This window comes from Mobula birostris, chromosome 14 (genome assembly GCF_030028105.1).
Source record: "Mobula birostris isolate sMobBir1 chromosome 14, sMobBir1.hap1, whole genome shotgun sequence".
Lineage (NCBI taxonomy): Eukaryota > Metazoa > Chordata > Chondrichthyes > Myliobatiformes > Myliobatidae > Mobula > Mobula birostris.
The window spans coordinates 9,690,404-9,755,584 of NC_092383.1; the positions used below are offsets into that span (position 1 = coordinate 9,690,404).

General features: G+C 43.3%; 3 protein-coding genes across 5 annotated transcripts; 1 reads left to right on the plus strand and 2 right to left on the minus strand.

Moving 5' to 3' along the window:
• The first annotated feature begins 9,501 nt into the window (after nt 1-9,501).
• Nucleotides 9,502-23,455, plus strand: LOC140209691 (transmembrane emp24 domain-containing protein 3-like). The gene is made up of 3 exons (XM_072278069.1): nt 9,502-9,888; nt 19,579-19,827; nt 23,050-23,455. Exons 1-3 carry the CDS (start codon nt 9,526-9,528, stop codon nt 23,290-23,292), a joined length of 855 nt encoding a protein of 284 aa, XP_072134170.1. The 5' UTR covers nt 9,502-9,525; the 3' UTR covers nt 23,293-23,455.
• Nucleotides 23,456-29,712: 6,257 nt separating this feature from the next.
• On the minus strand, nt 29,713-41,829 carry LOC140209692 (interferon-stimulated gene 20 kDa protein-like). Its single transcript, XM_072278070.1, has 3 exons — nt 41,572-41,829; nt 37,645-37,845; nt 29,713-31,276 (listed from the first exon to the last, which is right to left on the minus strand). The coding sequence occupies exons 1-3, from the start codon at nt 41,800-41,802 to the stop codon at nt 31,130-31,132; spliced, it is 579 nt and encodes a 192-aa protein (XP_072134171.1). The 5' UTR covers nt 41,803-41,829; the 3' UTR covers nt 29,713-31,129.
• A 6,300-nt stretch (nt 41,830-48,129) lies between these two features.
• Nucleotides 48,130-60,667, minus strand: LOC140209693 (apoptosis-enhancing nuclease-like). 3 transcript variants are annotated; one of them, XM_072278071.1, is made up of 4 exons: nt 60,621-60,667; nt 59,121-59,889; nt 56,348-56,548; nt 48,133-52,989 (listed from the first exon to the last, which is right to left on the minus strand). In XM_072278071.1, exons 2-4 carry the CDS (start codon nt 59,844-59,846, stop codon nt 52,786-52,788), a joined length of 1,131 nt encoding a protein of 376 aa, XP_072134172.1. In that variant the 5' UTR covers nt 59,847-59,889; nt 60,621-60,667; the 3' UTR covers nt 48,133-52,785. The 3 variants fall into 3 exon arrangements, with proteins under 3 accessions (XP_072134175.1, XP_072134172.1, XP_072134174.1); XM_072278073.1 differs by having other exon boundaries at nt 60,609-60,654; XM_072278074.1 differs by lacking the exon at nt 56,348-56,548 and having other exon boundaries at nt 48,130-52,989.
• Nucleotides 60,668-65,181: the final 4,514 nt, after the last annotated feature.

Consider the following 65,181-nt stretch of genomic DNA (forward strand, 5'->3'; position numbering starts at 1 on the left):
GCTTACAAAAAGTAGTTGGTACGGCCCAACCCATCCTGGGTAAAGAGTTCCCCAACACTGAGCACGCCTACAAGGTGCGCTGTCACAGGAAAGCAGCATCCATCATCAAGGACCCCCACCACCCAGGTCATGCTCTCTTCTCACTGTTGCCATCAGGGAGAAGGTACAGGAGCCTCAGGACTCACACCATGAGGTACCGGAACAGTTATAACCCCTCAACCATCAGGCTCTTTAACTAGAAGAGAAAACTTCATTTGCCCTGCCACTGAACTGTTCCCACAACTTATAGATGCACTTTCAAGGACTTTTCATCTCACGTCCTCGATATTCATTGCATATTTTTTCCTCATTTTGTATTTGTGCAGTTTGTTGTCTTTTGCACACTGGTTGTTTGTCCATCTCCATTTTTGTGTCGTTTTTCGTTGATTCATTTGTGCTTCTTGTGTTTCTGAATACCTGCAAGAAAATGAATCTCAGTGTTGTGTATGGTGGCATATACTTTGTGACATATGGTGACATATACATGTACTTTGATAATAAATTTACTTTGAACTTTGTATCCTCCTTATGCTTTTTTCACATCTTACTTTCCTACGTTCCTCTGTGTCTTTGGCAAATTTAGCAAATATACTGACTGTCCTTGGATAATGACTGGGTTCCATTTTTAGAGAGATCTGCGTAAGTCAGAAATAACACAAAAATCACTCAGTATGGGAGCTATACCTCCACGGTGTTGTAAGGAATGGCATGTATGTAAGAAAGACAAGTTAGAAAAATAATTAAAGGAGAGACAGACAGAAAGAGAGAGAGGGGGGGAGGGAGAGAGAGAGGGGAAGAGAGGGGGGAAGAGAGAGAGAGAGAGAGAGAGAAAGAGAGAGAAAGAGAAAGAGAGAGGGGAAGAGAGAGAGAGAGAGAGAGAGTGAGAGAGGCAGCATCTGTGGAAATGAGTGAACAGTCAGCATTTTGGGCTGAGTCCTTTCTTTGGGACTGGAAGGAAAGGGGGAAGAAGCCAGAATAAGAAAATGGAGGGAAGGGGAAGGCATAGAAGCTGGCAGGTGATAGGTGAGGCATATGCTGTGATATTGACTGTTTTGCAGCAGCAGTACATAGTAATGCATGGAAACACAGCAATTAGCCCAACTGCTTTAGAGCACGGGTGATCACAAGTTGGGGTTTGATTGACACTGCTGTCTGTAAGGAGTCTGCACCTTCCCCGAACCTTGTGGGTTTGCCCCTACATTCCAAAGATGTGCCAGTCGGTAGGTTAATTGGTCATTGTAAATTGTCCCACGATTAGGCGAGGGTTAAATCAGGGGGCTGCTGAGCGGTGTGGATCGAAGGGCTGGAAGGACCTGTTCCATGTTGTATCTCAATAAGTAAGTAAATATTAAACCTGATTCTGAAAATTGGTGCATCCGAAGGTCGAAGGCAATAATCCTTATGCACTGGGGCTTACCTGTCACTCCACACCTACCAACACTGTTGACTCTCAGAGGGTCTCCAAGATGGTTGAGCCAGCCCCAATACGTTCAAAGGGCTGTGAATTTTGACCTTGCCAGCACCAGCCAGATCCTGAGGAATAACTAAACATAAAACAAGTTCCCTTTCACCACAGATGGAGCCAACATCTGGTACAATCTCGTTTAATAACCTCATTAAACAAGCACAAGACTTAGTATGCTGAGCCTCAGGCTTAGCCACCCAGGCACATATGGAAATACTTTAAGCAGCATTTTGAACAACATAAAACAAGAGATTAGTTTTGTTTGTCACACATACATTGATAACATTGAAACATGCAGGGAAACGCGTTATTTGTGTCAAATCAAGTCAACAAGAATGGTGCTGGGCAGCTGCACTTCTGGCACTAACAAAAAGCATGCCCACAGCTTGCTAACCCTAACCCATACAAGTTTGAAATGAGGGAGGAAACTGGAGCACCTGGAGGAAACCCTTATGGGGCGAACGTTCAAACTCCTTACAGTCAGGGGTCGGAATTGAACCTGGGTCACTGGTTCTGTGTAATGTTTTGCTAAGCACTATGCTACAATGTTCAGAGTGGCATCATGGTTGTCACAGACTGGATGGGCCAAAGGGCCTATTCCTTTGTTGTACGGTCCCATCATTCACATCGCAAGGTGCCTCAGTGTAAGTACTTCTGCAGTACTTTCAGATTCTCAAATGCCAAACTATGCATAGAGAGAATAAAAAGGTATCATAGATCACAATGATGCCACCAGAGAGGGAAGATGGGGCCTCTGTTTATCGTTCGTTCGTTCGTCTGTGACGTGCAGTGTCGTATGACGTGGGTGATCATGGTCCTTTCATGACCATGATTGTTCTCCAGAGTGCAGAAGACAACAAACTGTGCAAACATTAAAAAAAATAATAATAAATAAATGATGAATATAAAACTATGAGGGGTATTGATAGGGTAAATGTAAGCAGGGTTTTTCCACTGAGGTTCGGTGAGAAAAGAGTATGTCCTGTGGTCCATCAATATTAAAAGCACAAATGATTGAGTTTGCAATTTTGATCAAAAGCTTTGATGAACTTGTATTAAATTGATCAATCCCCACAGATGGACCCAAGCCCCTTTCCCCACTGTCCTATCTTACTTCCGTAAATGTGGGTTTGAAAACCTTTCATACACCTGCAAGGGTGGGCTTCACTCACCTGCTTTCAAAGTTAAGAGACCCAATTGTCATTGTGGTTTTTCTCTGCAATTCAAATTCAAATGTTAAACATTAACTTCCATTTTGCATCTCCATGATTTAAATGATTCTCTGGTGTCATGTTACAGAATTATAGAGTTATACACCATGGAAACAGTCCAGATGGCCCAACTTGTCCATGCTGATCACACTAATTTTTGAGCTCAGGTTTCTGCATAAGGACTGGAACATGCAATTGGATATCAATAAGGTATCATCAGGATTTCAGAAAGTTATCAATAAGATTGAAGAAGTATGGAGAAAGTTTACAAGGGTGTTGCCTGGGCGTGAGGACCTGAATTATAAGGGAAGGTTGAACAGGTTAGGACTTTATCCACTGGAATGTTTCTCACCCTCCGCATGCTACCTTGGCTGAACAGAGGGGCGCTTTTACTGAACCCTCAAGTTGGGTTGTCTTTCATTGATTTTGTTATGGTTATTATTCAATAGATTTACTGAGTGTGCACACCAGAAAATTAATTTCAGGGTTGTATATGGTGACATATGCGGTATGTACTTCGATAATAAATTTACTTTGAAGTTTGAAAACATCCTGTCACGGCTTGGTATGGCAAGTACTTTGCCTGAGACTGTAAGAAATTGCAGAGGGTTGTGGACACAGTTCAGCAGATCATGGAAACCAGCCTCCCCTCTATAGACTCTGTCTACACCTCTCACTGTCTCTGTAATGCGGCCAGCATAATGAAAGAACTCAACCACCTTAGACATTCTGTCTTCTCCCCATCTCCCACTGGGCAGAATATTCAAAAGCCTGAAAGCACCTCCCTCCAGGTTCAAGGATGCTTCTATCCCACTGTTAAAAGACTATAGAAAAAAGTAGGAAGGAAGGAAGAATAGCTTTATTCACCACGTGTACATTGAAACATACAGTGAAATACACAATTTGTATCAATGACCAACACAGTCCCAGGATAAGCCTGAAAGTGTCGCCATGCTTGTGGTGCAAAGGAGGGAGGAGAAAATGGCGGCGCATCGCCGTGCGCGCAGCCTCTCTGGTGAAATGATATCATATTTGTTAAATGGGGGCTGTGCACAATCCTGATTTGATGGAGACGGACGTGAGAAGCACGGAGGAACATCTGGAAAAACTTCTGAAATGCCGGGTTCGCTGCTGCTGCTACTGTGCGATCAAGAATCCCTGTGGTCGGGTGCTTCCAGGGTGTTGCATCGGCAAGTTTGCGGCGCTAGAAGCTCATGGCAGGGAGAGTTTTCTTCCCTCTACCGTCTGCATGAGATGTTGAGACTTCCGAGAGATTTTGAGACATTTTTTACCGTGCCCATGGTCTGTTCTTCTGTCAAATTACAGTATTGCTTACACTGTTGTAACTAAATGTTATAATTATGTGGTTTTTGTCAGTTTTTCGGTCTTGGTCTATCTCGTGTTTCTGTGATATCATTCTGGAGGAACAAATTGTATCATTTCTTAACTCATGCATTAATAAATGACAATAAAAGAGGACTGAGTGTCCTTATAATCTAAAAAAAACTATAGCATGCCCATAACTCACTAACCCTGACCCATATGTCTTTGGAATTTGGGAGGAAACCAGAGCACCTGGAGAAAACCGAGGCAGTCACAAGAAAAATGGACAAACTCCTTACAGAAAGCAATGTAAAACAGTGTTGTTGAGAGCACTTCCCTCAAAGTCAGGTTCCCCTTAAGTCACACTCCACACAGACCATACATACTTCTGCTCTCCCGGTCAAGATGGCACCTGCGCACAGCACTCCTTCGCTTGACGTCTTCTGGATAGATTATGAAACCATTACCTTTCACTTCGTTTATATCTTTTACATTTGTTTTTCATCTTGAACGTGACTCTGGAACTGTTGGAGCCTGTGATTTGCAGTTTGGAGGTCATTTGGGTGTTCCAGCGCTCTGCAATCTCCGAGAGGATTCTGGGAGGCAGAGCTGGTGAACGCAGGCAGGCTGCAGGACAGGGTTTTTTTGTAAGCTGTGTTTTTTGCCCAAACTTTCTCATTTTCTTGTGTGCCGTGCCGGGGTGGGGATTTGTGGGCTGATGTGCCTGCTCCATTTCTGTTCTTTTTTTGATGTCGCGGGGGGGGGGGGGGTTGGATTTGATAGTTGACGATCGTGTTGCCATTATTTTCCTTTTTTGGTTTCGTGGTTGTCCGGAGAAGAAGAATTTCAGACAGGAGAAAATCTGCAGATGCCGGAAATCCGAGCCACACACACAAAATCCTGGAGGAACTCAGCGGGCCAGGCAGAATCTATGGAAAAAAAGTACAGTCGACGTTTCAGGCCGAAACCCTTCGGCATGAAGAAGAATTTCAGAGTTGTGAATTTTGCTAATAAATGAACCGTTGAACCTTTGACTTGGAAATATATCGCCAGTCTTTCATTGTTGCTGAGTTTAAATGCTGGAACTTCCTCCCCAGCAGAACTATAGGAGGACCTTCACCAGGACAGTGGCAAATATCTACATTCGGTGCGTGGAGAATTATTTTCCAAATTTGCTATTTAAGAATTTTGCACTACAAATATCCTCACATCCTAGACACTCAGTTCAAAGAAGTGGCTTCTCTCCATTGACCCTACATTGGCTTTCCATATCAATGTCTTATTCATTCTCTTATTTTTAAATTTCCCTATATCTCAGCCCTAAACGTTGACTGTTTATTTCTCTCTGTAGATGCTACCTGACCTGCTGAGTTCCTCCAGCATTTTGTGTGCGTTGCTAGATTTCTAGTATCTGCAGAATCACTTGTGTTTATATTTCTTCCTGCCCATTTTGGTCCTGTCAATCCACATTTCACAAAGGCGGGCAAGTCGAGCTAACGCTCTTGGACTGTATGCCTTGGAGTTTAGAAGAATGAGGGGGGACCTCATAGAAACATTTCGAATATTGAAAGGCATGGACAGAGTGGATGTGGCAAAGTTGTTTCCCATGATGGGGGAGTCTAGTACGAGAGGGCATGACTTAAGGATTGAAGGGCGCCCATTCAGAATAGAGATGCAAAGAAATTTTTTTAGCCAGAGGGTGGTGAATCTATGGAATTTGTTGCCACGGGCGACAGTGGAGGCCAAGTCATTGGGTGTATTTAAGGCAGAGATTGATAGGTATCTGAGTAGCCAGGGCATCAAAGGTTATGGTGAGAAGGCGGGGGAGTGGGACTAAATGGGAGAATGGATCAGCTCATGATAAAATGGTGGAGCAGACTCAATGGGCTGAATGGCCGACTTCTGCTCCTTTGTCTTATGGTCTAAGTCAGCAATAAAGCTGAAGCAAAGAATTCCGATTTCTCCACTTCCTGTCATCCACCCCGCAACCCCCTTCAGTTTGTGCATCTGCTGCTCCATTTGACAAGGAGACTGGATTTCACAAAGGACTTTGCTGGGTTGGTTTCAGTACAGAAGAGCTTCAGAAAGTGCTGCAGACTGGTGTGCAATACAATGAAGGTGCAAAAAGGTTCAAGTTCAGAGAAACACAAATTTATTCCAAGGACAAAGAGCAAATAAAATTACTGAATCAGGAAGTTTATACTGAATATGGAGGGTGTTTTGTTTTTGTCTTAATTAAAATTGGTGAATAAACAGTTGTAATGTTTAAACAAACGCTGCTCACGTGTAGAACAGGCGTCTAGAGTTCCATCCATGCTGTGTGTTAAACCATCTCCTGTGGTTTTGTACATTCCTTCTAAGCTAATGGGCAATAATGAAACTCACTTTAAACAAAGCTCCCACAAGCCCTGAGGCATATGTGTGCAGAATGGGACTATTAGGCAAGGTACCCAATGGTTTGAAGCTTCTGATTACACACGGTCCCCTCCTCCCACCCACCCAACACCTCTACATAAGTGAACATACAATATTTTAACTAACAGCAGAAAATGCTGACCAGCTCCGGGAGGATGAGTGGAGCAGGGGATCCCAGCATTTTTTATGCCATGGGCCATAAGCAAAGGGTCCGTTGAGAGCCCCTGGGATAGAGGAAGAGAGTTAATGTTTTGGTTCAAGGCCCTTTGTCAAACTCTGGAGATCTCAGAGAGGAAGTACAGGTTCACCACCGGGTTCAGGAACTATTATTGCCCTCAAACATCAGGCTCCTGAACCCGTGTGGGTGACTTCTCTCACCTGAATTCTGAGCTGATTCCGCAACCTATGGAACCACTTTCAAGGGCTCTACAACACGTTCTCAATATTATTGATTGGTTGATATTTTATTTTGGCAGTAATGCAACAGTATGGATGCCAACTGCCGTAAAAACTCAAAGAAGAAGAAGAAGATATATTATTTGTTTTTATTTATATTTGCACATTTTGTCTTTGTTTGCTCATTGGTGTTTGTCAGTCTCTGTGTGTAGTTTTTCATTAATTCTATTGTATGTCTTTGTTCTACTGTGAATACCTTCAAGAAAATCAATCTCAGTTTAGTATAAATAAATAATAAAAACATCCGTTAGTCTTGCAAGACCATGGATCTGCGCCTGGAAAGTCTTCACTCTCCAGGGCACAGGCCTGGGCAAGGTTGTATGGAAGACCAGAAGTTGCCCATGCTGCAAGTCTCCCCTCTCCACGACACCAATGTTGTCCAAGGGAAGGGCATTAGGACCCATACAGCTTGGCACCGGTGTCATCGCAGACCAATGTGTGATTAAGTGCCTTGCTCAAGGACACAACACGTTGCCTCGGCTGGGGCTCAAACTCACGACCTTCAGGTCGCTAGTCCAATGCCTTAACCACTTGGCTACGTGCCCAGTTTAGTATAGGGTGACATATACGTACTTTAATAATAAATTTAGAATCAGAATCAGGTTGAATATCACCAGGATATATCATGAAATTTGTTGTCTTTGTGACAGCAATACAATGCATGATAATAGAAAAAACTTAAATTACAGTAAATATATATATATATATATATATATATATAGATAAATAGATAGATTTTAGTTAAATTAAATAAGTAGTGCAAAAATAGAAATTAAAAAGTAGTGAGGTAGTGTTCATGAGATCAATGTCCATTCAGAAATCCAATGACAGAGGGGAAGAAGCTGTTCCTGTATCACTGAGTGTGTGCCTTCAGGCTTCTGTACCTCCTTCCTGATGGTAACAATAAGAACAAAGATGATGGGAGTCCTTAACAATGGATGCCGCCTTTTTGAGGCATCACTCCTTGAAGATGTCCTGGATACTATGGAGGCTGGTGCCCATGATGGAGCCAACTAAGCTTACAACTCCCTGCAGCTTATTTCGATCCTGTGCACTACCCCCCCCCCCCGCCATCCTCCAGACTCTTCCTATCCAGGTACCCACCTATATGTCTTTTAACATTGTAACTGTAATTAAAAAGTTGGCAATTCCTCAATTCCTTTCTACCACATATGCCGCTTGCCCCTTGCCCCCAAGTTTCTCCAGCAGATTGTGTGTGTTGCTTTAAGTGAGATGTGTAGGGCAAGTTTCATTTCTCTGCACGAAGTGTATGTGCCTGGGAAAGTGCTGATGATTGGTATGATCCGTTGGACACCTGAATATAAATGGAATAGAGAGCTATGGATCATGTGCAGGCAGAAAGTGTTGGTTTAATTTGGCATCATGTTTAACACAGACATCATGAGCCAAATAACCTGATTCAGTGCTGTACCATTCTATACTCAGTGGTTACTTTAGTAAATACCTGCAGTACCTAACAAAGTGGCCACTGGGTGTACTTTCATGGTTTCTGCTGCTGTAACCCAAGGTTCGACGTGTTATGCATTCAGAGATGCTGTTCGGCACACCACTGTTGTAACGGGTGGTTATTTGAGTTACTGTCACCTTCCTGTCAGCTTGAACTAGTCTGACCTTTCTCTTCTGACCTCTCACATTAGCAAGGCGTTTTTCGCCCAGAGAACTGCCACTCATGGAACAGGTTTTTTGTTGTCTTTCGCCACCGTTCTCTGTAAATTCTAAAGACAGTTGTGCATGAAAATTCCAGGAGAACAGCCGTTTTTGAAATAATCAAACTACCCTGTATGGAACCAATGATCATTGGATAGTCAAAGTCACTTAGATCATATTTCTTCCCCATTCTGATGTTTGGTCTGAACAACAATTGAACCTCTTGACCATGTCTGCACGCTTTTATGCATTCAGTTGATACCACATGATTGGCAGATTATATTATTGCATTAACGAGTGGTGGTACAGGTGTACCTAATAAAGCGGCCACTGAGAGGACGGAGATACGTCTCTACCAAAGGAGGTGTAAGGCGTTCCTTCTTTCCGCTAGCCTGCAGACCGCCATTGGGCAAGGTGTGACACCTGCTTGGCGCTCCCCCCCCCCCACACACACACACAAAATCAAGGTCACTTGAAGCCATGGGAGCAGGTGGTGGATGGTCTTATGAGCAGTTGGTGCATATCACAAGTCCTGGTTATGTGACCACTGACACCTGACAGGCAATCTCTGAAGAGTATTGATAATGGCTGGGGTCACCCGTCTTGAAAAGACAATGTAGAAAAATTTGCCAAGAACAGCCATGATCATGGAAAGATCGTGATCGCCCATGTCATACGACACAGCGCATAACGACCGACACCTCTATACTGTAATTGTATTCCTTTGCATTTTGAAAAATGAAGTTTCTTACTTTTTCGCATTAGAAGCTGAATTTTAAAGAGGTAAATTTGACACCTAAAATAAGCGAACGAATAAGACTTTGAGATGGCAAGCCCATGAAATAAACTAGTACAGATGCATCGGGCTGAATGGTTATTCTATGAGTAGCTGTGCATTTCCCTGGTCAGAGGGAAAAGTTTCAGCAAGTCAGCAGATCGGGTCCAAGGATGAACGTGGGATTTAATCCTGATCGCGCCGTGCTGAAAATCCGGCGGTTTCAACAAGCCTCCAGGCACGATCCCTCTCCCGGTAGCTTCAGTCTTCGGTGCCACGTCAGGCGGAGGCAGGCGATGCGGAGGGCGGAGCCGGTCCGGACGTGCAACAGTTCCCAGGTCTGTGGACTGGGAGCCTCGAGGCGACCTGAACTTTCTCCCACCTCGGCGATGATCACGCTTATCTTTCTCCTCCTGCCGCTGCCGCCCTTGGCTTTGGCCAGTTTGTCGAAGTTCGCGTTCGTGCTGGCCGACGGAGATGTCCAATGTTTCTTCGAAGAGATCGAAAAGGACACCGAGTATCATTTCGTGTTCCAGGTAAGGTCCGTGGGTTTCCTGGGAAGATAGAATACACAGAAACACAGAGAGTCTGCGGATACTGGAAATACGGAGTAATGCACAGTGGAAGAACTCAGCATCTATAGGAGGAATAAAGAGTCGACATTTATTTTAGTTTATTTATTTACAGCCGGCGCCCTCCATCACACAAGTTCGGAGTGATGCAGATGGGCATTTATGTTGCGCCGTTCACTAACTCCATTGTCTCACAAATACTTCAACAGCGAACCGGATTGCTTCACTTAAGTGTCGGGCTGTTGTAGTGCAGGAAACGAGCGCTTTCAAGTTCTCACAGACAGCGCAGTGAGAATGAGAGATGGGTGTTCGCTGATAGATATTGACCGGGTCGTCTGCCCTTCTTTGTAGTGATAGCCTGGAACTTTTTGTAATGGGAGAGATCATATCTGACTTAACAGTGCCACACATCCATCCCACAGAGTGCCTGAGTGCCTAACTTCACAACCTTACGCAAATCCCATCTGCAAATCCTATAGTGATTTGTCATCATTTTTTTTTCTACACAATAAACAGTGTTACGTACCCCGTAACTGGGTTGCCAAACCAGCAGAAATTGACCACTTAGTTGGAGTCTGGATTACTGGAACTAAGTTATTAAAGAAATAAGTAATACAGTACCCTAATCGTAAGGATATAAATGTAACAGGTTAGCAATGATAAAACACTCATGTACACAGAACTAGGATAATAGGATCAATGAAGCTCTATCGCAGTCTAGGGGTAAAATGATCAGTCTCAAGTGACGCAGAGTTCAGTTCAGCTGAGTACAGTTCGCAGCAATCGCTGTTGTGCCGTTGGGGGGGGGGAAGAGAGAGAGAGCGAGAGAGAGCGAGAGAGAGAGAGAGAGAGAATGAGAATGATGATATGCAAATCGAATTCAGACAGACCTTGATGTTCCTCCGCAGTTAGCTTTCGGGCGAGCCCTTTTTTAATGTCTTCTGAGGTCACCGACTGTGACTCCTCCGTTCCGGATACGTTCGTTCTTCCGTGGTGAACCCGGCACCCAGGCAAGGGCAGACACACACACCAGATTCCCGCCGATCGTACCTTTTCACCCTGTGCGTCTATGGTCGGTCCCGCGACCAGACCTCCAAAACTTCCACCGACTTGTGGGGGGCACACCGCACTTCCAGGGTCTCGTTATCTCGTGGTGTGTCTTGCCTTAGCGAACCTGTTCCTTTTATCCCCCAGCTGGGGTATCACCTGTCCATCAAACTTCAAACAGTTCAGGTTCAAAGCAACCGGTCTGACAATACTCGGAACTGTATCTCTTTTCGTTAATCTCTCTCGTCTCTCATTAACATTTCTGAATGCTGCTCCATTGTCTCACTTTATCTCTCTCATTAGCATCAATCTTCTGATAACTTGGTCCTTTGTCACAACAGAATGTGTTTATTTAAAAATAAATTACTAATCGAGAAACTTCTGCAATTCAGGTAGAATATTAAAATGTACGTTATGACATTAATAACTTCCACAGAAGTTATTATGTTATTGGTAGTCTAGGTGATTATCAAACAAGAGAGTTAACAATCCTGATACACCTTCATTTTATGGAACACAGGTGAAAATACTTCAAGAGTTCAGTGTCTATCAGAATCAGGTTTAATATCTCTGGTGTATGTCATGAAATTTGTTGGTTGGCAGTAGCAGTACATTGCAATACATGACAATAAAAAGTATAAATTATGTAAGTAGTACAAAAATAGAGGGAAAACTTACTGAAGTAGCGTTGGTGGGTTCATTGTCCATTCAACAATCTGATGGTGCAGGGGAAGAAGCTGTTCCTAAAACATTGAATGTGGGTCTTCAGGCTCCTGTACTTCCTCTTGAGTGGTAGCAATGCGAAGAGGGCATGAATAACATCACAGAGATGAAATGCCCATCTTTCGGCCAACACAATCATTTTGTTGTGAGTGATTTTGGGCCCCTTATCTAAGAAAGGATGTGCTGACACTGGAGAGGGTTCAACGGAGGTTCATGAAAACTGATCCCAGGATTGAAGAGCGTTTGATGGCTCTGGACCTGTGTTCATTGGGTTTCAGAAGAATGAGGGGTGACCTCATTGAAACCTGTCAAATGGCGAAAGGCCTTGATAGAGTGGATGTGACAGGACGTTTCCTATGGTGGGAGAGTCTAAGACCAGAGCGCACAGCCTCAGAATAGAGGGGTGTCCTTTTAGAATGAAGATGAGGAGGAATTTATTAGTCAGGGAGTGGAGAATCTGTGGGATTTGTTGCCAGGGGTAGCTGTGGAGGCTAAGCCTTTATGTATATTTAAGGCAGAGGTTGATAAATTCTTGATTGGTCACGGCATGAAGGGATACAGCAAGAAATTTATTAGACTATAGTACATATGTTCAGTTCTACATGCAGATTCTTTAGGAATCTAGTCCTTTACTCATACATCGGCTCCTTCAAGCATGAAAGGATCCCCCCCCCCCCATCCACCCCTAAACTTCACCCCTGTGACTGACCAGTCCAGCACTGAGTAGCTTGGGTATTTAGGTCCTTCTTGAATTTATAGGAGTGACCTCACCATCTCGACTTAACATTACTGCCTACAGGATTCATTGCTCTGCAGTAGAGGTTAAGAGCTGGCGTCTCAAGAAGGCAGCATCCATTATTAAGGACCCTTGCCATATAGGACATGCCCTCTTCTTGTTACTACCACTGGGGAGCAGGTACAGGAGCCAGAAGATACACACTCGATGTTTTAGGAATGGCTTCTTCCCCCTGCCAACGTATTTCTGAAAGGTCCGATGAACCCATGAACATGATCTCCCTCTTCCTCTTTTACACTCTTAATTTATTTTTATTTTGTACCTTATATTAATTTGCTAGGCCTGCTCTGTACTGCTGCCAGAAAACAACAAATTTCGCAGCAGAGTGGCGTAGCAGTTAGTGTAACACTTTGCAGCAGCGGTGATTGGAAGATTGGGGTTCTGTCACAATTCAAACTGGCTAATAGAGCTAGGCAGAGATGACAAGGCCAATCTTTCCTGCTCACCTGCCTATTAGGCTAATTATTAGTTCATTATTACCACCTGTGCCTTCTTTGTAGCCCTATATAAGTTCCTTCCCCATCCCCCCTGCCACCCCCACCCCCAGGTTTCTTTGCTCAGTCTTGGAATCATCTTTTGTAAGTGAGGCCTTGCGTTTGATTGTAGGGATCTCTAGTTAATGTTTTTTTTTGGATTTTAACTTTGTAAATTTTTTGAACCTTTTGCCTGTACCTTGCCTACTAAAGAATCCAATAAAGCCTTGTTGGATTCTTTTTCCTCTAATTTTGTGTTACCTGTCTCTAACAGTTGGGTTCACCATTACTCAGTGTGAGGGAAGTTAACACTGAAGAAGTTACTTAGTCGGCTGTGTCAGGTTAAAATCCTGCTGCTGTCTGTGAAGAGTTTGTATGTCCTCCATGTGACCGTGCAGGTTTCCTCCCCCATTTCAAAGACATACAGGTTAGGGTTAGGGAATGCTATGTTCAAAGTTCAAAGTACATTTATTATCAAAGTACATATATGTCAACATATACAACCCTGAGATTCATTTTCTTGTGGGCATACTCTAAATCCATAATGGAAAAATAACCATAATAGAATCAGTGAAAGACTGCACCAGCATCGGTGTTCAGCCAGTGTACAAAAGACAGGGTGTGCAAATGCAAAAAGAAAGTTATGATACATAAGTAAGCAATACATATCAAGAACATGAGATGAAGAGTGTTTGAAAGTGAGTCCACAGGTTGTGGGAACATTTCAGTAATGGGGTGAGGAAAATTAACTCCTTTTTTTCAAGAGTCTGATGGCTGAGGGGTAATAACTGTTCCTGAACCTGGTGGTGTGAGTCCTGAGGCAATTTCCCCCGGGATCAATAAAGTATGACTATGATGGCAACAGCGAGAAGAGAGCATGTCCTGGGTGGAGGGGGTCCCTGATGATGGATGCTACTTTCCCATGACACTTGGGTCACTTCTGCTGCTTCAGGCAGCATCTGTAGAGGGAAATGGATAGTTGATGTTTTTATTGGAATCTAAAATGTCCACAGGCCTTTCCCTCTTCCCAAGCTGCATAACCCATTGAGTTCTTCCATTAGTTTTTTTTAACGAATCCCAAATATCTTGAGTCCTTAAAATGGAAAAGCAGTAGCAGCAGGATTAGCCATGATAAACTTTAATAGGCTCATGAATAAACACAGAAAATGATGGAAATTTTTAGCAACACACAAAAATTGCTGGTGGAACGCAGCAGGCCAGGCAGCATCTATAGGAAGAGGTACAGCCGACATTTCGGGTCAGGACTGATGAAGGGTCTCGGCCCAAAACATCGACTGTACCTCTTCCTAGAGATGCTACCTGGCCTGCTGCGTTCACCAGCAATTTTTATGTGTGTTACTTGAAATTCCAGCATCTGCAGATCTCCTCGTGTTTGCGTGAAATTTTTAGCAGGTCACTCCCAGTGGAAATATTAACTCTGTTTCTTTCTCCTCAAACGCTGCATAATTTGATGAATATTTACAGTACCTTTTTTCTTCACATTTAATGTTCAAAGTAAATTTATTGAAGTATGTATACTGTATGTCAGCAAATGATATCCTGAGATTCATTTTTGCAGGCATTCACAGCGAACAAATGAATACAATGGAATCAATGAAAAACAACATGTTCAAAAGAAGATTGTACAAATTCAAAAGAAACAAATAATACATACAAATAAATAAATAATATTGAGAACATGAGCTGTAGATTTCTAGCTTGTGGATTAAGTTCAGAGTTCAAGTGAACCCTTTTGGTTCAGAAGCCTGATGGTTGAAGGGTAATGACTGTTCCTGAACCTGGTGGTGTGGAACCTAAGGACCGAAAAGATTAACAAATGATGAGCATTTGATGGCCTTGGGCCTGTACTCGCTGGAGTTCAAAAGAAGGGAGGGGGTGGTCTCATTGAGACCTGCAGAATATTGAAAGGCCTGGATAGAGTGAATGTGGAGAGGATGTTTCCTGTAGTGGGTGGATCTAGGACCAGAGGGCACAGCCTCAGAATAGAGGAACATCCATTTAGAACAGAGATGAGGAGGAATTTCTTTAACCAGAGGGTGTGAATCTGTGGAATTCATTGCCACAGACGGCTGTGGTAGCTAAGTCATTGCATATATTTAAAATGGAGGTTGACAGGTTCTTGATTAGTCAGGGAATCAAAGATTATGGGCAGAAGACAGGAGAATATGGTTGAGAGGAATAATAAGTTAGCCATGATGGAATGGTGGAGCAGACTTGATGGGCCAAATGGCCTAATTCAGCTCCTGTGTCTTGTGGTCTTATTATTCATAGTTGCTTATCAGATTCTGGGAACACTAACAATGACATGCCTCTGCAGCTGGCATTAGGACACAGAACATTTTGATGTATATTGGTGACCTGGAGGTGTGTTATTTCAAAGTTTGAAGTGAACATGAAACTTGGAAATGGGTTTAAAATGGGGGATGGTAGAAGACTTCAAAAGACAGGTTGACGAAACACACAAACAGTTGAAATTTAGCACTTTAAAATTGGAAAGAAGTAAATTGGTAAATAGTTTTATTATTGTCACATTTACTGGGGTACAGTGGACAGCCTGGCTTGCACACCATCCATTCATTACAACTGTGCTGCGAGCTAAAACAATAAAGAAGGTATGAACAAAGTAATATAAATTAAAAGATACAGTTTTAATTAGGATTAAGAAACAAGGGTCCTTCTAATCAAATACAGAAATCCATGAAAGCAGAAAGGCAACTTGTTAGGCACAGGATCTCCGGCTTTCTAAATAAAGGGTTGGATTACAAGGGCTGACTTCTTGCAAGTACAGGTTTGCATCTTCTATGGGTGTCTGTCTAATGCTGGGCAGCACTCCTTAGCAAGAAAGCCAAGGTGTTGGAGAGTTACCAGACGGTACCAGTTACACAGACAGCTTGATGAACCAGGATTACCCTTCTACAGAGTTGGTATAGGGAGAGGTTCGGCAGGCTGGGACTTCATTCCTAAGATCAGGTCCGTGACATTCCAAAGGGGGAAAGTAAGCAATATGAAGAGTTTTTCAGAGTTGTATATGGATGCATGCTTTGATAATAAATGAATCTGTGAATATATTGGCACCAATGACGTAAGTAGGAAAAATGAGATCCTAAAGAGAGAATTCAGGGAGCTAGGTAGAAGGCTGAAAAGCAAGACCTCCAGGGTAGTAATCTCTGGATTGCTGCTTGTGCCACGTGTCAGTGAGGGTAAGAATAGGATGATTTAGCAGTTGAATGATTGGCTGAGGAAATGGTACAGGGGAGCAGAGCTTCAGATTTCTGGATCATTGGGATCTCTTCCGGGGATCTCTACCTATACAAAAGGTATAGGTTACAACTAGACCCTAGGGGACCAATGTCCTTGCATACGTGTTTACCTGAGCTGTTGGGAAAGGCTTAAACTAATTTGGCAGGGGTTGGGAACTAGAGTGAAAGGGCTGTTGGTTTACAAGCAGAGACAGTGTGTTGTGAAACTCATGAAAAACAGGCAGATGATAAGGTAAAATTGCAAGCAGTGGGATGAGTTTCAGTGTTAAAAGGGGGACAAAATTGAAAAGGCTGATGGATACAGGACTGAAGATGTTATATTCGAATACTCCCAGTCTATGGAATAAAGTAGATGATCTTGTAGCACAGGTAAAGATTAGCAGGTATGATGTAGTGGGCATCACTGAGGTATGGCTGAAAGAACATAGTTGAGAGTTTAGCATCCAAGGACACGCATTGTATCGAAAGGACAGGCAGGTAGGCAGTAAGGATGGCATAACTCCTTTTGTAAAAGATGAAATCAAATCCTGAGAAAGGGGTGGCATAGGATTGGAAGATATAGAATCCTTTTGGGTAGAGTTTAAAAACTGTGTGCGTAAAAAGACCCTAGCAGGATTATATAGAGGTTTCCAAACAGTAATTGAAACGTGGAAGCATACACTGGACAACCAATTTTTTCAAAAGTGTTGCTTCCACAGAATTCTTCTTTGTTTATGATATACTGCTTGAAGCGGAAGACAGATATAATTTCAGACTACTTGTATCACGTAGGAATTTGGAGAAACAAAAAGTAATTTTTTATTGAATATAATGCATTTAGTTGCAAAACGGCGCTAATGCTTTGCACTAGTTTAACTAAGCTAAAGATGTTTGGTTAATGATTTTAATTTGTACTCAGTGTCTGAGGCTTCTCGTTTAAGTTTCCAACAATAATCAGCCAGCAATGATGGATTCCAGTTGCCCTGATACCATTTCTCCATGACTACAATGTCATGGTGAAACCTTTCACCATGCTTGTCACTGACAGCACCAAGATTTGCAGGGAACAAGTCTAAATGGGAATGCAGAAAATAAGTATTCAGTGACATGTTGCACTTCATGGTTTCGTATGCTTGAAGCATCTTGTCAACCAGCTGCACATAGTTTGGTGAAGCTGTAGTTGCCAAGAAAATTTTCAGCAACATTCTTGAATGCCTGTGATGCAATTTTCTCTGGTCCCACTGAGTGTTCTTCAAGTTGCTTGTCATTGATGACCTGTTTGATTTGTGGACCAGCAAAAATGCCTTCCTTCATCCTGGAATCAGTTATTCTGACTTGAATTATGATTTGAAGTAACAAATATGAGTGTTTAAAATGGTGCATGATTGGGAAATTTCATGGTGATTTTCATGATCAGTACCCCAATATCCATAACATACACCCAAAAGCCATAACATACATCCAAAAGTATTCTGGAAGCAAAATCTTTGTTGACCAGTGATATTGATGTTAACACTGAAGAGAGAATGGTAACAGTGACTATGTTACTAACAAGACGAAGCCCAGACCAATCAAGGGATGCATGAGTTTGAATCCCTCCAAAACAACTAACAGGTAATAAATTTAAAATCTAATAATTCATTAAAGCAGGAACTTCCCATAACTCCTTATGGCATAAAAGGTGGCTGTCTGGTCCATCGAGTCTCTGCTGTTCCCAGCAATCCCATTCCCCCCAATTTATTTTCCCTCCAACCTATTCTTTCTCACACATGACCATTAACACTCCCTCTACCCCTAGAGCCTGTACCTGTGCCATATTGTATGTTCTATATGCAATAGACTGAGTTGCCTCTGTCTATAGAAGTCTACTTTTTTAAAATTTGGATTCAGTTTTTGTTACTCTTGCTGACCCGTGTTAGAGCTGATGAACACAAATATTTCTTAATGTGGATGCAATCTTCCTATATGAATCTTTTTATTCATTCAAAGGATGTGGGCTTCATGGGCTCAGCCAGCATTTAATTGCCCCTCCATAATTATCCTGGGGAAGGTGGTGGAGAGCTGCCATCTTGAATGATACAAGTCCCTGAAATATAGGTATAGAGAGGAAGCTTCAGGATTTTGACCTAGCAATGGTGTAGGAATGGCAATATGTATAATCTCTAAGTCAGTACGGTATGTGGCTTGGAGGGAGCTTTCAGGTGGAGGTGATTGTTTTGCTGGTCTTGTCCTTCCCACCTGTTAGTGGTGATATGTTTGGAAGAGTATCATAAGCACAAGAAATTCTGCAGATGCTGGAAATCCAGAGTAAACACACAACATGCTGGAGGAACTCAACAGGTCGGGCAGCACCTATGGAGAAGAATTAAGAGTGAGCATTTCGGGCCGAGGGGAAGTGAGTCAGGTTAAGAAGGTGGGAGGGAGGGTAGGAGGGCAAGCTAGAAGGTGATAGGGGAATAAGGTGAGATGCTGGGAAGTGATTGCTGGAAAAGTTAAAGAGCTGAAGAAGAAGGAATATGATAGAAGAGTGTGGACCATGGGAGAAAGGAAAGGAGGAGGAGCACGGGGGGGTGGGGTTGGGAAGGTGAGGAGAAAAGGGGTAAGAGAGAGCCAGAATGGGGAACAGAAAAAGCGAGAAGGGAGAGGGGTGAAATTACTGTGAGTTGGAGAAATCGGTGTTCATGCCATCAGGTTGGAGGTCACCAACTCTTCATTCCTTTCTGTAGGTGCTGCCTGACCTGCAGGGTTCTGCCAACACTTTGTGTGTATGTTGTGTAAGGAGATGGTGAGTTACTGCAGTGTGCCCTGTAGATAGTATAAACCAGGGGTTCCCAACCTAGTGTCTGTGGACCCCTTGCTGAATGGTATTGGTCCATGGGATAAAAAAGGTTGTGAACCCCTGGTATAAAGTGCTACCACTGTGGAGTGAGTGTTTAGTCTGGTGAACGAGGTCCAGTAACCCATTAAAAGACCAAAAAGAGGCAAATAAATAAATATTACGAAGAAAAGCAATAGTGCCGTAGTGTTCATGGACCGTTCAGAAATCTGATGGCAGAGGGGAAGAACTTGTTGAGTGTGGGTCTTCACGCTCCTGCACCTCTTCCCCAGTGGTGATAGTAAGAGGTGGGCATGTCTCAGAAGGTGAGGGACCTTAGTGATAGATGCTGCTTCCTTGAGGCATCATCTCTTGATGTCCTTGATAGTCGAGACGCTTGTGCCCATGATGGAGCTGACTGAGTCTACAACCTTTCCTGCAATCTGTGTGATCCTGTGCATTGGATCCTCCCTCCATGTGATGATGCAACCAGTCAGTCAGATTTGTTGATTAAGTGTGAGCATCTATTACTCCCAACAGGTGATTGCGGGAGGACACTATGATGTAGATTGCTTCATTGAAGACCCCAAAGGGCAACTGGTCTACAGAAAACACAAGATACACCAAGAAAAACTCAAAGAAAAGGCAGAGATGTCAGGCGTCTACAAGTTCTGCTTTGGCAACCAGTTCTCCAGCTTCACCCACAAGAAGATTATTTTCCTCCTTAAGATAGGCAAGATGTCTCCAGTTGTCTCTGATGACTCCAAAAAACCTACCGCTCTTACCCAGGTTAGCTGACAGTGACAACGGTTGTGAACATCTGCTTAGTTCACCTAAAACAGGGCCTGTCAAAGTAGATGGCTTTGAAAGGTTGCAGGGTGTGGTTCAGAGGATATACTGACTCTACAGTTGTGAGTTCAAGTCCAATCCAGAGATGGGAATACTAGTATACAGACTAGTGCTCCAATGTAGAGGTGAGGGAAGGTTGGACTAACAATAATACTAGCATCTGGATAAGGTGTTCAAGTCATAGGACATTACAGCATAAAAACAGGCCCCTCACGCCACCTAGTCCATGCTGAACTATTATTCATCCTAGTCCCATCAACCCGCACCCCAACCATAGACCTCCATATTCTTCCCATCCATGGAACTATCCAAATTTCTCATAAGTGTTGAAATCAAACCGACATCCACCAGTTCCACTGACAGCTCATTCCACACTGTCACCACTTTCTGAGTGTAGTTGTTCCCCCTCATGTGTCCCTTAAACATTTCACCTTTCACCCTTAACCCATGACCTGTAGTTGTAGTCTCACCTAACCTCAGTGGAACAACCCTGCTTGCATTTACCCTATCAAGACCCCTCATAATTTTGTATACCTCTATCAAACTTCTCCTCAGTCACCTGTTAATGCTTGATTCTAGTTACTTAAGTAAACATAAAAAAAGCCTGCAGCAATACTTTGAAGAACAAGGGAGTTATTTATCCTCTGGTTAACATGGCTGTAAGATTTTTAAAAATTTGATGAAAAATTCTTGCCTGAAATGTTAACTGTTTTTTCTGTTGCAGATGCTGCCTGACCTGCTGAGTGTTTTGGCATCTTCTGTTTCTATTACAGCTAAAATATCACACTCAGTGGCCACTTTATTAGGTTCACCCTTACACTTTGTTAATACAAATATCTAATCAGCCAGCCATGTGTCAGCAGCTCAATGCATAAAAGCATACAGACGTGGTCAAGAGGTTGAGTAGTTTTTCAAACCAAATGTCAGACTGTGATCTCAGTGACTTTAAATGTGGGATGATTAATGGTGCCAGATGGGGTGGTTTGAGTATCTCAGAAACTGTAGGTCTCCTGGGATTTTCACAAACAAGTCTCTAGAGTTTACAGAGAATGGTGCGAAAAATGAAAAAGAAACATCCAGTGAGTGGCAATTCTCTGGGCAAAAGCATCTAGTTAACGAGAGAGATCAGAGGAGGATGGCCAGACTAGTTCAAGCTGACAGGAAGGTGACAGTAACTCCCATCACCACATGTTACAACCGTGGTTTGCAGAACAACATCTTAGAACGTATAACCTGTCAAACCTTGAAGTGGACAGACTACAGCAGCAGAAGACCGTGAACAGGAGGTACCGAATAAAGTGTTCACTGAGTGTAGGTGCTTAATGATACTTCCAGTGTACAAACTCACCACAATGTTTGCTACGTTACAGCCATATCTGTACTTCAAGGAAGTATTTTCTTGGTTGTGTGCTGATTTGGGATTTTCTGAGAGTGAAAAATTCAGTACATAAGTGCAAGAGTTCCTTTTAGTCTTCTGGAATTTATTTTCTTAACATTGTGACTACAAAATGTATTTTGAAAAAGGATATGAAGGGGCGTGGTGAATGAAAAAGTGATGCTGAGATATATCCTAGGATGTGCTGGGAGACATCAGTGATGTTACCTGGAGACATCAGGTGTTTCGGGTCTTTCAACATCAGACACCCTTGCCCAGGCAACCCAGCCAGGGATGATCATTCTGCAGCTTGCATCCAGCAGCACTGGTCCACAGGGCACAACTCTTAATCCATAGCCATCTAGAGGCTCCCTCAGCAGCCTCTGTGGCAGCTCTTTTCTCTGCAGCCCCTGCAATGCCAAGGAGAGATTAGGTTCCACAACATGAGCTGCCGACGAAACCTCTACCCACCTCTGTAGGCTCCACCCTGTCTCTGGCACTGCTCTACCAGCAAGAAGACAAGTTACTTGGAGTGGTGATTTGGGCTCATTTGCGAGGCGTATGGAGGACAAGAAGGAATGAAATTTTGATGCAGCTTTACAGGAAATTGCTGGAATCCCAGTTGGAGTACTGAGTGCAGTTTTAAAGATAGCTGGAAATAAAGATTAAATTAGATTTTAGATTATGAGGACACGCAGTCCTCTTTTATTGTCATTTAGTAATGCATGCATTAAGAAATGATACAATGTTCCTCCAGTGTGATATCACAGAAATGCAAGACAGACCAAGACTGAAAAACTGACAAAAACCACATAATTATAACATATAGTTACAACAGTGCAAAGCAATACCGTAATTTGATAAGAACAGACCATGGGCACGGTAAAAAAAAGTCTCAAAGTCTCTCGAAAATCCCATCATCTCATACAGACGGTAGAAGGAAGAAAACTTTCCCTGCCATGAGCTTCCAGCGCCGCAAACTTGCCGATGCAGCATCCTGGAAGCACCCAACCACAGTCCGACTCTCAGTCCGTCAGAAAACTTCGAGCCTCCAACCAGCCCTCCGACACCAAGCAGCAAGCACCATCTCTGCCGAGCGCTTCGACCCCAGCCCCGGCCGCCAGCAACAGGTAAAGCCGAGGATTTGGGGCCTTCCCCTCCGGAGATTCTCGATTGCACAGTAGCAGCGGCAGCGATCCGGGCATTTCAGAAGTTTCTCCAGATGTTCCTCTGTGCTTCTCACGTCCGTCTCCATCAAATCAGGATTGTGCACGGCTCCCTATTTAACAGGATTAGTTTTATTTGTCACATGTACATTGCAACATTGAAACACACAGTGAAATGCGTTGTTTAGCATCGATGACCAACAGAGTCCCGCAGCCCACAAGCATTGCCACACTTCTGCTGGCAACATAACATGCCCACAACTTACTAACGAAGACCTGTACACCTTTGAACTGTTGGAGGAAACCGGAGCATCCAAAGGAAAGTCACGGGGGAGAACATACTCCCTCCTTACAGATAGCGTCAGGAATTGAACCCCAATGACAATCGCTAGCACAGTAAAGCATTATGGTAACCACTATGCTACTGTACTAGCCATGCATATAAGGAGAATTAGTTCTACACCATCCCAATCCAAGCCCCACAAGATCGACGACTGATCTCAACAAGGATTCTCAGCCTGGGGTGCATGGCATGAAAAAGGTCGGGAACTCCTGGCCTAGCGTGAATCTGATAGCCCATTGGTTGGAACTCATTGTGTTCCTTTCTTCTTCCCTCTTTAGCTGGAGTCTTCCTGTACCACGATCTATTATTCTCTGAGGCACGTGGTTGACCTGCAGTCACTACAACGCATGCAGGCACTGATCGACTGGCTGCATGCAGGAAGTATCAACACCCAAGTCCTGTACTGGGCAGTGAGCCAGACCGTCAGCCTTCTCCTGGTTACCATTGGACAGGTGATTGTCCTGAAGAGGTTCTTCACTGAGAAAAGGGCGAGTGTGTGCGCAGCTGGTACTAGAACCTAGCACCACTTATCCGCTGAATGCTGTACCCTCAGTAATTGCCTGAGCTGTGTCACAGCAGGGTAGTTATTATGTAATGACAGAGATTAATGAAAAAAGATATTATTTTTATTTGTCACATGTACATCGAAACATCCAGTTTGCATAAATGGCATATTTCACTGTATGTTTTGATGTTCAAAGTACATTTTTTTATCAAGTTATGTACGCCGTATGCAACCTTGAGATTCATCCACTTGCAGGCCCTCACAAAACAACGAAACACAATAGAATTCGTGAAACATCCCACACGGCAAAGACCAACAAACATCCAATGTGCAAGAAAGAGCAAATTGTGCAAAGCAGTAAAAAAGTAAACAAATAACGCACAGAGCATGAACCGCAGATTCCCCGACAGTGAGTCCACAGACACGGAGCCAGCTCAGAACGGGGGCGAGTGCAGCTCATCCAGGGGTTCAACGACTGCAGGCCACCGCTGCGCAGTCAAGAACATAATTCAGTGCGGAGGCAAGTGAAGCCCCACGGCAGCAGGGCAACAATTACTTCCGAACTTGGTAGTGTGGGCCCAAAACTCCAGCACCTTCTCACCCAATGCCGGCAGAGTGGGGGGGGGGGGGTGCGGGGGGCTGCTGCTCTATGCAAAGAGATCTCACTTGCAAAGTGAAGTGACCATGAGAGGTTCTGATCTATATCAGCCAAACGGTAGACAATGTGTTGTGTTAATTGGCCTGCATCAAAGCAGACAGCCTGGTCTCTGTTACTTTGCACCATTGTGACTGAGTTCAAGCCAGCAGACCAGACTGATGCTGTCACATGGCACATCAAGCCTGCTCACAGGTATAGTTGATCAATCAATGGTGGGGATATTAGGGGCAGCATGGTAGCATAGTGGTTAGCTCAACACTTTACAGTACCAGTGATCCAGGTTCAATTCCCGCCACCGCCTATGAGGAGTTTCTGCATTCTTCCCATGGGTTTCCTCTGGATGCTCTGGTTTCCTCCCACAGTCCAAAAACATGATTGCTCATTATAAATAGCACCATGATTAGGCCAGGGTTATATCAGAAATTGCTGGGCAGTGCAGCTCGAAGGGCCGAAAGGCCTACGCTGCGCAGTATCTCAATAAAGTAAAATAAAAACATTTGGGTACTCAGATTCATTCCTGACACCATTGATTTTTGAGCATCTGGGTTTTCTGTCCCCAGAAGCTTTTAGACCATCTGTATGAGTTACTTTGTCCCAGCAAATGTGTTTGAGCATTCAGATATGTCTCCCACTGCAGATATGTAATTCAGAGGAAGCACTGTGAACCCAAAGTATTGAAGTAAACAATGTCATTGTACCTATTGAAACTGTATAGACTTACCTATAGTTACCTTTGATCTTAAGGGTTACAAAATGTGATGTACTTTGAGTTTGGGAGACTCTATTGAGAGGGTCTCCAGTAGAATACCTGATTCTTTTAATGAACAAAGACCATTATATCACTGGTTTCAGTCACTCCGGTGACCCAGATCCCAGTCACAACAGTCAGTAGCCTTCCAAGCATTTCTGTCTCTGATCTTAAGACCCTCCATGATATCTATCTCTTTGACAAAGGCTTTTGTCCCCAGCCATGATGTCTCTTGTAGAAACTGAAGTATTTGGGTCAGACAGCTTTTGTGGAGTAGTTGTACAAACAGTGTGTAGTATTTTCCACTTTTATTTCAGCTTTGTAGCACCTGCAGTATTTTGCTCTACAGTTATAATAGCCCTTGTCTGGGTTGCTGTTAATCTTTGCCAACTTGCATGAAGCGTCCAAAGTTGTTCTTGTTACATTAAAAACTGTAAGACATAGGAGCAGAATCAGGCCATTCAGCCCATCGAGTCTGCTCTGCAATTCCATCATGGCTGATTCATTATCCCTCTCCACCCCATTCTCCTGCCTTCCCACCATAACCTTTGACATTCTTACCCATCAGTCTCTGCTTTAAATATACCCAGTGTCCTGGCCATCACAGCCATGTGTGACAATGAATTATACAGATTCACCACCATCTGGCTAAAGAAATACCTCCTCATCTCTGTTCTAAAGGGACTTCCTTCTATCCTGAGGGTGTGCTCTCTGGTGCTAAACTCTTGCACTATAGGAAACGTTTATAAAGGCCTTTAGGGTCAATGTAAGTCATTGTATTTGCTGTGTCCCACACATCACTAAAGGGGTCAAGAGCTGAAAAATGGTGGGGCTGGGGTTGGGGGATTAAAACCAGTGGATTTGACCAACATTATATTAGCCTGAGAGTCATACAACTTGGAAAAAGAACCCTTGACCCAACGGATCTATGCCAGCCAAGATGTCTATCTAAGTCAGTCCAATTTTCCTGCATTTGGCCCATATTCTACTAAATCTAAGGGAGGCACGGTAACGTTGCAATTAGTACAAGAGTTGAGATGTCATATTGAAGTTGTACAAGATGTTGGTGAGGCCTAATTTGGAGTATTAGTGCAGTTTTGGTCACCCACCTACAGGGAAGATGTAAATAAGGTTGAAAGAGTACAGAGAAAATTTACAAGGATGTTGTCAGGTCTGGAGGACCTGAGTTATAAGGAAAGATTGACAAGGATAGGACTTTATTCCTTGGAGCGCAGAAGATTAAGAGGAGATTTGATAGAGGCATCCAAAATTATGAGGGGTATAGGTAGGGTGAATGCAAGCAGGCTATTTTCCACTGAGGTTGGGTGGGACTACAATTAGAGGTCATGGGTTAAAGGTGAAAGGTGAAATTTTAAGGTGAACACGAGGGGAAGCTTCTTTGCTCAGAGTGTTACGAAAGCGTGGAACGAGCTGCCAGCACAAGTGGTGCATGCAAGCTCGATTTCAACATTTAAGAGAAGTTTGGATAGGTTACATGGACAGTAGTGGGATGGAGAGCTATGGTCCCTTTGCAGGTTGATGAGAGCTGGCAGACTAAATGGTTCGGCATTGACGAGAGAGGCCTACTGGCCTGTTTCTGTGCTGTACTTTTCTACCACTCCATGACTAACACTGTGTGGTATCTATAAAGTCGGGAGTCAAATCTTGCCACTGTCTGGAAGGAGCTTGTACACTCTCCCTGTGACTGGGTGGGTTTCCTTGGGTCCAGTTCCCACCCACATCTCAAAGGTGTATGGTTAAGGTTAGTAAGTTGTAGGCATGCAGTGTTGTTGCTGGAAGCATGACCACACTTGTGTGCCAAACAGTACAATCCTTGCTGATTTGATTTGACCAAACGACGCTTTTCACTGTATGTTTCCATGTACGTGGGCCAAATAAATGTCATTTTCCTTTGTTATTTTGAATCTTTCCTCATGTACCTCATATACCAGTCCAAGTCCCTTATAAATGTTATTATTGCACCTGCCTCAACACTTCCAGTGGTAAATCGTTCCATAAACAGGACACCCTCTGGGTGAAAGGATTGCCCCTTAGGCCCTTTTTAAATCACTTGCTTCTCACCTTAAGCCTATGCCCTCTGGCCCTTAATTCCCCAACCCCAGAAAAAAGACTGTATACATTTGCCCTGTCTATACCCCCCCATGATTATAGACAGCATTATTAGATTAGCAAAATCAGGATCTCTCGGTAGCAACCAAATTCAATTCTACTTTCCGTTCCCATTCCGACATATCAGTCCACGGCCTCCTCTTCTGTCACGATGAAGCCACACTCAGGTTGGAGGAGCAACATCTTATATTGCATCTGGGTAGCCTCCAATCTGATGGCATGAACATTGATTTCTGAACTTCTAGTATTGACACACCCTCCTCTCTTTCACCATTCCCCATTCCTGTTTCCCTCTCTCACCTTATCTCCTGACCTACCCATCGCCTCCTTCTGTTGCTCCTTGTCCTTCCCCTTCTTCAATGGACTTCTTTACTCTCCTGTCAGATTCCCCCTCCCCCAGCCCTTTATTTATTTCACCAATTAACTTCCCAGCTCTTTACTTCACACCCTCTGCCTTCCTGGTTTCACCCATCTCTAACCTCCTTGTACTTCTTCTGTCCTCCCACCTTCTTACTCTGACTTCTCTTTCTTTCCAGTCCTGATGAAGGGTCTTGGCCTGAAATGTCAACTGTTTACTCTTTTCCATAGATGCTGCCTGGACTGCTGAGTTCCTCCAGCATTTTGTGTGTGCTGCTCTGGATTTCCAGCATCTGCAGATTTTCTCTTGTTTGCAGCACTATTAGATCACTCCTCATTATCCTACACTCCACAGAAAAAAATACCAGACTCCTCAACCTCCCCCTATAACTCAATCCCTCAAATCTTGGCAATATCTTCGTAACCCTTTGCTGCCCTTGTTTAGGCTTTAACGGTGCCTTTGCCATAGCAGGGTGATCAAAACTGAATGCTCCAAATGTGTCCTCACCAACAGCAATAACAACTATAAAGCCATCACCAGACCAGACTAGACCCCGAGCCAGCAGAGAAAAGGTTGAGCAATGGTAGAGAGATCACAGCTCTTTCAATTTAAATATTTATGTTTCACTAAACTTGGCCAGATTGGCATAAATTCTTGGCAAATGGTATCACATGAAACTTGGAGACACGTTCAATGTGGTTTGGGCAAGATCAGTACATCTTGTTCTTACATGACTCCAGTGAAAGTTTGGCCTTGAGCCATTTGGACAGGACAGAGACCTAAGAGCAAGAATAACTGACTTGATGTTTAGATGAGGTAGCCTATGCTCCTTAACTGCCTTTTCTCAGCAACTTAACAGTCAACTTAATGTCAACAGTTAATCGATGGTGCCAATTTGCAGCAAAGAGGTTTCAGTCAGCTTGGCCAGAGATACTCCATTTCTCTTGCTCTCCCACAGAGTGGTAACTACCCACTGCACCTTTGGACATGTCCAGTACCGGTCTAAAGAATCTCCAGATAGGATCACGCTAGTGAAGGGATGGTCAGTACAGTATCAACAGAACCCTACATTATCACGAATTGCATTTTGGATGTAATTGGTTTTTGATTGGTAAAGGGAGTTATGGGTAGCGGTGCGAAGGTGCGTCTCTACCAAAGGAGGTGTAAGGCGTTCCTTCCCTCTAATACCCTGCAGGACACCCTTGGGCAAGGTGTAGCACCTGCTTAGCCCACCCCCCTCCACGCCCTCCACCACGATCAGGGTCACGTGAAGCTATGGGAGCAGGTGGTGGAGGGTCATATGAGCAGCTGCTGCGTATCATTCCAGGTTTGTGTGACCACTGACACCAGGAGAAAAACCCTGAACGGTATTGATAATGGCTGGGGTTACCCATCTTGTAAAGATACTACCTGTAAGAAGGCATTGGCAAACGACTTCTGAAAAAACTGTCAAGAACAATCCTGGTCATAAGACCATGATCACCCATGTCATACCACACCAACTATGCTGCAAAACTCTATGAATCTTGATTCTTGACACATATTTTAAATTCTTTTTTTCTGTCTCATTTCTAATCGCTTCCACATTCCTGTTTATTTGTCTTGCTTATGGAATGCTTGCTTTAATTATTTGAGGGATTGAGTTCAAAAGTCAAGAGGTTATGTTGCAACTTTATAAACCTCTGGTTAGGCCACATCTGGAGGATTGCATATAGATTTGGTCACCCCACTGTAGGATGCTGAGGCTTTGGAGAGGTACAGAAGAATCTTACCAGGATGCTGTCTGGTTTAGAGGTCATGTGCTATCATAAGAGGCTGGATAAACTTGGGCTGTTTTCTCTGGAGTGCCAGAGGCTAAGGGGAGATCTGACAGAGGTTTGTAAGATAATGAGAGATATAGATAGAGTAGAGAGGGAGTATCTGTTTCCCAAAGTATAAATATCTAATAGAAAAGGGCATGCACTGAAGGTAAGAGGGGGTAGGTTCAAAGGGGATGTGAGGGGTAAGTTTTTTACTTAGATTGGTGGATGCCTGGAATGCGCTCCCTGGTATCATGGAAGAGGCAAATACATTAGAGGCTTTTAAGAAACGTTTAGATTGGCACATGGGTATGAGGAAGATATGGACACTGTGAAGGTAGGAGAGATTAGTTTTTGGTACCTTTGATTTACTTTTCAGCTGGTTTGGCACACCATCATTGGCCGAAGGGCCTCTTCCTGTTCTGTACTGTTCTATGAACCGATGCTCTACTTCTAAGCTAATCTTTAGTCTTCTCCGCTGATGTCAAATCTGATGCACCAGTTTTAGATGGGCAGTGGGCCCTTAAAAATTACGCTTTGTGTGTAGAGTACATCTTTATGAGGTAGAATGAGATGAAATACCCTCATCTTGATACACTCAGAATAAAGCAATTTTGTATCGGTCAAGAGTTCAGTGAAGTTCCCTACCCTCTGATGTTTGATGGTGTGTGGGTGCAGTTCTTGTACTCTCCAGTGGATGGTGCTAGCTATTCATTCAGTTAGCAGCCTGGACTCTTTCCCTGAAGATTCTTTATTGTTAGACAATTAACTCAAATGTGATTTTGTAGTCATACAGCTCAAAAATAGTCCTTTAGCCGACGGAGTCCAAGGACTATTACACATCCATTCACACTAATTGGGGTTTATACTCCCCACAGTCCCATCAAACAAAATGCTGGAGGAACTCAGCAGGTCAGGCAGCACCCATGGAGAGGATCAAAGAGTCGACGTTTCCGGTCAAGTCCCTTCATTCCCCCTTTCTGCTCTATATCATCCTGATGAAGGGTCTCGGCCCGAAATGTCGATTGTTTTTCCTCTTCATAGATGATGCCTGACCTGCTGAGTTCCTCCAACATATTGTGCATATTACTCTGGATTTCCAGCATCTGCAGAATCTCTTGTGTTTATGGAATCCAACAAGAACTCTGGTCAAAAGATGCATTAAAACTATACCCCACTGAATCAATGTACTACAGGTTCATAGTTGTGTGACAGCTCACCAGACAGTGTATAGCAAGGGTTCCCAACCTGGGGTTCACAGACACTCTGCTTAATGGTATTGGTCCCTGGCATAAAAAAGGTTGGGAACCCCAGTCCAGAGGGTCTTACCACTCCGGGTTCAATTATCTAATCACCCTGGACAATCATAGGCTTCCAACAATTGTCCCAAATCCCTGAGCTAATGAAAGTGGGAGTGAACCATATTGCATCGATCGTGAGAATGGAGCAAGTGTGCGTGCGGCCGATTGATGGTGCGGTGAATTGATTGGGCCTCCTACATACGGAAGGCTTTCTCTTTTTTTGCATGGGCTTTCAAGTGTGCACGTTTTTTCTCTCTGTGGACCTGGCTCATCGCTTCCACACTGTAAGTTGCCCAATGCATATTGTTGCTGGCATGACTCGGTAAAAATGTTTCATTCTACTACTCTGCTGTTGATTTTACGCCGTGCCTACGTAACAGGGAATGGAAGGATAAGTATCCCAAGTATGGTTCCTTCACCTTGGGGGGATAAAAGGCAAAGTGAAAAGCCTACTGTTGTTTGTCATCTATATTAATGATGGTGTGGTAAACTGGGTCAGCAAATTTGCAGATGACACCAAGATTGTCGGAGTATCAGACAATGAGGAAGGCGATCAAGCCTTGCAGTTGGATCTGGACCAGGTAGTAAAATGGGCTGAAATGACAGAATAATAAGTTAAGCAATGGGTAACTCCTTGCATTACCAGCAGCCCAATACTCCAGGGGGCCACACAGGACAAAAGGCCATTGGTATGGTGAGTCCTTGCACTGAACTTCAGGAAAGAACAAGTAGCTTGTGGGATTGGGAAAAATGAGAAAAAAAATGAAGACACTTTGTGACCTTGGCTTACAGCAGATATAATTACTTGTTTATCTGGCGTATGAAAATCAGAATTCCTAATCTGGTGCTGTTTTATTCATTAATATCTGTCCCATCTTTCAAATCTGTTTACTATCTCCACCCTGAGGCCCCTGGTGAGTTGAAGCTCCCACGTGTTGTCTACAAGTTTGAAAAGCTCCATTGCTGCACTTGCATCTTCCACAGACGAGTGTCCTCTGCAGCTGTCCTGTTGAAGAAAAGGAGGAACAAGTCAGGAACATGGTGTGGGAAAAGTCACAGACATGTTATCAAAACATAGAAGTTAGGGGAGGAGCAAACAATTTGGCCCCAGAGCAGGTTTCACCATCCAGGTTATGCTCTCTTCTCACTGCAGCCTTTGGGAAGGAGGTACAGGAGCCTCAGATCCCACACCATCAGGTTCAGGAACAGCTATTACCCCTCAACCATCAGGCTCCTGAACCAGTGTGGATAACTTCACACACCTCAACACTGAACTGATTCCACAACATATGGACTCTCTTTCAAGGACTCTACAATTTATGTTCTCACTATTATCTATTTATTATTATTATTATTTTGTTTCTTTTTGTATTTGAGCAATTTGCCATCTTTTGCACATTGGTTGTCTGCCTTTGTGTGTATTTTATCATTGATTCTATTGTGTTTCTTTGTATCTACTGTGAATTTTGAACTTCGAGCCATTTAATATAATTATGGCAGACCATCCAAAATCAACATCTTTTCGTTTTAATCTTTTCCGTCAGCTTTTGCCTATCACTCACCTGCCTCAGTCTTCCACCTCCCCCAACTGGATCGCCATCCTTCACCTCCTCCTCACTCCACCAATCACCTACTTGCCCCCTACCTCGCCCCTCCTCCATTCCACTTTATAATGCCCATCTCCCCTCTCCACTCTCAGCCCAGAGGCACAGTCTCAACCTGTCCCCCCTCCCCCACAGGTGCTGGTTGACCAGCTGACAGATGAGTTTCTCTGGCAGATTCTTTGTTACTTTAATACCTTGTTGATTTCTCACCATATCTTTTGATTTCTCTTGCCCCCTAGAATAATATCTAATTTTGAGGTAGAGAAATTCTCTATCCTCTGGGAGAAGACATTTCTCTGTTCTATGTAACACACACAAAATGCCGGAGGAACTCAGCAGGACAGGCAACACTTATGGAAAAGAGTGAATAGTTGAGGTTTCAGGCCAAGACCCTTCATCAGGGTATTCTTTATCGATTACAGCTCAGCATTTAACACCATCATCCCCTCAAAACTAAAACTTCAAGACCTGAGCCTCAATACACCCTTTTGCAATTGGATCTTAGATTTCCTCACTTGTAGAGCCCAGTCAGTTTGGATTGGCGAAAACATTTCCTCCACAATCTCCATCAGCACAGGAGCACCACTGGAATGTGTGCTTAGCCCTCTGCTCTACTCGCTTTACACCTTTGACTGTCTGGCTAAGTATAGCTCCAACACCATTTACAAGTTTGCTGATGACATCAGACAATGAGGAATCAGATAAATCAGCATACAGGAAGGAAATTGAAAAATTTGGCTGAGTGGTGTAATAACAACAACCTCTCACTCAATGTCAATAAGACCAAGGAACTGATTGTAGACTTCAGGAGAGGGAAACCAGTGGTCCAAGAGCCAGTAATCATTGAAGGATCAGAGGTGGATAGGGTCAGTAACTTTAAATTCCTGAATGTCACTATCTCAGAGGACCTGGCCTGGACCTATCATATAAATATAATTGCGAAGAAAGCACGACAGCACCTTTGCTACCTCAGGAGTCTGCGAAAGTTTGGCATGTCATCAAAAACCTTGGCAAACTTCTACAGACGTATGATTGGAAGTGTGTTGACTTGCTGCATTACAGCCTGGTTTGGGAACACCAATGCCTTTGAGCAGAAAATCCTTCAAAAGTTTATGGATTCAGCCCAGTACATCATGGGAAAACCCTCCAAACCATTGAGCACATCTACATGAAATGTTGCCGTAGAAAAGGAGCATCCATCATCAAAGATCCTCACCACCCAGATCATACTCTTTTCTTGCTGTGGCCATCAGGTAGAAGGTACAAATGCCCCAGGACTGACGGCACTAGGTTCAAGTTCAGTTACTACCCCTCAGCTATCAGGCTCTTTGAACAAAAGGGGATACCTACACTCATTTAAGGACTCTCTTATCTTGTTATTTCATGCTTATTATTTATTGCTTTTTTTAATATCTACACTTGCACAGTTTGTTGTCCAATGATCCTGTTTACAGTTATTATTCTATAGATTTGCCAAGTATGCCTGCAGAAAAAAGAATCTCAGGGTTGTATGTGGTGACATGTATATACTCTGATAATAAATTTTACTTTGAACTTTGAACTTACTCCTTTATCCTTACACTGTGGCTCCCCGGTCCTTAACTTTGTCTACCTGCCCTGCACCTCCCCTATAACTGCCTTGATGTTTGGTATGATCTGCCTGGGTAGTATGCAAAACAAAAGCTTTTCACTGTCTCAGAACATGCAACAATAAAAAACAATCCAATCCAGTCTTCATCATTAGGAACTCCTTCCTGCATCTAAATTCCTATAAGATCCATTCTCGTTTTTCTAAACTCTAGTAATGGTCCGTTCAGACACTGAGGTCCAGTGTTCATGCAGCATGACGCTATGAGCTTGTTCATGCAATACGAAGATAGGTAGAGGGGCAGGTAGAGTTGAGGAAGAAGGGAGACTGCAGAGGAACATAAACAGATTAGGAGAATGGGCAAGCGAGCGGCAGATGGAATATAGTGCCAGGAATTGCGTGGTTATGTACTTTGGAGGAAGAAATAAAAGCATAGACTATTTTCTAAATGGAGAGAAAATTCTAAAATCCGAGTTGCAAAGGGTTCCCTAAAGGTTAATTTGGAGGTTGTGTTGCTAGTGAGAAGGCAAATACAATGTGAGCAAGCATTTGCTGACGACTAGAATATAAAAGGAAGGATGTAATGTTGAGGCTTTATAAGGCATTGGTCTAGTGTTCTGAAGGTCGCTAGTTCGAGCCTCAGCTGAGGCAGTGTGTTGTGTCCTTGAGCAAGGCACTTAACCACACATTGTTCTGTGACAACACTGGTGCCAAGCTGTATGGGTCCTAATGCCCTTCCCTTGGACAACATCGGTGGCGTGGAGAGGAGAGACTTGCAGCATAGGCAACTGCCGGTCTTCCATACAACCTTGCCCAGGCCTGCACCCTGGAAACCTTCCAAGGCGCAAATCCATGGTCTCATGAGACTAACGGATACCTATATAAGGCGTCACTTGGAGTATTGTGAGCAGTTTTGGGCCCCTTATCTAAGAAAGGATGTGCTGCCATTGGTTCAGAGGAGATTCACAAGAATGATTTCAGAAATGAAAGGGTTAGTCACAGTCATACTTATAGTCATAGTCATACTTTATTGATCCCGGGGGAAATTGGTTTTCATTACAGTTGCACCATAAATAATTAAGTAGTAATAAAACCATAAATTGTTAAATTTATGGTTAAATTTATAGTTAAATTTAACTATAAATTTAATTAAATTAATAATTAAATTTATGGTTAAATTAATATAGTTAAATATTAACATATTTAACATAGTTAAATTAATAATTAAATTTATGGTTAAATTAATATAGTTAAATTAATAATTAAATTTATGGTTAAATTAATATAGTTAAATAGTTAACTATATAACTATATAAATTAATATAATTAAATTTATGGTTAAATTAACATAGTTAAATTAATAATTAAATTTATGGTTAAATTAATATAGTTAAATATTAAACTATATTTTCCCGGGGGAAATTGGTTTTTATTACAGTTGCACCATAAATAATTAAATAGTAATAAAACCATAAATCGTTAAATTTATGGTTAAATAGTTAAATTTATGGTTAAATTTATAGTTAAATTTAACTATAAATTTAATTAAATTAATAATTAAATTTATGGTTAAATTAATATAGTTAAATAGTTAACTATATAATATAGTTAAATAGTTAACTATATATATAAATTAATATAATTAAATTTATGGTTAAATTAACATAGTTAAATTAATAATTAAATTTATGGTTAAATTAATATAGTTAAATAGAAATATGGAATTTATGCCAGGAAATAAGTCCAGGACCAGCCTATTGGCTCAGGGTGTCTGACTCTCCAAGGGAGGAGTTGTAAACATAGAAACATAGAAAATAGGTGCAGGAGTAGGCCATTCGGCCCTTCGAGCCTGCACCGCCATTTATTATGATCATGGCTGATCATCCAACTCAGAACTCTGCCCCAGCCTTCCCTCCATACCCCCTGATCCCCGTAGCCACAAGGGCCATATCTAACTCCCTCTTAAATATAGCCAATGTACTGGCCTCAACTGCTTCCTGTGGCAGAGAATTCCACAGATTCACCACTCTCTGAGTGAAGAAGTTTTTCCTAATCTCGGTCCTAAAAGGCTTCCCCTTTATCCTCAAACTGTGACCCCTTGTTCTGGACTTCCCCAACATCGGGAACAATCTTCCTGCATCTAGCCTGTCCAATCCCTTTAGGATTTTATACGTTTCAATCAGATCCCCCCTCAATCTTCTAAATTCCAACGAGTACAAGCCCAGTTCATCTAGTCTTTCTTCATATGAAGGTCCTGCCATCCCAGAAATCAATCTGGTGAACCTTCTTTGTACTCCCCCTATGGCAAGGATGTCTTTCCTCAGATTAGGGGACCAAAACTGCACACAATACTCCAGGTGTGGTCTCACCAAGGCCTTGTACAACTGCAGTAGTACCTCCCTGCTCCTGTACTCAAATCCTCTCGCTATAAATGCCAGCATACCATTTGCCTTTTTCACCGCCTGCTGTACCTGCATGCCCACTTTCAATGACTGGTGTATAATGACACCCAGGTCTCGTTGCACCTCCCCTTTTCCTAATCGGCCACCATTCAGATAATAATCTGTTTTCCTATTTTTGCTACCAAAGTGGATAACTTCACATTTATCCACATTAAATTGCATCTGCCATGAATCTGCCCACTCACCCAACCTATCCAAGTCACTCTGCATCCTCTTAGCATCCTCCTCACAGCTAACACTGCCACCCAGCTTCGTGTCATCCGCAAACTTGGAGATGCTGCATTTAATTCCCTCATCCAAGTCATTAATATATATTTGATGGCCACAGGCAGGAATGACTTCCTATGATGCTCTGTGTTGCATCTCGGTGGAATGAGTCTCTGGCTGAATGTACTCCTGTGCCCAACCAGTACATCATGTAGTGGATGGGGGACATTGTCCAAGATGGCACGCAACTTGGACAGCATCCTCTTTTCAGACACCACCGTGAGAGAGTCCAGTTCCATCCCCACAACATCACTGGCCTTACCATATGAGGACCGACTGATGGCTCTGGACCTGTACTCACTGGTATTCAGAAGGATGAGAGGAGATCACATCAAGACCTATCAAATATTGAAATGCCTCAGAATACAAGGACATCCCTTTAGAAGAGAGATGTTGAGGAGTTTCCTTAGCTGGACAGTAATAAATCAGCAGAATTCATTGCCACAGGCAGTTGTGGACATCAAGTCATTGGGTAGATTTAAAGCAGAGGTTGATACGTTCTTGTTTGGTAAGGGTATCAAAGGTTACGGGGTGAAGACAAGAGAATGAGGTGGAGAGGGAAAATAAATCAGCCATGATCAAAAGGCAGATCAGACTTAATGGGCCGAATGGCCTAATCTGCATCTACCTTATGGTGTTATGAAGTTGCAAGCAACCAGGGGGAATTTACAGTGGCCATTTAACCTAATTGTGTCAGGACTGTGGGAGGAAAAGTAAGTACTTAGAGGAACCCAGGGGGTTAAAAACTCTACATTGACAGTAGCTGAGGTCATGATTAACTAGGGTCATCAGAACTGTGAGGAAGTAGCTCTACCATTTGTGCCAGACATGTGTCCATTGAGAGATCCTGTGTAAAGGCCAGGATTCCATCATACATTGGTGCTGTTGTAGGGCCAGAGTTGTACAACATGGAAACCAGTCCTTTGGCCCAACTCGCCCAGGCCAACAAAGTCATCTCTTTGAGGTAATCCCATTCCCTCATGTTCAGTTTGTATTCCTGTAAATCTTCCCTACTCGTGTACCTACTCATTATCTAAGAGAGGGCGTGCGGACATTGGAGAGGGTTCAAAGGAGGTTCACAAAAATGATTCGGGGATTGAATGGCTTATCATATGAGGAGCCTACAACTCATGTTCTCATTATTTGTTACTGATGTATTATTATTAATATTATTTTGTGTTTTTTTTCTTTTTGTATTTGCAGTTTGTTGTCTTTTGCACAGTGGTTGTTTGCCATCTTTGTTGTGTGCAGTCTTTCATTAATTCTGTTGTGTTTATTTGTATTTATTGTGAGTACCGACAAGGAAATGTATCTCAAGGCAGCCTATGGTGACATATATGCACTTTGATAAAATAATTACTCGAACTTTAAACTTTGAAGAATGAATGGAATGGAATTTGAAGCATTACAGAGGAAGAGAAGTTTCATGTGACCTTGCAAACCAACTCTTTACCTGTATTCTTTTCCCCAGTAGTTTCTGGCAGAGAACTTTTAACGAGGCCTGTCTGTCAGTTTTCAGGTTTGCTTTTATGATCAGTAACCTGCACGATGATGTGTCCCGTATGGCGTAGCTTGAACGGTCTGTTTTCAGTACATGGAAGTCAGACCTAAGATCGTGGCCCACAATAATCTTTCCTTTCAAGATCTTCAGAATCTGAATGGAAACAGCAGACTGTTAGCGCAACCAACTTTCATTCCAATAGCACTTTTCCTCAAGATGTCTCAAGGTGCTTTAAAAGTGTCAAAGCTGCGATTGACTTTTTTTTGCACACAGCGAGGTCCTACAGAGAAAAAACAATTGTTGGTGTTGTATGAAGGATGGGTGTCGGTCAAGCTATCTGGAAGCCGCCAGTGTGATGTTAGCAAACACAAATATTAACTGTTTAGCCACAGATGCCAGATAATTACTCTGAATTATATGAAGTACAAATAACAGGAAAAGGATTGTCAGCCCAGCATTTAAGAACATAGAAACATCATAAACACAAAATACTCTGCAGGTGCTGGGGTCAAAGCAACACTTACAACACGCTGGAGGAACTCAGCAGGTCGGGCAGCATCCACGGAAACGATCAGTCAACGTTTCGGGCCGGAACCCTCTGTCAGGACTGAAGAGGGAAGGGGCAGAGGCCCAATGAGGAAGGTGGGGTGGGAAGGAGATGGCTGGTAGGTTCCAGGTGAAAGACCAGTAAGGGGAAAGATAAAGGGGTGGGTGGGGAAGCAGGGAGGGGATAGGCAGGAAAGGTGAAGAAGGAATAGGGGAAAACACAGTGGGTAGTAGGAGGAGGCAGAACCATGAGGGAGGTAGTAGGCAGCTGGGGGAGCGGGCAGAGTGAAATAGGGATAGGGGAAGGGAGGGGGAGGGAATTACCGGAAGTTGGAGAATTCGATGTTCATACCAAGGGGCTGGAGACTACCTGGACGGTGTATGAAGTGTTGCTCCTCCAACCTGAGTTTAGCCTCATCATGACAGTGGAGGAGACCATGTATGGACATATCCGAATGGGAATGTGAAGCAGAGTTAAAGTGGGTGGCAACCGGGAGATCCTGTCTGTTGTGGCGGACGGAGCGCAGGTGCTCGACGAAATATCATAGTGCAGAAACAGGCCCTTCGACCCACAATGTTGTGCCGATCCAATTAAATTAGTAATTAAATGGCCATCCTAACTAATCCCCTCTGCATAAACAATATCCATATGCTTCCATTTTTCACATATTCATGTAAAGGTATATTGAAAGTCTCTGCTGTATCTGCCTCTGCCACCATACCAGGCAGTGCCTTCCAGACACCTATCACTGAGTACTTACATTTAATTACATTATTGATGCATACTTCATACTCCATTTATTTGGTTTGGATCCTTTTCTATTGATAACACTACCAAATAAAGATCTATTTGATCAAACAAACATCGGACAGAATCAGATTACAGAAGACACACGGCACTGCAGATTTTGGAATCTGGAGCAACACACACACTGTCAGGGGAAAATCATCACGTCAGGCAGGGAAGTAGACAGTCAACATTTTAGGTTGACACCCTTCACCCTGGACTGAAAGAAATTACAGCACAGATGAGCCCAGTCTGCCCAGAACCAATGACGTCCCATGGAAAAGAGAATCCACTTTATCCAAAATCATACGGAATATCCCTGAAATTTCAGAAATCCGTTCATATTTTGCAGGGGAACCTTTACTGAAGTTTTAGAAAGCTTTGATGAACTGAAAGCTAATAATTTGTCTGACAAATACTTTTCCAGTCTTGATGATGGGTCTCAGCCTGAAATGTTTCCTCTTTATTCCTTTCCAGAGGTACTGCCTAACCTGCTGAGGTCCTCAAGCATTTCGTATGTTACTAATCTATTTTTTGATTTTCCCCCTTACCTGACTTCACCTATTACCTGCCAGCTGGCACCCCTTCCCCTCGCTCACCCCCAACTTCTTATTCTGTCTCTTTCAATCTTCCTTTCCCGATCTGATGAATGATCCCAGCACAAAACATCGACTCTTTATTGCCTGACCTGCTGAGATCCTCCAGTATTTTGTCTGCTCCTATGGTTTCTTCGTTTTTCCCCTCATCTGGTTTCACCTATCACCTGCCAGCTGGTACTCCTTCCCGTCCGCCCCCCACCGTCTAATTCTGGCTTTGTACCCCTTCCTTTCCAGACCTGAAGAAGAGTCCCAGCCAGAAACATTACTCTTTATTCCTTTCCACAGACGCTGCCTGACCTGCTGAGTTCCTCTGGCATACTCTGGATTTCCAGCATTTGCAGAATCTCTCCTATTGATAATACTCTCTTGGTTTCGCTCCTCAAAACCCAGCCTTGTCACTAAGATTCTCGGGCAATTAATTAATTCAGTTAAGTTTCTTGATGAGTTAGTGGGTGGGGAAGAAGTGTGATAAGAATAGACAGCCTCTAGTTTCATTTCCCTCAAAGCAGTCATGAAGTTGATTGGTCGGCTACTGCTGAACACAACTGGTTTGACAGCTTACTTTTCGACTGGGAAATAATGACTTGCAGTATGGCTCTGCTTCAAGTCCCACTTAAGAGACTGGAGTACAAAATCTACACTGATCATTCTGTAGCATTGCCAACGGAATCCTGTATTCAAAGGGTTGAGCCATTAGACTCTAGATTAATGAACACAAGTGTAAGGAGAACAAAGTTATTGTTTCTCTGGATCCGATGCAGCATAAACAAAACCACAAAAGATAAAGAACAAATAATGATAATAAAACAACACACAATAAATATAAATACACAAGATAGCTTATATTCTTCGAGAGACTGTATGTCCATAAAGTGACCGTGAGGCTGTACCTGAAATGACTGATGGGAAATAATAGAGTGGCAGTGGGGTTTGTAGGTGGAGGTGTTGATCAGCCTTACTGCTTGTGGAAAGTATCTACTTTTGAGTCTGGTGGTCCCAGCGTGGGTGCCATGTAGCCTCCTCCCTGATGGGAGTGGGACAAACAGTTCATGAGCGGGGGGGGGGGGGGGGCGGATCCTTCACAACGTTACTGGCCTTTGTCCGGCACCTTTCAGTATATATGTCCTTTGTGGTGGGTAGGCTGGAGCTGGTGATGTGCTGGGCAGTTTTGACTATCTGCTGTAGAGATTCCTGTCTGCCACAGTGCAGTTTCCATATCAAGCAGTGGTGCAGCTTGATACTGCGCATCTGTAGAATGATGTCAGTATAGGTGTGCAAAGTTCAGCCCCTTCAGAAAGCAGAGGCGTTGGTGAGCTTTCTTGGCTGTGTAGGATGTGTTCTGGGACCATGGGAAGTTGTTTGTGATGTGCACTCCCAGGAGTTTGAAACCTCAGGTTCTCTCTGTTTGCAAATAGACGCTAAAGATTTGTGGCATTAAACAGCTGGGTAATTCCCCTTGTACTGGGTCCAATATTTACCAGATTACTAAAGCAGTCCATTTATTATCACGTGTGTGAGCTCGTTAGATATAAACAGGCTATCACTTTTTCCTAATTTCTCAAAGTAGCCATTCTTCCAAATCTTTCCATTGGCTTTAAAGTAGTTTTGAACATCCTGAAGTCATTGGGTATATTTAAGGCAGAGGATGATAGGTTCTTGACTAGTCAGGGCATCAAAGGTTATGGGGAGAAGGCAGGAGAATGTGGTTGAAAGGGATAATAAATCAGCCATGATGGAATGATGGACCAAACTCAATGGACAAATGGCCTAATTCTGTTCGTATATCTTATGGTCTTATGAAGGCACAATGGGTGCTACATAAAAACTTCCATACAGGTAGTCCTTCACCAGATCTCTCAATAAGATGTTAGACATATTCAAGGAAGGATTAATAAGAATGGTTATGTGGCTGAATAATTACGAGAATTATTACAAGGGGAAACTTACCTCTTCCCTGGCGATATGATAAGGCACGGCTGTATCCATATCCGATGGACGAATCCCACTCACGGGCGTCCTGTAATCTGTAATTGTCCCAACTGGTTTGATAAATTTGTCGTAGATCACCTTCCCATCATAATCGACGATGCTACAGCGTGCCAGACCACTGTCACGGCCATTGCGGCCAAGCCCCACCATCTCACAGTCCATGGCAACATACTTGGAAGGATCTATCATTGTACGGTTTGTACTCAGTGGTCCTTGCAAACAGTCCAATGTAGCAACAGCAACTTCCTCTTCACTCTCTTGTTTCCTCATTTGCTCAGTCACTTTTATACTGAACCCACGCCTGCCGGTGACAAAGCATATCCAAATTTCAACAGCTTTGTCGTCACTTTCTGTTCAGTAAGGTATCAGTAAGTCAACAACAGAGATAATATATGCACAGATTTAATAGTATCCATGGTTACAATGTTGTCTTATTTGTTTATTGTTGTGTTGGCTTGCCACAACAAAAATCACATGAATACACTCTGCCTTAAAAATATTTTTCAGCAGAAGTTGAGTGTACGTTCTGCTAAACAATTCCCCAAAGGTTGTTGATATGCAAACCTAGGTCACCTGACAGGAAATGATAGCAGCATGAATTTCTCTCTGTGACAAAAAGATCGGTGACATACTCCATACGTGTACACACACTGTGATGCTTCAATTTACATTGCAAGTGCCAGAGATGGTAAAAAAAAAGTTTGGGTGTAACTTCCACTATATTTGAGTTCTGAAGAATGTCACCCGTTACAAAGGAAACTCTATTATATCATTCCCACAAATGTTTATTCATCTTCAGAGATGCTGCCTGACCAGCGGATTTCCTCCAACATTTTATGTCTATTGCTCTATTATCCTGTTTCCAAATACCAGCCAGCCTATTGCATTTTGTGGTATTTTTAATTAATCTTTGTGCATTTTCATGACAACACAGGAACAAGACGAAGATGAGTAGTCTCACAAACCCTTTCCCACATGCAATGAGTCACAGAACACTATGGCACAGCAACAGGCCCTTCAGCCCATCTAATCCATGCTAAACTACTATTTTGCCTATTCCTATTGACCTGTACCTGGACTATAGCCCTCCCATCCACGTACATACACAAATTTCTCTTAAATGTTGAAATTGAACTCACATTCACCACCTCCACTGGCAAATCCTTCCACAGTCTCAACAATCTCATGTTCCCATTAAAAATTTCACCTTTCATCCTTAACCCATGAACTCTAGTTCTAGTCTCACCCAACCTCAATGGAAAAAGCCTGCTTGCATTTACCCTGTCCATACCCCTCAAGCTGAGTTTACAACTGATCGGTGACCTAATCCCAACATACTCACTCCCCCTCCCACTGTGTCTTTAAATAATTCACTAATCAAACATTTATTAAACTCAGATTTAAATTTAATGATTGGTCCAGCATCATTTGCAATTTGTAGAAGGGAGTTCCATATTTCTACCACTACCCGTGTGTAAAAGTTCTGCCTAACCTCACTCTTTGGAAAATCAAAAATGTCCTTAAGTCTAACTGTTAGACTTAACCTTTAATCCTTGGATCTCAGACCAAAGTACATAGTTTCTTGCCATCTGCCTTATTAGTTCTGTTAACATCCTGAAATTTTAAATCAGCTTCCAAATTACAGGAATTATAACAAAGGCTATTATCCCCAGTCATAACCTCACTATTTTGCTCACAGTTTGCGCTACTTGTTTATTTCATTTATTTCGTATTGTAACTTAGAATATTTTTATGCACTTCACTCTACTGCTGATGAAAAAAATCAAATTTCATGGTGTACAATCAGTGTCTGCTTTATTAGGCGCAGGAGTCAAACCCATTGCGGTTTTCTGCTGTTGTAGCCAAATGAGGTTCAATGTGCAGTCAGAGACACACTTCTGCACACCATGGTTATGACACGTAGTTATCTGAGTTACTGTCGCCTTCCTGTCAGCTTGAACCAGTCTGGCCGTTCCCCTCTGACCTCTCTCATCAACAAGGTGTTTTCACCCGCAGAACTGCCACTTACTGGATGTTTTCTTGTTTTTCCCCACCATTCTCTGTAAACTGTAGAGATTGTTATGTGTGAAAATCCCAAGATGTCAGCAGTTTCTGAAATACTCAAACTACCCAGTCTGGCATCAACAATCATTCCATGATCAAAGTCACTTAGATCACAATTTTTCTCCATTCTGATGTTAGCTCTGAACAACAACTGAACCTCTTGACCATGTCTGCATACTTTTATGCATTGAGTTTGTGCTACATGATAGGCTGACTAGATATTTGTAATATTTGCATTAATGAGGTATACAGGTGTATACAGCTACATACCTCGGGCAGGCCCATCATTAACCAGCACGGCAGTCGCAGCTTTTGGAACAACTTTTGATCAGCAAGTAAGTTAACCTTTCAAATTTCAGATGCCAATTTAATTCCACATATAACCATATAACAATTACAACACGAAAACAGGCCATCTCGCCCTTCTAGTCTGTGCCAAACTCTTACTCTCACCTAGTCCCACCGACCTGCACTCAGCCCATAACCCTCCATTCCGGTCCTGTCCATATAGCTATCCAATTTAACTTTAAAAGACAACATCAAACCTGCCTCAACCACCTCTGCTGGAAGCTCGTTCAACACGGCTACCACTCTCTGAGTAAAGAAGTTCCCCCTCATGTTACCCCTAAACTTTTGCCCTTTAACTCTCAACTCATGTCCTCTTGTTTGAATCTCCGCCACTCTCAATAGAAAAAGCCTATCCACGTCAACTCTATCTATCCCCCTCATAATTTTAAATACCTCTATCAAGTCCCCCCTCAACCTTCTACGCGCCAAAGAATAAAGACCCAACTTGTTCAACCTTTCTCTGTAACTTAGGAGATGAAACCCAGGTAACAATCTAGTAAATCTTCTCTGTACTCTCTCAATTTTGTTGACATCTTTCCTATAATTCGGTGACCAGAGCTGTACACAATACTCCAAATTTGGCCTTACCAGTGCCTTGTACAATTTCAACATTACATCCCAACTCCTATATTCAATGTTCTGATTTATAAAGGCCAGCATACCAAAAGCTTTCTTCGCCACCCTATCCACATGAGATTCCACCTTCAGGAAACTATGTACCATTATTCCAAGATCCCTCTGTTCTACTGCATTCTTCAATGTCCTACCATTTACCATGTATGTCCTATTTTGATTAGTCCTACCAAAAAGTAGCACCTCACATTTATGCCTGCACATCTGCCTGCATGCAGTCTCTATTCCCTGCCTGTTCATCTGCATATCCATGTTACATGAATTGATCCAGAGAATTAGTCACTTTTGTACTTTACTAGTGTCTTGCTAAAATTCCCTCTGGACAACTTTCTGTCAGCTGATTCACACACAGGATGAACAGTACAGTAAAAAAATAGATCCGGAGGCTCATTGATCAGGTGAATATAGCTCCATGTGGCGACGAAGGGTCTTGGCCTGAAACGTCGACTGTACCTTTCCTAGAGATGCTGCCTGGCCTGCTGCGTTCACCAGCAACTTTGATGTGTGTTGTAGTGGTTAGTGTAACACTTTATGATGCTAGGGACGGGGATTCAATTCCATAGATCCATGAGCTAGTCTTCATTATGGGGAAGGAGGAGGGGAGGGTCCATAGATTTAAATTCCTCAGCATTAACATCATCAGAGGATCTGTCCTGAGACCAGTACTTTAGTATCATCACAAAGGAAGCACCACAGCGCCTCTGCTTTCTTAGAAGTTTGCATAGATTTGTCATGTCACCAAAAACTTTGACAAACTTCTAAAAATGCACAGTGTGGAGAGGAATGGAAAAAGCTGCAGAAGATGGTGATGCAGCCCAGTCTATCACAGGCAAAACCCTCTACATTTAAATTTACTTTTGATTTCACTAAAAATTTATGAGTGAATTTTATTTCATATTCCAGTTTGGCTTGGTTGTAATTTGAAAACTCGTTACCGAAACTTCTGTACCGCAGGATCACCTGTATACTGTATTGACTGCTCAGATTTAGTATGAGCAATTGGTTATTAACATTACATCCTATGGCCTGTTTCCCTTGATATGTCCAAGATCTGAGGTGACTGGCACAATAGTATTCCATCGCAGGTAAAGCCCTCCCAACCATTGAGCTCATCTAAATGAAACGCTGTTGCAGGAAAGCAGATCTCATCATCAGGGACCCCCAATACCCAGACCATGCTCTCTTCTCACTGTTGCCATCAGAAAGCAAGTTCTGGAGCCTCAGGACTCACACCACCAGGCTCAGGAACAGTTATTACCCCTCAACCATCAGGCTCTTGAACCAAAGGGGATAACTTCACTCGGCCCATTACTGAAATGTTCCCACAACCTATGGACTCACTTTCAATGACTTTTCATCTATGCTTTTTTCATTTATTGCTTATTTATTTATTATTATTATTTTTCTTCATCTTATTTCTATTTGCAGTATCTTGTCTTTGCAGTTGGGCAGTCTTTCATTGATTCTGTTATAGTTATTATTCTATAGATTAATTGAGTATACCCACAAGAAAATGAATCTCGAGGTTGTACATGGTGTCATATATGTACTTTAGTAATAAATTTATTTTGAACTTTGATTGCAGCACCCAGCGACCCAGGTTCAATTCCCACCCCTGCCTGTAAGGTGTTTGTACATTCTCCCTGTGATCGCATGTGTTTCCTCCAGGTGCTCCAGTTTCCTCCCACATTCCTAAAGCGTGTCGGTTAGCGGGTTAATTGGTCACATGGGTGAAACTGGGCATTAAGGGCCTGTTACTGTGCTGCATCTCTAAATAAAATAAATAAGATTCAAGATTCAAATTTCTCATGTTTACATCGAAACATACAGTGAAATGTGTTGCTTGCATCAACAACCAACACACCCGGGATGTTAACACAAACAACACGTTTTTTATGCTATGCATGCTCTATCGGCACCAACGTAACAGTAATAGCGTACAAAAAAAACCTAGAACTCTTCTTTCTACTCCCACTCGTTTATTTCATTTGAGATACAGTGAAGGACGGATCCCTCCAGCCCAACGAGCTGAACCACCCAGCAACCCATCTATTAAATCTGGACAATTTACAATGACTAACCAACTGGTGCATCTTTGGACTGCGGGAGGAAACTGGAGCACCCAGAGGAAACCCACTCGGTCACAGGGAGAACATACAAACTCCTTATAGGTGGCACTGGAAGTGAACTCCAAACTCGGGAATGCCCCAAGCTGAAATAGCATCATGCTGACTGCTGCGCTGTAGCCTTCTGCTCCGAGCCAGTGGGGTGTATCATAAACTTCCAAGATAGCATCTCATTAATTGGAAGCATTACACATAAGAGGCCAACAATTTCAGATAATGAGTTTTCTGTTTGCATTCCTGGTCTTCTAGGTGGTAAAGTTAATGGAGTAAGAGTCAGAGTTCTTGGCCATTGATTAGGAAACAAGTCCAAACCCCTGTATTGGAGTTGGGAAATTTAAAATTGAGTGACCGGAAAGTCTCAGTCAATGGTAACCAAGAAACTTCTGGAAACAAAAAACACTTCAGGAAAGGTCATCTGCGGTCCTTTCCCACTCCAGACCTCAGTGGTCAACTCTTAACTGCTTCCCCAGATGGATATTGAACACTGGCAGTGAGAGCAACATCCATTTTTTCTTAATGATCAACTCCTTGCTCTGCCATTTACAAATAATTAGTTTTTTTCCTCAGTTTTTGCAACTTTCATTAATCTGAAATGTGCTTGGGTCACTGAGCATTCTCAGTTACCATTTCCAATTTCCAGTGCCTGATACTGTGAGTTTCAGTAACTCAGGACTATAAAGATTAACGGGTTTGACAACAACATTGAAACTTGAACTTAAGTTACTCATTTAATTATTTAGAGATACAGCACATAACTGGGCCTTCCCTCCAACAAACTAACTGCCCAACAACCACCTATTTAACACAGCCTAATCATAGGTCAATGTACAATGTCCAATTACCCTATGACTGAAATGTGGGAGGAAAGCCATGCAGTCACGGAGAGAACATACATCCTCCTTAGAGATGGCACCTAAATTGGACTCTGAACTTTGCATTAAGCCAATAACGTTATGCTAACCACTATGCCACCATAGCTGACTTTCATTATCTCTGGACAAATATGAAGAAATTGTAATTAACTACATAGTCATACTTTATTGATCCCAGAGGAAATTGGTTTTTGTTACAGTTGCACCATAAATAATTGAATAGTAATAAAACCATAGTTAAATAGTGATATGTAAATTATGCCAGGAAGTAAGTCCAGGACCAGCCTATTGGTTCAGGGTGTCTGGCCCTCCAAGGGAGGATTTGTAAAGTTTGATGGCCACAGGCAGGAATGACTTCCTATGACGCTCTGTGTTGCATCTCGGTGGAATGAGTCTCTGGCTGAATGTACTCCTGTGCCCAACCAGTACATTATGTAATGGATGGGAGACATTGTCCAAGATGGCATGTAACTTGGACAGCATCCTCTTTTCAGACACCACCGTCAGAGAGTCCAGTTCCATCCCCACAACATCACTGGCCTTATGAATAAGTTTGTTGATTCTGTTGGTGTCTGCTACCCTCAGCCTGCTGCCCCAGCACACAAAAGCAAACATGATTGCACTGGCCACCACAGACTCGTAGAACATCCTCAGCATTGTCCAGCAGATGTTAAAGGACCTGTGTCCTCAGGAAATAGAGACGGCTCTGACCCTTCTTGTAGACAGCCTCAGTGTTCTTTGACCAGTCCAGTTTATTGTCAATTCGTATCCCCAGTGCTAATGCTCCCACTAGATTAAAAGGACATAGCCGATGACTCAGTAACATTCACTGAGTTTAACACCAGCTACCAATGGATTTCTAACAATGTACCAAACACACTCAGGCTGAATGGATTGTGCAACGGAGCAATCCCACGTACACTGGTTTAATCCATGAGATTCGGCAGATGCTGGAAATCCAGAACAGCCCACAAAATGCTGGCAGAATTTGGCAATTCAAGCAGTATCTACAAGAAGGATGAAGGGTCTCAATTCAAGATGTTGACTGTTTATTCTTTCCACAGATGTAGCCTACCCTGCTGAGTTCCTCCTGCATTTTGTGTGTGTTGCTGCTTTAATCAGAAATGACCCCTCCAAGTTGGCCTTCTTATGCTATTCTCCTTAAACTTGACTTCATTCAATGCCCTCACTTGTACTCAGTTCTGTTCATTCAACAATGTGCTCAATGATGTGCACTAGGTTCTAGTTTAGCCATTTCAGAAAAATGGGATGGCAGATTATTGGAATTGTATTGCACGTGCCTAGTAGTCAGTAGTTTGTGCTAATCTGTAGCTTTAAACTAGTTATCCACAAATTCTATTATCTCTCAATTTATCTTGCCTACTGTATATTGTCAGGCCTAACGTGGCTGTCAGGAACAACTAAAGACCCTTGTTTCACAAACTCTGCAAACAGCAGCCTGAATCATGAACAGTGTGCAAACTACTAAGACAGAGGACCTGGTAAAACAAAGACATCAGACAAAGAAATGATACAAGAAAATAAATCATTTGAAAATAATTTATTGTTAGTCATTTTGCAAATTTATTCTAATTGACAACACAACGGTGTTGCCCAAACATGTTTGGGTGCAGTACTGATGAATGTACTCAAAGTTGCCTGCAAACAATTATTACTGCCCTTTTCTTCTAAACTAGTTCCACAGGCTTTGTAAACATGCAATGCATCTGAGGGACAAGGAGATAAAGAGCACTGGCTCACAAATGCAAAAACAAAATTAGAAGCGGACTGGGATGGCCCTTTTCTAGAGCTGATTTCCAAATTTTATGACAGGCCAAATGATTCTCCAACTAAGTATTGTTGCTGCTCCCACAAATACCAGGACAACCACACACCAGTTCAGAAGTGTTGATTGAGGATTTGACAGGATAATGGGGAGAATATCACTTCCTTTGAAAAGTACTGTGTGTTATCAGACAGCACGGTGGAGTTCCATACTGATATCTTGTGTGAAAGAGACTGCAGTACAATTCTGAAGGAAAACTGCAGCATGATCACCTAACCTCATAACCTTCGGTATGGCAGATATACAAGACAGAATCCATTAACATGAATGGTTGTTGAGGACAGGGTAGTTCAAAAAACAATTTAGATTAAAAAAAGGATACCAGAAAAATGCAGTGGGCACCAATGTACTAACACAATTTTCCTTGCGGTCAGAAATTGTCCATGGGAGGGTGGCATTAAGAGTCCAACACAGAATGCAGGCAAAGTCCTATCCTCCCTCTCCAAATCATTAGCAACAGAGTGGAGTTCCTAAATGATTCCTGAAACAAAACTAAAATTAAGAGAGGCAGAACAGGCCAGTAAACTTGCAGCCTTCACCAAATAATGCTGTCACTTGTGATCACAAAGGTTGGAGACAAGCTTGAAGCAGACATTTTGAAAAGCATGCCTCTCGTGTGATGACATCAAAGGGGGAATGATACCACAAATCCGTCTCTCACTAACAATGTCATAGGGGTGAGAGGTCACAAGGCACAGGGCACAGAAACAGCCTCCTTCACCCACTGAGTCCAATCCAACTATTAAGTGCGCATTAATACCAACCTGTTACAAATCCCAATTTTTTTTATTCTCTTCTCATTCACATGGGGTTGAGAGAAAAATAAATCAGCCATGTTCAAATGATGGAACAGTCTCAATGGGCCGAATGGCCCAATTCTGCTCCTACAATACCGTGCTAGAAACCCTAAGACTTTTGCACACCACTGTAGTAATTTTATGTATTGCACTGTACTCTATTGCAGTGTCTCTACTTTCTGCGAAGGCTGAGAAAAGTCTATCACCCACCCCCCCCACCCATCCTCACCACGTTCTACAGAGGTTGTATTGAGAGCATCCTAAGCAGCTGCATCATGGCCGGGTTCGGAAATTGTACCATCTCAGATCACAAGACCCTGCAGCGGATAGTGAGGTCAGCTGAGATCATCATCAGTGTCTCTCCTCCCGCCATCACAGACATTTACACCGCACGCTGCATCCTCAAAGCAAACAGCATTATGAAGGACCCCACGCACCCCTCATACAAACTCTTCTCCCTCCTGCCATCTGGCAAAAGGCACCGAAGCATTCGGGCTCTCATGACCAGACTATGTAACAGTTCCTTCCCCCAAGTCATCAGACTCTTCAATACCCAGAGCCTGGACTGACACCAACCTACTATACCCTCTACTGTCTTGTTTATTATTATTATTATTTATTGTAGTGCCTGCACTGTTTTGTGCACTTTATGCAGTCCAGGTCTGTAGTTTAGTGTAGTTTCTGTGTTTTTCTTATGTAGTTCAGTGTAGTATTGTTTCATGTAGCACCATGGTCCTGGAAACCTATGTTCTGTACCAGCAGTTATGGTTGAAATGACAATAAAAAATGACTTGACTTCAACTTGACTACTACCACAAGAAAAAGAATTTCATGACATATGAGAGTGGTGATAAATCTGATTCTATTATGGGTCTCTATTGTGGACTGAGAGATTATGGAACGGGGGCAGTGAGGGGGGAAAACAGGCAGGGAGCAAGAAACACCAGAGGAACATTCTGTAATGATCAGTAAACCAACTGTTTAGAATCAAGTTACCTTGTCTGGTGTCTCAGGACCAGGTGTGACTGCACCCATGCCACTCCCTGTCCTGGCATTCCTTCTTTACCACCTGTCCCATACCCCTCCACCCTCACTATTCCCAACATCCTTTGCTCCCACCAGTTTCACAAACACTCTCTCTGCTTCACGTTGACAAATACAGTAGTGTGCAAAAGTCTGAGGCACCCTAGCTATAGATGTGCCCAACACTTTTGCACAGTACTGTTTGTATTATGGTCATTCCCAAAAGTTCTCCCCAGATCCTGACACTCACCTACACACTGGCTAATTGATCTACCATTCTATACGTCACTCAGATGTGGAAGACCATCCATATAGTCACAGGGATAACATGCAAACTCCACAAAGATAGCACCAGAGGTCAGCTTTGAACCTGCAAGTACTAGACAAATGAGACAGCAGCTCTACTAGTTGTGTCATTGTGCTGCTAGTGGCAGGTGATAAACCTACAGTAGCTCAGCCCAAGCACTCCTCTACTGAGGTTCTCTAGATGCTTACTGATACAATCTCTCTTTAGAGCTAATCTGTTTTCAACAAGCAGTCATGGTAACAGATTCCACTTCCCTCCTCACTTTGTATATCCACAAGGTATCACAGGAAGGGGGGATGGGAAAGGATGAGAACATAGCTTCCTGCCTCACATTGACACCCATTTTTGGTACAGGCCAAGTAAAGAGGAACCACGCTGAAATATTCAGGTGACAGTCATATGGACCAGAGTTACAACAAGCCCCACAGCAATCTTGGAGGCCTTTCCTGAAAGGGCAGCAGTTGGGACATTGAATTCAGTACTTCACAATTAGACAGCGAGCTGGAATGAGGGCACAAGGAAGATCAGCTCTCTAGGCTGAAGAGCCTGATGCTCGTTAGCCTCAGGATTTGGGAACTGGGACCAACCAACATCAGTGAAATAGTACCAGTTGTCTTCTGCAGGAGGGAGCTGTGTGCAGAAATGTTGAAGATGAGCATTAAAACAGAAAACAAGGAGGTTACTAGGTTGCAATTCTTGTTCCTTTGTGGTCAACTATATCAACAGAACAAAACCATTCAGCTTTATCCACCACACCAAATCTAGTCTATTCATTTTCTCTCCAAAACAAAGATTGCAATGGGTTGAATTTTCAGTCAGAACTCAGGAAGAACCCAATTGCACCAAATTAACACCCCACCCCCCCTTTAACTTGCTCCAGATTCTGCACTGGCATACTGAACAACTTGGTATTGAAGCAGGCTTGAGACCTTTGTCCTGATCCGGAACTGTGGCTGCATGGATCCTGACCCACCACCGAGAGGGAACAAGCACCAATTTGCTGGCAGGACAGTGTAAAGTGAAGGCCTGAGAACAGGAGAAAAACTGGTCCTCATCCAACAGGCAAGTCAACCTGAGTTTGTATTGCAACAGTCCATCGGCAGCATTAATGCTTATCGTCACTGGAGGTATGCACTTAAAAGAAATTCATCTCCAATTATTTGCAGTCCTCGTGTAATCCAGCAGGCCAATACTGATCGTCCATGTAGTGACTGATTTCAGAGCTTGTGTCAGACACCTTGTGATCATGTTCTGTCCACAACTCGCTGTGAAGCTTCTCTTCCCACTGAACTTCAACTAGCTTGTACAATTGCATCGCAGCGCGGGCATCCTCGACAGAACAGTGGCCGTCCCTGCCAACCTGTCACAAAGGTGGAAGCAGATATATTAGGGACATTTCAGAAACTCTTAAGGTGGATCGATGAAAGAAAAACAGAGGACCTAGCAGGAGGGAACGTTTAGATTGATCTTAAGAGGAAGTTACAAAGTCGGCACAAGTTCCATAACACATAGAATACAAATTAGGTCATTCAGCCCATCGAGTCTGCTCCACCATTTGATCATGACTGACTTATTATCCCTCTCAAACCTATTCTCCTGCCTTCTTTGACATCTTTACTAATCAAGAACCTATCAATCTCTGCTTTAACTATATCCAATGTCTTGGCCTCCACAGCCATCTGTGGCCATTAATTCTACAGATTCACCATCTTTGGCTAAAGAAATTCCTTCTTATCTCTAACATCCTTCTAATCTGCAGCTGGTCCTGGACTCATTATCAGAAACATTGTTTGCTGAAGGGCCTGTACCCTTCTATGTTCAAATCAGCGGGGTGGAGTGACTTCCCTGACCACTGCACCACCTCCACCAGGTTATTCACCTTGGAGAGGTCCACACGTGCCAGCCCTCCCTCATCTTGACCAGCAGGTAACAGCAGCAGAAATTTCACCAAGGGACTCTGTTCCTGGGTGAGATTTACTGAGCACCCACAAGATACCCTTATCTACAGGACTATCTGTAATAGTCACTCAGGAGCAGAAAGTTTACATACATATGCCAACTGTTCATACCCAAGTATTTTTCTCTCTTTTTGCACTACCTATTTATTTTTTGTTTCTTCTTGAAACTTCGAGCAATATATTGTTGCGAAAAGAAATTTCACCATATACACTCAGTGGCCACTTATTTGGTGCATCTGTACACCTCATGAATGTAAGTATCTAATCAGTCAATCATGTGGCAGCAACTCAATGCATAAGAACATTTCTTTCCCATTCATAAAACACATTTCTTTCCCATTCTGATGTTTGGTTTGAACAAGAACTGAACCTCTTATGACATAAGTGGTTCATTCTTGTTCAAACCAAACATCAGAATGGGAAAGAAATGTGACCGAAGTGACTTGGACCATGGAATGATTGTTGATGCTAAACAAGGCGGGCTGAGTATCTGAAAGTGCTGATCTCCTGGGATTTTCACACACAAGTCCCTAAAGTTTATAGAAAATAATGTGAGAAATAAAAAGCATCCAGTGAGTGGCAGTTCTGTGAATGAAAATGCCCTGTTAATGAGCAAGGTCAGAGGAGAATGGCTGGACTAGTTCCAGTTGATAGGAATGCGACAGTAATACAAGTAACCACGTGTTACAACAGTGGTATGCCGACACCATCTCTGCACACACAACACGTTGAACTTTGAAGTGGATGGGCTGCAGCAGTGAAAGACCATGAACGTACAAAAATATGGGTTGATGGTCAGTATGGACATCATGGGCTGGAAAGACTGTTTCCCAGTTGTATGATTCTATGGCTGTAGAATAAGTGGCCAATTTGTTCCCCCAGAACTTTAATTGACAGGATGCAGTCACTTAGTTGAGTGTAATTCTATGCTGTTATAAAGTCCTCACTGATGTTATTTGACACAAATGACCATTTCACTATGTTTCAATGTACCTTTACATGAAAAGGTTTGTGAATTTTGCAATTACCTGGTTTTCTGCATTAATTGCTCATAAAATGTGGTCTGATCTTCATCTAGTTTACAATAATAAACAAATACAATCTACCTAAACTAAAAGCATACCAACAATTGTACTTTTCATGTCTTTACTGAACACATTGTTTAATCATTCACAGTCCAGGCTGGAAAAAGTACATGAACCAAACATTTCCTGTGCTGCTAATCAGACTTGCACAATGATGAGGAGGAATTATAGACCATTCCTCCATACAAAACTTCCAGTTCATCAGTATTTCTGGGATACCTTGTATGAACAGCCCTCTTCAGGTCATGGCACAGCACCTCAATTAAGTTAGCGTCTGGACTCTGACCTGACAACTGCAAAACACAAATTTAATTATTTTTAAACCATTCTGTTGTTGATTTACTCTTGTGTTTTGGATTACTGTCTTATGTATCATCCAACTTCTATTATGCTTCAGGTGACAGACTGCTACCCTGACATTCTCCTGTAAAACGTCTTGATACAACTTTGAATTCATTGTTCCCACAAGCTGCACAGGCCCCGAGGCAGAAAAGCAGCCCCAAACCATGATGCCTCTTCTACCATAATTCATAGTTGTGTTGAGGTTTTGGTTTTGGGGTGTACAGTGCCCTTATTCCTCCAAACATGGCAATGTGCATTTCTGCCAAAAAGTTCAACTTTTGCCTCAACTATCCACAAAACATTGTCCCAGAAGCATTGTGGAACATGCAGATGTTTCTTTGCAAACTTGAGATGCGCAGTAATGTTTTTTTTGGAGAGCAGTGGTGTCCTCTGTTGTGCCCTTCCATGAATACCATTCTTGTTCAGTGTTTTTCTTATAGTGGATACATGAACAGACTATAGTGAATTCTAGATTTCTGCAGGTCTTTTCTACTGTTACCCTTGGGTTCTTTTTCACCTCCTTCAGCATTGCACATTGGGCTCTTGGTGTTATCTTTGAAAGACCTCCACTTCTAGGAGAGTAGCAACAGTACTGAATTTCCTCCATTTGTGAACAATTTCTCTTACTGTGGACTGACAAACACTCAGGTCTTTAGAAATACTTTTACAGCCTTTTCCAGCTTCACAAATCTCTACAATTCTTCTTCTAAGGTCCTCTGAAAGTTGTTTTGATCAAGCATGGTGCACATAAACAGATCTTTCTGGAGAAGAGCAGGCTCTGTCAGTAATCTGACTTTGTGTGTCTTTTTTTTATATATAGGACAGGGCACCCCTCAACTCACACTTCCAATTTTATCGCATTGATTGGAACTCCTGACTCCAAGTAGCTTTTGTAGAAGACACTGCCCCAGAAGGTCAAATACTTTTTAGAACCTAGACCGTGGTTGTTTAAATGGTGTTCTCAGTATTGACAAGAAGTACAATTGTTTAGTGTTATTAAGTTTAGGCACATTGTGACTTAAATGAAGATTAGACCACATTTTATGAGTAATTAACGCAGAAAACCAGGTAATTGCAGAACTTTTTCTTGCAACTGTACATATGACAAATAAAGCTTTTTTCTTTACAAATCACAGGCGACTTTACAGTGTAAACAGGGACAAACACTGCAGAGTTTTGTAATTGATTGGCATGCTCTCATTCGGATGGTAAAGGTGGCCAAATCGTAATCAATCATCAACATGGATGGGATTGGATCTTCTAGACCAACTGCAGTAACAGCAGCATTAACAGAATCGCCTTACCACAATAAGACCTGTAACTCCATACCCACCTGTATGGATTTGCGCAGAAGCTGCTTTGCAAGATTCTTCAGGGACACAGAGTCTTTTTCAGCAAACCCAGCCATCTTCTTCAAAATTGGCATCTTGCTTGTATCTCTCGTTAGAGATCTTGGATGAAAATACTTCAGGGCTTTAAAATCATTGTGCAATGCATGGCCAATCACAATTTTACCTTTTAGGATCTTCATGATCTTGGGGAAAAGAAGCAGAACTTAATATTGTAACTACTGTGGTCAATTTTCACTCTCAGACTTGCATTCCCATCAACACAGTAAACCAATAGGGCTGCCAACGTATCGCAGCAGTCAGCGTAACACTTTAAAAATGCCAGTGATCAGAAGGTCAAGGTTCAATTCCCAGGGTTCTGTCTTGAAGAAGGGTCTCAGCCCGAAACATCGATTGTTTACTCTTTTCCATGGGTGCTGCCTGACCTGCCGAATCCCTCCAGCATTTTGTGTGTGTTGCCTTTGATTTCCAACATCTGCAGATTTTCTTGAGTTTAAATCCCACCACTGCAAGGAGTTTGTACATTCTCCGTTACTGTGTGGGCTTCCTCCAGACACTCCTGTTTCCTCCCACACAAAAGGGTTATGGTTGGTAAGCTGTGGGCGTGCTACGTTGGCGCCAGAAGTATGGTGACACTTGCAGACTGTCCCCAGCACCTACTCAGATTGTGTTGTTCAATGATGCAAACAACAGATTTCACTGTATGTTTCAATGTCCGTGTGGCAAATAAAGCTAATCTCTCTGATCTTTAAAAATCAACATTATACATCTCTACCTCTGCTGTTCCTGGGCCCAAATCCCGAAAGACCATAAGACATAGGAGCTGAACCAGGCCATTCAGTCCATCAAACGCACTCTGCCATTCCATCAAGGCTGATTTATTATCACTCTCAACCCCATTTTCCTACCTTCTTTCCAAAACCTTTGACACCCTTACTAAACAAGAACCCATCAACCTCCGTTTTAAATATACCCAATGACTTGGCCTCCACAGCCATCTGCAGCAATGAATTCCACAGATTCACCACCTTCTGGCTAAAGAAATTCCTCAGAATGTCCTTGTATTCTGAGGCTGTGCCCTCTGGTCCTACAGCCTCCCACTATAGGAAGGAACTGCCCTTCTAAACAACCCTAAAGCAAATCCATTAAGCTATGAAAATTGAAGCCATTTCTTCCAGCAAGTTAGTTGTTCCAGTTTTCAACAGCAGCTTTTTGTGAAGAACCAACTTCCACAACTGAACTGTTCCTACATCACGGAATACCCACCATGGAGGACAGTTACATGGAGCACTACCCCAAGAAAGCAGCATCCATCATCAAGGACCCACCATCTGGGCCATGCCCTCTTCTCACTGCTGCCATTGAGAAGGAGGTACACCAGGTTCAGGAAGTTATTACCCTTCAACCATCAGGCTACCGAACCAACATGAATAACTTCACTAACCTCAACTCTGACCCGATTCCACAACTGAACTAACTCACTTTCAAGGACTCTACAACTCCTGTTCTCAGTAGTATTTATTTATTTATTTATTAAAATAATAGGTATTTGCAGATTGTCTTCTTTTGCACATGGGTTGTTTGTCAGTCTTTGCATAGTTTTTCATAGATTCTGTTTTATATCTGTTCTACTGTAAATGCCTATAAGAAAATTGATCTCAGATATATACATACTTTGCTAATCAAATTACTTCAAATTAAGTCTTTCCCCTCTCACCTTAAGCCTATGCATACTAGTTTTTTTTTATTTTCAAACTAGGAAAAAGAATGAGACCCCCTCATATTATACACCTGTACAAGATCACCTCTCAATCTCCTATACTTGTCCTTTTGTATACTTAATGTTGGGAATTTCCTAATGCAATGCATCTGCGGTGCAGATGCAAGTACTTGTGGGCACGACAATTAACTTGATTTTGAACAAATTTGCTCTTCAGCTCCGATCCGACTAGGGGAAGAGTTTGTTCAAACTCAAAGTCTACTTCATTCTCTGGCCCAACATCAAAGAAGTCAGTAATTCACCATCCAAGTGTCAACCTGCAGACTGGTTTGCTAACAATGACAACATTAATAGTCACTGTGTTTTTGGCTCTTCCTATTGGTGTCATGCCTCACCAGTGCCCAACAAACAAATGGGATACATCTCTATGGCTCTCCACCAGATCTCCATAAAATATACAGTGGGGCACCAATGATCAGGGTTTAATTTTAAGGACAACACAAACACAAGAAATCTGTAGATGCTGAATCTCCAAAGCAATATGCACAAAATGTTGCAGGAACTCAGCAGGCCAGGCAGCACCTGTGGAAAAAGCAGTCGACGTTTTGAGCTGAGTTCCTTCATCAGTACTAGAAAGGAAGAGAAGTCAGAGTAAGAAAGTTGGTGGAGATGAGGAAGAAGTACAAGGTGGTAGGTGATAGGTGAAACCGGGAGAAGGTGAAGTATGGATCTGGGAAGTTGATTGGTGAAAGAGATAAAGGGCTAGAGATAAGAGAATCAGAGAGGACAGAAGACCATGGAAGAAATGTCTGTAAGCTCTCCATGTGACCGTGTGGGTTTCCTCCCACATTCCAGACATACGGGTTCGAGTTAGTAAGTAGTGGGCATGTTATGCTGGCATTGGAAACGTGGCTATAATTGCAGGCTGCCCTTAGCATATTTAAATGAACCTCTGAAAACCACACTGGCAGGATATTCCGGCTTTCCAAAGGGCTTGGAGTAGATTGCAGAAGTGATTATTTTTTCTGTACTCTCACCTCTCTCTGCGCAACATTAAACTCTAAGGCACTCGCCATGTGCTGCTTGCGTATTCCACTCCACCGCGTCCTGTAGTCGGTGATGGGGCCTTCTGGCCTCACGTACTTATCATAGATGACGTCACCCTGATAGTTAACTATGCTGCACCTGGCCACTTCACCCAGCCACCCACAGGGGCCCGTGCCCACCATCTCGCAGTCGATCGCCACGCACCTGGTGGCACTGCAGCAGAAGCCCCCCAACCTCATCCTGCGAGACATGGCAGCAGGTGACAGCAGGTCAAGGCCCTTGGGGGTGAGACGGTTTGCCTTGTGTTCTGGGGGGTCACTCTCGCTGGACTCCCCCAGCATTGTGGGTGTGATACTTCCCGTCATGGGCAGGGTTTGCAAGGCCCCAGCTACGATGGAGTAATTAGCAGTCACACAGGAGCCACTTGGCTGCTTGGTGTCTCCCTGCTGGAAGATGCAGCCACCTGGGCACTCTGGATGGTCTCCAGGTCCCTCCTTCTCTCTGCCCCGCCTGCGCTTCAAAAGCCCCCTTCGCTCCAGGTATGCTTTCCTTTCCAGGAAACGCTGATACTTCCTGCTCAGCTTCTTCTTGTGCCTGATGGTCCGACATTCACTACTCTGGCGGAGGGATCGAGCTGGGCTGCAGATCCCATGGAGCAGAAGCCTGGATACGGAGCTTTCCGGGAATGGGATAACAGCGTCGGCCACCCCTGGCATCCTTTGCTCATTTATCAGTGAGGTGAGAGTATCTGCTTGGAACCTAGACAGAAGAAAATAGGCCCTTTAATTCAATGGGAAATACAACAGTAATCTACCACAGAATGAACAAATATTCCTTTACCAAAGGAGATCCAGCCGTGAAAGACAGAGATAGAGTAAAGGAGCCAAAAGATCCATGTACAATTTGGGATTTTCAATTCCTTTGCTCTTCTGGATTTGCAAAGTCATCACATGGAGTCATAGGTAATGTTCATCAGTAAAAATATGAGATATTCTCCACAATGAGTCACAGAAATGCCTGTGGAGGGTTCAAAATGAAGCCCTGTTCAGCTGGGAGAATTCTCAGGAGACAGAGTTATGTAAGCCAAACATAAGCAGCAAATCACCACCCCCCCCCACCCCATGTCCCAATTCACACCACCCACCCTTCTGTGACCCCCAGCTCACTCCCCCACCTACCCTTCCATGTCCCGGTTCACTCCCACTCCATCCCCGTGTCCTGGCTTATCCCCCCACTCCCCCCATTTCCCCGCTCACCCCCCCCCCACACCCGCATCCTGGTTCACTCTCCATACCCCCCCCCCACTGTGTCCCGGTTCACTCCCCACTCCCACTTCCTTCCCCCTCTAGGTCCCCTACCTCCCTCCCCCCTCCCGCCCTTACCCCTTCCCTTCCCTTCCCTTCCCTACCCCCTACCCTTCCCCCTTCCCCCTTCCCCCCTCCCAGAGACAGAGCCGATTCAGCCCCTCCATTCCGTACCCAGCTCCTCACCAACAATCTCTCTCTGTCGCCGGGCGCCACGTGCCACCGTCTCTACTTCCTTCAGCCGGTGATTGGTCAATTGCTTCACGCAGTCCCGCCTTCGTCTTTACACATCATTGGTTGAGATGCCCCATATCCTCTTTTGATTCGGCTCTCTGACTGTCACAAGAAATTTCTCTCCCGTCGCAGGTTGGACATGTTGGGACTTGCCCGCTGTCCGGGAGGCGGTTCATCGCGCCGCTTAGCGACTGGAGGTCAAAGCTGCGGCTCGGCGCAGCGCCCAGCGGAGAGACGCCACCAGCGCCACCAAGTGCTGGGAAGTCAGAGCAATCTTCACCAGGCTGTCTTCGTGAAGAAAAACGATTACAAGGATAAACCACCCAAGCCTTGTTACAGTGCGCTAAATAATATTCTGTTACATTCCTTAAAACCAACAGGACTATTGTGACCCCTAGGATGGTCACAACTATAATAATTGAGGGACTTCCTCTCCCAACTCGGCCCCTTTCTGTCCAGTAGCAAAACAACTCTACACTGTGGATCTTCCCTACCAAGCCCTTGCTGTGGCTGCACTGCCCTTCAGTGTGTCCCTCAGCACGTATTCCTGCAGCCTGGAATGTGCCAGTTGACAGCATTCCTCCATAGACATCTCAATGTATGGGCACACCAACAACTAGGCGTGTTTCTCCAAGGTGATGATCTGCCAGCAACACCTCATGTCCGTCTCCTCGTGTGTCTCTGTCATGCAGCTGCTCATGCTGAACCGCGACGTAGGCTCTTGCATCGTTCTCCACACCCTCTTTGTGTCCGCCGTCTGCAGAGAGGTGAGGAACTGTCTCGTCCCTATTGCTGTCATCCCAGGGGGGCAGCACCTGGTGGGAGTGATGGTCCAAGCATGCAGGAAGGACCTGATAGGGAAGGCCCCTCCCTCGGCCAGCCAGGCAAGGTCTTGGTGCCTGTTGGTGAGGCATTCTGCCTGATAGTCTGGACAGTCTGCTCAAGGAACCATCAAGCCTCTCTCCTGCAGTATCTGAAAGACAGTCCATGTTGACCACTACCTGGTAGACTTGTGGTCAAAAGGGTTGGTCTGGATGAACTTGGCCTGCAGCCAAGAAGTCTCAGCACTCAGCCCCATACCCTCAACTTAATTTCCTTTCTTCTGAAGTATGTTCACATCTCCCTTCTACCTCAGATATCACTCTCCAAAGATTATGGAGACCAGAACCATGCAAAGTTAAACTAAATGAATTTCAGAATCAGGTTTAATATCACCAGCATATGTCGTGAAATCTGTTAACTTTGCAGCAGCAACATAATGCAGTACTTGATAATATAGAAAAAAACTGAATTTCGGAAAAGTATATATATTTATATACTAAACAGTTCAATTAAATAAGTAGTGAAAAAACAGATATAAAAAAGCAGCGAGGTCGTGTTCGTGGGTTCCGTGTCCGTTCAGAAACTGGATGGCAGAGGGGAAGAAGTTGCTGCTGAATCGCTGAATCTGTGCCTTCAGGCTTCTGTACCTCCTTCCAGATGGTAATAATGAGAAGAGGGCATGATGGGGGTCCTTAATTATGGGCGCAGCCTTTATGAGGCATCACACCTTGAAGATGTCTTGGATACTATGGAAGCTGGTGCCTATGATGGAGCTGACTAATTTTATAACTCTCCGCAGCTTACTTCAATCCCGTGCAGTTGCACACCCCCCACCCCCATACCAGACGGTGATGTTTTGCCTTTCTGTGAAATCCCCTTGGCAAGGAACCACGGTGGTCTATTTCCATTTATTAAACGTTTTTATTTATTTCTTAATGCATAAAGTGGAGATACCTTCCTTGGAGAACCCCTGGTGGGACCATCTAAGGCTCATCAACAATACAGCCTCAGCAGCACAAAAGTGACAAATAACCATCATGTAAGCCAACCATGGCAACAAATCCCATGCTGCTTTTCATGACTTAATTAACACAGATCCAAGGAAGAATTTTTTTCATGCGGAGAGTGCTTGGAACCTGGAACCCACTAAGTGCTGGCAGAAACTGCTAAGACTGTCAAAGACCTCACCCAGCCCTGATGTCCTGCCTTCTCTCCCTCCCATCAGGCAAAAGATACAAAAGCCCGAAAACCAAGGATAGCTTCTATCCCACTGTTATAACACTAGTTAATGGTCTCCAAGTGAGATAAGAGAGTCTTAACCTTATAATCTACAGTTGGCTGTGTATTTGATATTTCAATAATATTTGAGTAGTCTTGCATATGTATTGTTTGATTAAGTATACTTGGACCTTCCGGTCTGCGTACAACGCTCCTTTGGTCGACATCTTCTGGATAACCCATCTTTTTCACTTCTTTTACGTATTTTACATGTGTTTCTTGTCCTGAATGTGACTATAGAACCCTTGGAGCCTCTGTTTTGCTGTTTGGAGATCATGTGGCTGCCTCAGCGCTCCGAAGTCTCCGGAAGGCAGAGGCAGCGTGAGCGAACCTCGGGGCGAGAAGGATGTAGGATGGCACGCAAGCCGATGCTTGATCCCATTTCGCTGATTATAGCTTCCATTGTTCACTGATTAAAGTAATGGGGGAGATTGAAGCATCAACGTGAGTGCAGAGGGTGAGTGCCAGCTGCCTCCCTTTTTTGATCGGTTGCTCTGTACCAGAGAGGGGGGAGCCTGCTGGTGTGCCTGGAGAATGTTGCACAGGCCAGTAGAATCATTTTTTTCAGTCTCATAGTTTTTCTATTCTGTGTTTTTACGCCCAATATTCTCATTTTTCTTGTGCGGGGATTTGGGGGTCGGTGTGCCTGATTTTGTTTTTTTTTGTGGGGGAAGAGAGATTTGGGAGGTCGATGTGTCTGATCCATTTTGTTTGTTTTTTTTGTGTGGGTGGAGGGATTTGGGGGCTGATGTGCCTGTTGTGTTTATGTTTGTATTATTTTTGCGGGGAGGTGGGAGCTTGGGGTTGATGATCCCGCTGCCTTTCTTTGCCTTCCTGGTTTCATTGCCTTCCGGAGAACTGATGAATTTCAGAGTTGTACACTTTGATAATAAATGTATCTTTGAACCTCTGTTCTTTAAATAATTAATTGTGGGTTGTATGTATAAATACGTTAATTGCATACGTTATCACACTACCACGTGATACGTGCATGCTTCTCTTAAAGTAAACACAAAGTTAGACTCCCATATCTCCTTATGAATTAGTTTAGTGTTTTGAAGTTACAAAATATAACAATTTTGGTTTTACACCTTATTGTCTGCCGGCACTGCACTTTCTGTGTAACTGTAACACTGCATTTTGCTATTGTTTTTCCTTGTACTGTCTCAATGAATCAGGTGTATGGGTGGCTCCTCTGGTGAAGGGGCTTGTCATGTCTATTCTGGGGCAGCTCACTCACCTTTGGTCCCCATCAGGCACTCAGCTCTCATCTGTGGCTCCAAGCAGCTGCCTGCATGGGTCAGCGACCACGTCCTGGTACACCGCTTCGACAGGCGGTCTAAACCAGGTGAGGACAGCCAGCAGACTCGCACCCGGTGAGTTAGGGACTACGCCTGTCCCAGCATACGAAGTCAGCTGTGGCGGACTGGGTCAATGAGATCTAACGGCAGTACTGCAATGCTTTGTGGAGGCTGAAGGGAATAACAAGGCATAACAGGGAAGTTGTCCTGTCCAAGACCGGAAGAAGCTGCAGAAGATCGTGAACACAGCCCAGCACATCACACAAACCAATCTTCCGTCCTTGGACTCACTTTACACCGCACGCTGTCAGAGCAGTGCTGCCAGTATAATCAAGGACACGACCCACCCATCCAACACACTTTTCATCCCTCTTCCCTCCAGGAGAAGGCTCAGGAGCTTGAAGACTCATTTAGCCAGATTTGGGAACAGCTTCTTTCCAACTGTGATAAGACTGCTGAACGGATCCTGACCCGGATCTGGGCCTTACCCTCCAAATATCCGGACCTGCCTCTCGGTTTTTTCGCATTACCTTACTTTCCATATTTCTATTTTCTATTTATGATTTATAATTTAAATTTTTAATATTTACTATCGAGTTGCAATTCAGGGAGTGGGAAGCACAGAATCAAATATCGCTGTGATGATTGTACGTTCTAGTATCAATTGTTTGGTGACAATAAAGTATGAAGTAAAGATGACGTCATGGTCCTCCACTGCAATCAAGGAAGACCCCAGTTTGTGATGCTTGTTCGTCCCACTGGGCCCAGACTTCAAAGGCTGAGAGAGTGGAACTACCCCAATGCAATAACTTCTCCACTTTAAAAACTCTCCCTCACAATATTCCTGTCATCGTTGGACATGATGGACAACCACACCTCAATGCTCTATTGCAACGAAATCTGTATGGATGGCATGCTTCAGTGCATGTGATAATAATAAACTGAATTAGCAAGAGTTCAGAAGTGCTGGCAGAGACTCTTTACGACATTTAAGAACTAAGCAGATAAGCACCTGAATTGCTAAGATGATGGGCTATAATATGAACCATACAGGAGTGAGATAGATCAGCTGGCTAAGTGGTGTTGCTACACAACCTTGCACTCAGTGCCAG

Bases quoted from the DNA above. Each gene is read 5' to 3' on its own strand.
- LOC140209691 (XM_072278069.1), top strand. From the start codon at position 9,526: ATGAACGTGGGATTTAATCCTGATCGCGCCGTGCTGAAAATCCGGCGG. The intron at 9,889-19,578 runs GTAAGGTCCGTG...TACTCCCAACAG, and splicing joins AGTATCATTTCGTGTTCCAG to GTGATTGCGGGAGGACACTA. The intron at 19,828-23,049 runs GTTAGCTGACAG...TTCCCTCTTTAG, and splicing joins AACCTACCGCTCTTACCCAG to CTGGAGTCTTCCTGTACCAC.
- LOC140209692 (XM_072278070.1), bottom strand. From the start codon at position 41,802: ATGATAGATCCTTCCAAGTATGTTGCCATGGACTGTGAGATGGTGGGG. The intron at 37,846-41,571 runs GTAAGTTTCCCC...GTTTCCATTCAG, and splicing joins ATCATATCGCCAGGGAAGAG to ATTCTGAAGATCTTGAAAGG. The intron at 31,277-37,644 runs GTAAAGAGTTGG...TTTCTTCAACAG, and splicing joins TACTGGGGAAAAGAATACAG to GACAGCTGCAGAGGACACTC.
- LOC140209693 (XM_072278071.1), bottom strand. From the start codon at position 59,846: ATGCCAGGGGTGGCCGACGCTGTTATCCCATTCCCGGAAAGCTCCGTA. The intron at 56,549-59,120 runs GTGAGAGTACAG...CTTTTCCCCAAG, and splicing joins TTAATGTTGCGCAGAGAGAG to ATCATGAAGATCCTAAAAGG. The intron at 52,990-56,347 runs GTGGGTATGGAG...CCTTTGTGACAG, and splicing joins TTCTGCGCAAATCCATACAG to GTTGGCAGGGACGGCCACTG.